The sequence below is a fragment of the Cavia porcellus genome, unplaced genomic scaffold (assembly GCF_034190915.1).
Source record: "Cavia porcellus strain 051 isolate PalLab524CR breed Dunkin Hartley unplaced genomic scaffold, mCavPor4.1 scaffold_5, whole genome shotgun sequence".
Classification (NCBI taxonomy): Eukaryota; Metazoa; Chordata; class Mammalia; order Rodentia; family Caviidae; genus Cavia; species Cavia porcellus.
The window spans coordinates 91,174,614-91,246,702 of record NW_026947488.1 but is presented as its reverse complement, the minus strand read 5'-3'; positions in this window follow the sequence as shown (position 1 = coordinate 91,246,702).

The following is a 72,089-nucleotide window of genomic DNA, read 5'->3' as shown; positions in this document are numbered from 1 at the left end:
CTTCTCTGCCTAACATGGTGGCCTTGTCACATATCAGATGTTTATTTTATTTTTTTTATTTTTTGGTACCAGGCATTGAATTTTTGATCTCGTGCTTGCCAGGCCAGCTCATAAGCAACTAAGCTAATTCTTCAGTGGTATAATTACTTTAATAAATAATTTTCTTATTATTTAAGTAACGAAATGTAGTTCCTGGTCCATATTTGCCATCTTCACATTCTCAGCACTCAGTAGTCACATGGAGCCTTGCATACACAAGGCCCTGGGTTCAATTCTCAAATCTTTTATAATACTTATATGTAACTAATCTTTATTGTAGTAGACAATGCCAGTAGAATGTGTCTATCATAACAGAAAGTCTACCTGTCAGTGGTAATCCAAATAATTCTCCTGGAGTTATTGGAAAGATGCAGGATTATTACTCAATGTTCTGAAACCAGGATCTGCAAAATAATATGTTTCTACAAGGTCATGTTATATATTTTTTTAATAAATCAGATACAGTAAATATTTAAATGTAATTCTTTGAAAACATTAATGTAAGTATTTTATAAACATTAAATAGAATTTTTCAACAATGCTGCTTAGCATCCAGTCAACAGGTGCTGAGGTAAATTTATAGAGGCATGTTTGTCAAATTGCAATATTTCAATTTAATTATTTTGTTCAGTTCCTATAAGTGTACAAGAATAAGGTGGGCATATTGCTATATCTTCCCTGAATCCTGTGACAGTTTTAATTATATTTGCTATACTATATCTTTGCTGCTTTTAAAATTAAATACACAATGTTTTCCATAACAGCAGATGTTTACATTTGTAATTTATATTTTATCAGTTTAATTATCTCTCCTACTATATTTTAAGTTTATGATTTTTAATAAAATGATAAATACAAGAGTTTAGAGCATCTTACATTCATATCCACTTCAGGGAAAGAAGCTGAATGTTTCACCACTAAATAAACTCTTATTTATAAATTTTTCATTGTGGTTAGACTAAGGAAATTTCTTTTAATATGTAGTTGCCTGAATACTTTTATTATGAATAAAGATGTAACTTTTCAAATCCTTGTACAACTCTCAAAATATTTTATTTTTTAATTGTATAATATTTATCAAAGAAGAAATAATGTCCATTATACATCATGTGTTTCTCATACAAGAGAAACTAGATGTTATTTGAGCTCTTATTTCTTATTTTACTTAACATTATATTCTCAAGTTGCATCAATTTACTTATGTGCATTTTTTAAATTTTAGTTTCTGTTTTGGTAGCACTGGTAAAGCTAGAATGCAGTTTACACTGAAATTTTCAAGGGTCAAAACAAATGTCCTAGAACAGTGACAAAAACCTGTGAGAAATGGTTTTGCTTTTTAGAATCTTCTAAATTATTGCAGTCCCATTAGTCAGATTTTCATTCTTTTCATATGATCATTAATTTTATAATATCTGAGAAAGTAAATAAATGTATGTGATGCTATAAAGCTTTATAAAATAAATAAATAAATCTGATGGGGCTGGAGAGAAGGGGAAGAATAAAATTTGAATGTGATATGTACATGAACCCATTGCTTACTGTGAATAATCATCATGTACTGAAAACAATATACTAATGAAAGTAATGAAAATTTACAAAAAAATAAATTTTTAAAGCATACTCTTGTTTAGAGATAATTTGTACTTATTTGTACATTTTTCCAGCTTAGAAAATGTTTGTTTGTTGGGCTTGCCATAATATTTGACAAAAATAAAATGATAAAAAGTATAGAACATATATAGTAAATCATTTTCTTCTTATACTCAAAATAAATGAAAATTTCATGCCTTGAAATACATAAATTTTAAAATAAAGTAAAATAAAAATTACAGTCACTGAAGAAAATAGAATTCCAAGAGTTCATCACCACAAAAGTGAATAACCTAATCAACACAACATATGTGCAAATGAACTGCATATACATTTTTTAAAAATAAGAAGCACAAATGGCCAATGAGTATATGAAACATATGAACTGTATTACAGTATGAGTGTATGAAAATATATTCAACATTTTTAACCAGTATGGTAAATGCAAAACAAACCTCACATAGATTATATCTATCCCTGATCACAATGGACATCCTCATGAATATGAAAAGCTGTCAAGAAATTTGGAGTAGGAACCATTATAAAGTATTGGTGGAAAAGTGAATTTATACAGATATTATGGAAATCAACATGGAGGTTCCTCAAAATTGTAAAAATGGAGCTACTGTTAGAGTTGGTTCTTGGTATATTCCCAGATGACTGACTGCTTAGAGATGAAGCTGCATATTAAAAGAACTGCTTAAACTACAACTTACTATTACAGTTAAAATGTTTTTAAAGAAGAAAACATGATTTTAAAAAGAAAAATTTGAGAAAAAAGATCATAAATATTTTATGCATGAGAAAGAAATATTAATAAAAGTATTCTTCATACTTTTTATTTAAGTGTGAAAATTATAAAGTCTGTTTTATATGGAAGTTGACATAAATCAACTGCAAATCAATAAAATTTATATATTGAATACATGTGATAATTTTTCCATATGAGTTATATTGACTAATATGTCACAAATTAAACACATGCTTTAGAAAATGAAAAGATATTTAATGCAAACATGTTTATTATGTAATTTTTATGTTTGGTTGTATATTTGATAAGTGATAATTATGAATTTTTAGTATTTTCTGTAATATATATTACAAATTGTTTGATTGAAAATTTCACGATTATTTATTATCAATCTCAAGAGGGCAAATTATTTTTGTTACCTCAAAACTATTGCAATTTTTAATTAACTTTGTATTAATCAGTTGAAAATGATACAAAAATTTAAAAAAAATCAGGTAAACAAAAATACATTAAATGAGATATTAATTTAAAGGTATCAATTGATGCAAAATTTTACACAAGATTATATAAAGACAACCCATTATAACAAATAAGTAAATTGTATTTAAATATTGTATAATTCATGAATTACACAATCCAAATATTATATAACACATGCCTGTAATCCCAGTACTTGGGAGGCTGAAAAAGATTGCCATGAGTTCGAAGCTAGCATGGAGTATATAGTGAGATGTTCTAAAAAGAATCAAAATATTATGAATTAATCACTTAAAATTTATTGAGACATAATTATTTTAAATTCATTTGTGAAGAGACATCATCTTTTGCATACATATATAAGAATTCAGAATATGTATCCATCAAAAGCATTTTTTACTTTTTAGATATAACTCTACATACTAAGTTGATTAGCATACATTAAATAAAGCTCTACAATTTATGTTGATTACATGTATTATTAAGTTATATCTCCATCACACAAATGAGATATTTTAAAAATATATCACACACATCCCTATTTGAAGACTGGTTTTGCTATCTCTCTATTCTAATCTATCTTTTGGTACAAATTTTACAACAGGTCCCAGAAACCAGTTTATCAATGGTCTTAATTTCCCTTGTTTTAGTTATAACCAAAAGACTAAGCATTGACCATAGAAGTATAGAGATCTCATAAAAGTCCATTTCATGCATAGTCTAAAAATTGTGCACATCACCTTATTATCCTTTATTACCAGTTCCTACTCTATAAATTTGCATATGAAGTTCAGGAAAATTATTTAAAGCTAAATTTAAAGCAAGCATGATCTTAATTCTGTGAGTCACAGAACATACAAATGCTTATTCTGAAGCAGAATATTAATGCTCTTAGCACCAACAATTGGAATTTAAGGACAAAAAAACCCTGTTACATTGTGTTTTAATTTTGGAATTTTGAAGTAACCTGAAAAGAGTTGAGCTAGCCTGACAAATGAAAATTCTAAATAATTCTTATCTTATTTATAGCTTGTTCCTTTGGTAATTTATAGCTTCAAAGGACTTTAATTCATCAATATCACAAAAGTAGCAATAAATTTTTTGTCAGGACATTATCTTCAGTAGAAATAGTTAAGGAAGAGTTAATTTTGAATGTAATCATTGTGGAAGCAGTAAATGTAGCAATGAGTTTTTTTATTCATACTTTAAATAAATGAGTAATAATAGAACATAAGGACAAAAAGCAACTTTGCTAAACACCTATTATGTGAAGTTACTCTATGCCTTTTATTTTCTTGATATTTTATTTTGATTATTTCATGTACTTTAGAAACCCATTTTGTGTAAATTGAAGCTTATGAACATTAAACAAATTGTAAATTGATGTACTGGAATTGGAATCACATTGAAGACAGTTACACTATCACTGTGTTATATTCCAAAATTTGATGCATTTAAGTAATTATTTAAAGATGCACAACATTTTCTCACTTTTTTGGAATTAAATTGTCCCATTGAGCTGTTACTTTTAAATTTTATCTATATTAACCTTATTTTCCTATTCTAATAATCATAAAAAATGTCTAATATGTTTCTTTTTCTTATAATATTTATAACATGTCTTACCCTTTATATCTTGCTATTTTCTGTATACTTGGCTGATTTTAATTGCTGACTACCATCATTTAGCTGATGAAGTATTTCAAAATACTTTAGTGTGGTAAGTTTTTCTTTTTTCTTTTTGAGATGTATAAAATAGGAATTTGTGAAAATGATTTTGTAGAAGAATTCAATTCATGGGCATTTCAACTTGCAATACTCTAAGTTGCATTTACCACAAGGAACTGATATTATACATTTTGTATATTCTGTAGGTCAATGGATACGTTTTAATGATCATTTTTAAACATTTTTAATAAGCACATAAAAATAATCTATTCTACACAGAGAATAATAAGCACATAAAAATAATCTATTCTACACAGAAAATAATATCATAGGGAAAATAACTAAATATAATCTTAGTACTCAATTTTAAAGTGTAATTCCAGCTTAATGCATAATTTTCAGACACTTATCTACAGATATTGTCTACATACAAGAAAAAGGACACTAATAAATATTTGACAATCATTATGAAATTCGGATAGGAGCCCTGCCTAAGGAGGTTATCCTTATCTCCCTTCTCACCTTCTTTCCATTACCATTTTGAAATATTAGGTCAATCAACAAATAAGTTAAATGCTTGGAGGTTTGGCATCAATCCATACTAATGACTAGAACAGCCATTAGAATTCACTTGAGCTTATGTATTTAGTGTTGACACAACTCTACAAAAGCTTATTTTCCTGGGCACCAAATTTGCAAGTAAGTAATCCTGCATTTTCATCTGTTTCAGGGTCTCTATCATAATTAAAAAAATAAAAAAGGTCAGCAAATTAAGAAACTAATTAAAATGCAAACATAGAAATGATTTTTTTTCCATTCAGTAGAATAACAAAATTTATTAAAAGCATAACTATTTGAATAAGTAAGTGAAAGTTTAAGACAACATTATTTTTCTGAACTGATATAATGACATTAGATTTTAATATTCTTTAAATATTGCAAAGAAAGCTAAGTTCTCCTGAAGCAATTTCTTTTTAAGTTTAAGCATGCCCCAAAAGTTGTTAAACCTGGCATGCTTAAATATTGAGGTGCATGCAATTACAGGTAAAATTCCTGGGAAAATTCAACTTTTCAAAATTAAGCCATGTATAGGATTCAGGCCTGCCCAGGACATGCACAGTGACCTTCTCCCAAACCAGGAAACTCAGGGGTGGTGGACCTAGCCCGAGCCCCTGGAGACTTTAAGATCATCTCTTCAGGAGCTTAAGGACCTGTCCAGAGACCAGGCACACTAGACTAGCCTTGAGAGGTTTTGTGGATGAACCAGTATGCTCAGTGACCTTCTTCCATTCCAGGATTTGAGAGCAGGTGAAGTAAGTTCCAGGGCATTGGTCTTCAACTGGGGAGAGCTTCAACCCATCATCCACAGTGGTTAGGTGCCTGCACCTCACCCTGAAACACTGAAGGTGGCACAGGAGGGCCTGAGGGCCTAACTGGACTAGGCTCAGCAACTTCCAATCAGTCCCATGAGCCTAGGGCATGGGAGATGATATGCAATGCATCCAGGGGAAGCCTTGGAATGACACTTGAAGAATAGAAATAATAGGAAAATCACAAAGTGAAAGACCAAAATGCAATCTCAAACCTCCAGCCCATATCAAGAAACCTTAGGAGCTATATACATAGAGGAAAATATATGTCATACACATGAAATATCTGAAATAATAGCAACTGAAAGAAAGAAGGAACTCCAGGAAGCTTTAAAGGAATTCAAACTAGAAATAATCTCCCAGGTAAAAGGATAAATGATAAAAGTAATGAAAGAGATGCTGAACACATCTAAAAAAGATACAGTTAAAAATTAGAGGAACAAAATAAAAAGACAGAATCCTTGGATGAACAATATAAGAAGAAAAAAGAATGTATGAAGCAGATTCAAAGAGATATACAGGAAATCAAAAATTCCATTGAAAGTTGTAAAAACCACCTCAATGAAAGTGAAGATACAATTTCAGACCTCAAAGACAGGATTGCAGCTAGTGAACAGGAAAGGCAAGATCTTTTAAAAATTACAAGGAATCAGGAAATAACAATTCAACAGCTGCAAAGAAAAACAACATATGATTGACAGGGATAAATGAAAAAGAAGGGGACAACATAAAATATATCAAGAGAATATTTGGAGAAGTAACAGCTGAAAATTTCCCAAATATGAGAACAGAAACTGACATCAGGATCAGTGAAGCATACAGAACACCAAATAGTCATAACCAAAATAAAACTATACTCAGACATATAATAATCACCACCCCAGAAATCCAACATAAGAATAGAATATTAAAAGCTGTCAGAGAGAAAAGACAGGTCAGCTATAAAGGAAAACCTATCAGAATCACAGCAGACTTCTCAGCACAAACAATAAAGTCAGAAAGAGCATAGAGTGAAGTTTTTCAGATCCTAAAGGAAAATGATTTCCAACCTAGACTGCTGTACCCTGAAAACTGTCCTTCAAAATCGATTGAGAAATAAGATACTTCCATAACAATCACAGCTAAAGAACTTCATGATCACCAAGCCAACCCTGCAAAGAATACTGAAAGACAGTTTAGATACACTTAGGAAAATATCACTAAGCAAAGCAGACAATTAAACACAATCGAAAGTTAAAGATTCAACAGCAGAAAGATAACATGTCAATGATAAACTAACATATAACAGTTATGACCATTAATGTAAATGGTCTCAATGCACCAATTAAAAGAAACATATTGGCAGAATGGATCAAGAAACAACATTCAACCATATGCTGTCTACAAGAAAATTATCTAACCCAAAAGGAAACTCACAGATTTAAGGTCAAAGGATGGAAAACGATACTTCATGCAGCAGGAACCTCCCAAAAAGTGGGGTAGCTATTCTGTTTGCAGACAATGTGAAATTCAAGCCAATAATGATCAGAAGAGATAAGGAAGTTCATTACATACTTTTTAGGGGAAAAATTCAAGAGGTAGAGAAAACTATTTTAAATATATATGTACCAAATTCCAGAGCACCCAGTTATATAAAGCAAGTATTAACAGAAATGAAAAACCAAATTAGCAGTAACACAGTTATAACAGGAGACCTTAACACACCTTTGGCACCAAGGGACAGATCAACCAGACAGAAAATCAGCAAAGAAATAACAGAACTGAATCACACATGTGAATAAATGGACTTGATAGATATATACAGAGAGTTCCACCCAACAACATTAGAATACACTTTCTCTCAGCAGTACATGGGACATTCTCTAAAATGGATCATATATTAGCCCACTGAACACATTTAAATAAATGCAAAAGAGTTGAAATTATCCTGTGTATGTTATCAGATCACAGCACCATGAAATTAGAAATCAATGATAAAAGATACAGCAAAAATCCCACAAACACATGCAAACTGAATAACACACTTTTGAGTAATCAGTGGGTCACAGGGAAAATTAAAGAAGAAATTAAGCAATACCTATAAGCAAGTGAAAATACAAATAGAACTTACTGGAATCTGTGGGATGCATGAAAGCTGTCCTCAGAGTGAAATTTATTGCACTGACTTCCCATATCAGGAAAATGTAAAGAGTACAAATAAATAACCTGATGTTACACCTCAAACATCTAGAAAAAGAAGAGCAAGTCAAGTACAAAGCCAAAAGAAGGGAGGAAATTGTAAAAATCACAGCAGAAATTAATGCAATAGAAACTAAGAAAACAATCTAAAGAATCGATGAATCAAAGAGTTGGTTCCTTGAAAGAATAAATAAAATTGATAGGCCCTTAACCAACCTTATTTAAAAAAGGAAGAAAAAGCTCAAATTCATGCAATAAGGAATGAAAAAGATGAAATCACTACAGACTCTATAGAAATACAGATCATCAGCATCTATTTTGAAAACCTCTACTCTCATAGGTTTGATAACACAGAAGCAAAAGATAGATTCCTAGGAACATATGAAAATAAAGCTAGATCAAGAAGATGTCAAACTGCTGAATAACCCAATATCAATTAATGAACTTGATAATGTAATTAATCCTTACCTACAAAGAAGAGCCCAGGCCCAGAGGGATTCACTGCAGAATTTGGCAACAAATACAAAGAAGTCTTACTGCCCACACTCCTCAAACTCTTCAATGAAATTGAAAGGGAAACAATCCTTTCTAAGTCATTCCTGGAATAAATATTACTCTAGTAGCAAAACCTGAGAAAGACCCAACTAAAAAAGAGAACTACAGGCCAATCTCTCTAATGAATACAGATGCAAAAATCCTCAGTAAAATATTGGCAAATAGGACACAGCAAATCATCAAGAATATTATACATCATGACCAAGTGGGATTCATCCCAGACATCTCAGATCACAGCACCATGGGGTTGGTTCAACATATGTAAATCAATAAATGTAATCCACCATATCAATAAAGCCAAAAGTGAGAATCCACGATCATTTCTATAGATGCAGAAAAAGCTTTTGATAAGGCCCAATGCCCATTTGTGATAAGAACCTTACACAAAATTGGAATAGATGGTCTTTATCTCAAAATAGTAAAGGCCATCTACAACAAACTAAAAGCCAGTATCATACTAAATAGCCAAAAATTGAAGGCCTTTACTTTGATATCAAGCACAAGACAAGGATGTCCCTTATCACCACTCCTATTAAATATAGTACTGGAAATACTAGCCAGAGCAATTAGAGAAGTGAGAGAAATAAAAGCTTAAAAATAGGAAGACAAGAAGTTAAATTATTATTTGTGGATGACATGATACTTTATGTAGAAGACTCCCAAATATCCATTGAAAGACTCCTAGATGTAATGAACAAATTTAGCAATGTAGTTGGATACAAAATCAGTACTCAAAAATCAATAGCATTTCTATACAACTAACAACAAGATCACAGAGAGAGAAATAAGAGAAGCCACACCCTTCACACTAGCAATGAAAAAAATAAAAAATTTAGAATTACTCTCATGAAAGATGTAAAAGATCTATACAAGGAAAATTATTATACAGTGGAAAAAAATTGAACAGGATCTCAGAAATTGGAAAGACATCCCTTGATCATGGATAGGAAGAATAAATATTGCCAAAATGGCTGTACTCCCAAAACTGCTATACATATTCAATGCAATCCCAATAAAAATACAAGCAGCATACCTTATGGATCTAGAAAAATCACTCCTCAACTTCATCTGGAAGCAAAAGGGACATACAATAGCAAAGACAGTTCTGTGTAGCAATGGCAAGGCAGGAGGCATCACAATCCCTGACTTGAAGTTATACTACAAAGCAACGGTAGTAATATCAACATGGTATAAACATGGAATCAACATGGAATAAAACAGAACTGAAGATCAATGGAATAGATTATAGGATACAATCACAACTACAAACACACTCAATGACCTTATTTTTGATAAAGGGCCCAAACATGATCACTGGAAGAATGACAGCGTCTTTAATAAATGGTGTTGGAAAATCTAGCTCTCCACATGCTGAAAACTAAAACTAGACTGATGCCTATTACCATACACTAAATTAAAACTTAAATGGATCAAAGATCTGAATATTAAAACAGAAACACTAAATCTATTGGAAGATAAACTGGATAAAACCTTGAAGATATAAGGGTATGTAGATAATTCATGAACAGGAATTAAACTGCTCGGGAAATATTTCCCAGAATCAATAACGGGGATCACCTCTTATTAAAAAGTTTCTGCATGTCAAAAGAAATATCCAGCATAGTGAAAAGAACATCCACAAACTGGGAAAAAATCAGTGAACTAAGACAAAGGACTTCTGTCTAAAACATATAAAGAATTAAAAAAAAATCAGACACCCAAAATTCAAAGATCAAATCCAACAATGGGCATCTGAGATGAATACACACTTCTCAGATGAAGAAATACAAATGACAAATTCATGAAAAAATGTTCATTAACATTACAGCAATGCAAATTAAAAATCACACTGAGATTCCATCTCATTCCTGAGAGAATATCTAGGATGAAGAAACTACCAACAACAAATGTTGGAGAGCCTGAGGGGAAAAAGAGACTCTCTTGCACTGTTTGTGGTAGTGTAGACTGGTGCAACCATTGTGGAGATCAGTCTGGAGATTTTGCAGAAAGCTAGGAATGGATGTCCCATTTGAACCAGCTATTCCACTTCTAGGCATATTCCAAGAAAAACTGAAAATATCATACCACAGTGATATATGTGCCCCCATGTTTATAGCAGCACAATTTGTAATAGCCAGATCTTGGAAACAACCTAAAGGTCCACAACTGAGGAATGGATAAAAAAGTTGTGGTATTTTTATACAGTGGAGTACTACTCAGCTATAAAAGAATGATCACATTGAGTTATTTATAAGTTTATGGTAGCAGCTTGAGACCATATTCATAAACAAAATAAATCAAACTCACATGTATAAATACCAAATAGTTTCCCTAGTTTAAGAAACGGTAAGAATACATAAAAGTGTGTGGTAAACATGATTCCCCATTATATTGCTTGGAAGCCTTATAATGTTTTCATTAGTTGGAATGGTTCTATTCTGGATTGTTTGATTTTATTATCTGTGATGGTACGAACAGTTATTTTGAAGAAAACAAGACATTATAAGAGCCAGGGCTGATATAATATCATCTTATTTTGAAGTCCCATGAAGCTTTTCTTCTTATGTCTCCATCAGTTTATCATGTTGTATCTTATTGGATTTTTATATGTGACAGTAAACAAAAATTTTTATAGACAAGGAGATAATATAGAGACCATTGTTTATTTTCTGTTAGTTGGTTCTAAATACCCTGTAATACTTTCATTCTCTTGAATGGTTTTACACTGTCGTGTTGTATTTGATGGTGTAATATACAAAATTATACTCAAATATTTCAGGGAAAGAGACACTATGGTCGCTACTGTTATGTCGGGTTATCTTGTGGTGAAACACTATGTTGCTTAAATTGTTCTGTTCTGACTTGTGTTATTATGGTGTTATGTCCTCTTTTATCTTAATCTCCTTCTTTATTTTAATTTTTAAGAAAAAATTAAGCCATGTACTATCTACATTAAGTATCTGAGAACTTAATTAGAAATTTTCATTCAATTAAATAATTCAAGAAATACCTAATGAACATTAATTTCACACTGCATCCTTTAAATATAGAGGTACATATCTTTAATTTCATAAATATTTTAAACACACAGTTTTGATTTTTAAATTATCTCACATATATATGCATATATATATGAGAGAGAGAAGAGAGAGAGCAAGAGACAGAGATAATCTTTATGCTCTAGATCTATCATTTACATTTCAAATCATTTTTCCTTTTAATGTCTTATTATAATCATTTTCATTTTATATTTACTAATTTATTTTCAGTGTTACTTGTGGTATGTATTTTACTTTTTTTCTGTTATTTTCTATTGCTAAATTAGTATTTGTTGTCCTGATTTTTAGTCAGTTATCATTTTCTTAAAATTTTATATAGTGATATAATTTCTAAACTAGTCTAGTTTTATTCTCATTTTATTTCATTTTCATTTCTTTGAGATGACATTGTCTTATTAGTTTATTTTATTTCACTTAAAATTTTCATATTATTTGTAGCCCCTATTTTTAAATTTTTATTTTATCTTGGAAATATTATTCATTTCCTAGTCTTTCTGAATAACTTGAAAAAAATCCTTTTGATTCCTGTTGTCTGCCCCGTATTGGTTTCCTAAGAATGGGGTGGAGTTAAATCCAAGTGTTCTCTGGCCCTTCTCTTTCACAATTTCAGTGTTTCCTGGAAACCGGAACATGATCTTCCAATGTAGAATTTGACAGTCTTCTGGTCTTGCTTTCTTTCAGAACATGTCACTGTCATCTGTTGGTATTTTTTGTTAAAATCTTCATTCTTAATGCTGTATACATCTAATATTTGTTCAAAAATGTGCATTCACATTAATAGGTGTTTTAAATTTAACTGACTTTCTAATATTTACTTACTTTCTACTCATTACAACATCTGTCTTAACCTCTCCTTTGTTTTATGCAGATTTATCACCTCACTGAATATGAATGTTGCATACAAATAGATTTATACTCTTTCAAATGTGTTGCTTGGAATGTAGCTCAGTACAAAGGCCCTGGATCTTATTGACATCACAGGAAGAAAAGGAAGGAAAAAGGGTGAGAAAGATATTTGAAAATGAAAGAGAATCATGAGAAGGTGGAGGAGAAAAAGAAAGAGGAGGAAAAGAAAAGGAGGAGGAGAGGAAGATAAAACTTTCAACATTTTTAGCTCCTTATTTTTGGAATAATATCACAAAACCCACCACTAGACATTGACAAATTTTATTTTCTTCATCTATTTTAAAGCAAAAAAAAATTTGAGAACGACAAGAATTTCAAGAAGTTTCAGAAGAGAAGAAAATATTTTACTTGATATTTTTGATGAGTTAGAAAATAATTACTGGAAATAATTCTGCAGTCTCTTAATATTTGGTTTCCATGGATTTGATGTAAAAACCAATTTGGCATGATTTTATCTAATGATGATTAGAAGCCAAAATAGAGAGTATCCAAAACTAGATTCATTTAATGTTGGAATATTTTTCTGGCAAGATTTAATAAATCTTAGGCTGGCGTAGGACTTTAAAAATTAGAAATCTAAGTCCCAGAATGGGGAAACTGAAAATAAAAGGAAATTTAAAATAATATGAATGTAGATAGGAAATGATGGATTGCATATCAGGACAAAGTAAAAACAGAAAACAGAGAAATGATCAAACTTAGAATAACCAAAGAATTGTTCATCATGTGCATTGGTTAATTTTCTCTCTCATTGCTAAGACAACAATGCACAATACCCAAAATTAAAGAATGAAATGTTTCTTTATCTCACAGTCTGTGGAGGTTTCATTGTGTAATTCACTGGCTCCAAGGCAGGAGGGCACATGGTAGAGGGCAACAGTTCACCCAGCAGAAGACAGCAAAAGCAATAAGAGCAAAAGAGGAGCATGCAAAGAAGGGGAGAGGACAACTGAGATAAAAGCCTGAGTAACTGATTGTTCAGTGGTCTTGATGGAGTTTTGGGCTGGTTTCTGACTGATTAAGGAAAGTACGTTGCAATATAAAAGGGGCTGATGTGGAAGAAAATATATTATAAATATCATGACAAGATTGGTGAATTAAGGGATTTACAGTCAATGAGTGACTATTAAAAAGATATAGGAAAAGCTAAGAAACTCTGAATAAAATATAGAGTCAATGGAGAACCTTAAAATAGACAAAAAATTAAAATTATAAAATCTACACTTATTACATGATGAAACAACCACCACTTAGTCAACAGTTTCCTAACATAGAAGTTATGTAAGTTTAGACAAGTTATCCAATAGAGTTTCATTTTTTATCTAAAAATGTGAAAACATCTTGATATAGTAAATCATAGTAAATTTTGATAAACATTAGAAAATTATTATCTAGCATACAAAATATGTCTAGTACATTTTAATGATACCATTTGTATGTTTTATTTACTTTAAATTCTTTAAAACCTATGTCAAGTTATTTAGAAATAGTGTTATTATTTATATGAAAAACTAGGGTGTATTTTATGAAACTGTATTTTCAATGCTGTCTTAAAAAGGCCTGTAAAAGTATTGACATTCTATATCATTATTGTATGATATTGATCAAAGTATATACCCAGAAGCTTCATAATTTAGTTGCTAAAGACAGCCAGCATCTGTATTGTCATATATTTATGAAAGTAACTTTTTAGGGTATGACACAAATGAGCCAAGAAAATTTTACTAACTCATCATAAATATTATACATTGTATCCTTGGGACTGTGTATAAAAGAAATAACAAATTCATATTTTAATTCAAATTTATTAAACCCTTTGGCAGAGTAGTTAGGTATTTTCCAAGCAGAAATGCTAACAGCAAATATATCAGCTTTCATACTGAGAGTCACTCAGGGCCCATTTGCAACACAAACATCAATTTTTAATAAAGTGATGGCAGAATTTTCCACTGTTATGAGGTGGGTAGCTAGTAATCTTCAAATATTTTTCCAGATTGCCATACCTGCAGAGGTTCTGAAACAATAAATTATAAATAATGTTAATATAACAATTACTTCACATTGTTTTCTATAACACCATTCATTCAGTTAAACAAATTGCATGGCTTTCTAAAGAAAGTTCTGTGAGTGGGAAAATGCTGTTGGATAGCTATCTGAAGGAGAAATTAACTTGGGAAAAGAGTTCATTTTTCAAGCTAGAAGTTCAATGTAGAATGCTTACTGAAAAGAAGTCTATATTCCACAGTACAAAATCTTGCTTTACTTTCTAGTTTTTCATTTCTTTCATGTACATTGAAGCATTTCTACAAAAATTTTTTAAAAAGAAGAAGAAAAAGATAATTTGTATGGCCCAATCATATAAGCCTCAATCCTCAGCAAATTTAAAAATACATATTTTTCTATTTGTTTACAGAATACCTTTCACATTTGCACTTATGCCTTAGAAATATACAAAATTTTTAGAAATCTACATTTATATTTATGTAGTTCAGTTAGTAAATATGCTGTTCAGATGAAAATTCTTGGGGAGATTTGTTTCCAAATTTGAGAGACATTAAATTGTCGAAAGTTCATAGTACCGAGTGTGATTAAGACTGTTACCAACAAACCGGTAATAGGAGAGAATACTAGGTAAGGAACCAGGGCACCAAGTTTATCAATTTTATTTTTCTAGTAACTGTGTGACCCTAAACAATTTTTGTTTTGTTTAGTTTATTATTTTATTTTGCTTTGCTAAGAGTTCAGATTTTAAAACAGCAGAATTACAGTAGGCATTAGTAATATCTAAGCTTCACCCAGTCTTTAGAATACATTAATATTGATGAAGAAGTTTATTTCCTATGGTGCATGATCTCATCACTTTTCCTGATAATTTTCTCTCATGAAAAACAAGTATAAAATAAGAGACTTTTGGAAAATGTATAAATTAAAGCACCTTGCATTATATAATTTCCTGGTGCAAAGAATTGGGTGTAAAAAATTAAGGCCCAAATTTCTGAATTTTTCTAATATTACAAAACTTTCTAATTTTCTAATATCTATAAATCATTAAAATTACAGATTTCATTTCAAAATAATCTAGTTTTTACATTTTTTAATACTTGCATCACATGGTGATTATATTCAAGGGTGGGAGTTGATACATGCATACAACAGTTTTTAATTACGTTTACTTCCAACTAACCTTGATTTGCTTCCAGGAATGATAGGAAGAATTGCTTTCCTTTCAATTTCATTGAAGGGTTTGAGGAGTGTTAGCATTAAGTCTTCTGTGAATTTCTTGTAGAATTCACAGTGAATTGGTCTGGGCCTAGGCTCTTCTTTGTAGGTAAATACTTAATTACATTTTCAATTTTGTTAATAGAAATTTGGTTGTTCAGCAGTTTTACATCTTGTTGACCTAGCTTTGGTACTTCATATGTTTCTAGGAATCTGTCCGTTTGAGTCTGTAGTGATTTCACCTTTTTCACTCCTTGTTGTATGAATTTGAGTTTTTTCTTCCTTTTTAAAAATAAGATTGGCTAGGGGCTTATCAATTTTATTTATTCTTTCAAAGAACCAACTCTTTGATTCATTGATTCTTTGGATTGTTTTCTTAGTCTCTATTGTATTAATTTCTGCTCCCATTTTCATAATTCCCTCCTTTCTTTTGGCTTTGGGTTTGACTTGCTCTTCTTTTTCTAGATGTTTGAGGTAAAGCATCGGGCTGTTTATTTGTATTCGTTCTGTTTTCCTGATGTGGGAACTCAGTGCAATAAATTTTCCTCAGACAAATGCTTTCATTGTATCCTACAGATTCTGGTAATTTGTGTTTGTATTTTCCTTTGCTTGTAGGTATTGCTTAATTTCCTCTTTAATTTCCACTGTGACCCACTGATTGCTGAAGAGTGTGTTATTCAATTTCCATATGTTTGTGTGGTTTTTGCAATTTCTTTTACCATTAATTTCAAGATTCATGGCCCTATGATTTGATAACATGCATGAAATAATTTCAACTATTTTGCATTTACTTAAATATGTTTTGTGGGCTAGTATATGGCCTATTTTAGATAATGTTCCATGTACTGCTGAGAAGAATGTATATTTTGGCATTGTTGGATGGAGCACTCTGTATATGTCTATCAAGTCTATTTGTTCACAGTTCTTTTGTATCTTTTCATATTTTGTGTCTGGTGGATCTGCCACTTGGTGTCAATGGTTTGTTAAGGTCTCCTGTTATAATTGTGTTATTGCTAATTTGACTTTTCATTTCTGTTAATATTTGTTTTGTATAACTGTGTGCTTCCAAATTTGGTACATATATATTTAAGATTGTTGTCTCTTCCTCTTGAAGCTTTCCCCTAACTAGTATATAGTGAACTTCTTTATCTCTTTGGATTATTCTTGGTTTGAAGTTCACATTGTGTGCAAACAGAATAACTATCCCCACTTTTTGGGGGGTTCCTGTTACATGAAGTATTATTTTCCACCCTTTGACTTTAAGTCTACATGTTTCCTTTTGGGTTAGATGGTTTTCTTGTAAACAGCACATGGTTAGATGTTGTTTCTTGATCCATTTTGCCAATCTGTTTCTTTGAATTGGTGAATTGAGACCATTAACATTAATGTTTACAATTGTTATATATTCATTTATTGTTAACATGTTATTCTTTCTGATGTTGCATTTTTATCTTTCCATTCTGTTTAATTGTCTGCTTGCTAAGTGGTTTTTTCCTGTGTATATCTAGAATTTCTTTCAGAAATTTTTGCAGGGTTGGTTTTGTTATCCTGAAGTTCTTCAGCTGTTCTTTGTCATAGAAGTATAGTATTTCTCCATCCATTTTGATGGACAGTTTTGCAGAGTATGTCAGTCTGGGTTGGAAATCATTTTCCTTTATGATCTGAAATACTTCACTACATTTTCTTCATGATTTCATTGCTTGTGCTGAGAAGTTTCCTGTAATTCTGATAGGTTTTCCTTTATAGGTGATCAGTCTTTTGTCTGTAATAGCTTTCAATATTCTATTCATATGTTGGATTTCTGGGATGGTGATTATTATATGTCTGAATATAGTTTTATTTTGGTTGTGGATATTCGGAGTTCTATATGCTTCAGTAATCTGAATGTCAGTTTCCATTCTTCAGTTTCAGATATTTTCAGCTATTACTTCTGTAAATAGCCTTTTGATATCATATGTGTTGTCCCCTTCTTTTTCATTTATGCCTATCAATCTTACGTTTTTCTTTGAATCATCTTGCAACTGTTGATTTTTTATTATCCTGATCCTTGCTATTTTTAAAAGATCTTTCCTTCCTGTTCACTAGCTACAATCTTGTCTTTGAGGTCTGAAATTTTATCCTCACTTTCCTTAAGGCAGTTTTCATGATTTTTATGGAATTTTTGATTTCCTGTGTATCTCTTTGAATCTGCTTCATGTATCCTGTTTTTTTCTTATATTGCTCATCCAGGGATTCTATCTTTTTGTTTGTTTTTCTAATTTTTTAACTGTGTTTTCGTTAGATGTATTCAGCATTTCTTTCATTAATTTTATTATTTCTTCTTTTACCTCAGAGATTATTTCTAATTTGAATTCCTTTAAAGCTTCCTGGAGTTACTTCTTCATTTCAGTTGCTATTATTTCAGATATATGGCATATATTTTCTTCTATGAGCATGGCTCCTAGGCTTTCTTGGGATGGGCTGGAGTTTTGAGATTGCACTTTGGTGTTTCTTTTTGGCATTTTCCTATATTTCCATGTTTCAAGTGATGTTCCAATGCTTCTCCTGGGCATGTTGGAAATTATCTCCCATGCCCTCAGCTCCTGGGAGTGAATGGACATTGTTGAGCATGGTCCAGTCAGGCCCATAAGACCTCCTGTGCCACCTCCAGTGTTCCACAATGCTGGGCGGGCTCCTAACCACAGTGAGTGATGGCCCAACACTTCCCCAGGAAAGTACTGATGTGCTGGAAGTCCCTTCATGTGCCTTCAACTCCCCTGATTGTAGAAGTTTGTTGTGCATGGTCTACTCTGGCTGAAAAACCTCCCAAGCCTAGTGCAGTGTGGCTGGAAGCTGGGTGAGTACATAACCACTGGGAGTCATGATTTTAAACTCTCCTAGGCTGGCTCTGTTGTGCTGGAACTCACCTCTGCTATCCCATTTCCCTGGATTGAAAGAAGGTCGCTGGGCATGGCCCAGCCAGGCTGAGAATCCTGCTGACCCCAGTCTAGTGTGGCTGGCAGCTGGGTGGGTCCTTGACCACTGGAAACAATGATCTTAAATTCTGCCGGGCTGAACTGGTGTACTGGAACTCACCATTGGCAGCCCAGTTCCTATCCTATTCATTTTACATATCAGAAAATGCATGTGCAAGAAAGAATATAGCTTGAGAAAGATTATAGAACTCATAAGAAGTGGTATCAAGCTAAGGATACCCATTTCAAAGCTTGTCTGCCTAACTTTTAATACAGTAATAGCCTTTGTGTCTAAATTTATTCTTCTCTAAACTGAAGAACACTTAAATAATAGCCATTACAGAAGAGATGCAAAGAATGATAAGTTTGTTGTTACCTAAATTTACATAAAATTTTTTGCCTTTTATAGTGTTGCTAGGAGTAAATCAGTTAACATAATTAAAACACTTTAAACAAAGGCTGGAAGTGCAGGAACAGATGATAAATGTTTAAAAAATGCTCTAAATTGGATAATGGAAATATCTACATGAAGGAAAACACGCTTCAGTGGAAAATTTTTCCACATTGCTCGAAAAATTATACTGAAGCTGCAATAGGAATCGGTGAGTCCTGGATCAATGGCACACTACTCTTGTAATCTGCAACAGTTCATGCATTTATGTATTGTTTTCTTAGTTAAAACAAGATATAGTATGTACCTTTCCTCATAGGTTGATAATAGAAAATAAAGACAATATAAATATTCAAATACACACGCATGTAGTTAATAAATAGTAAAACATCCTAAATATATAAATGTAGCTGAAATAAGAATTTATAATACACATAATCATGAAACATGTTCAATTATATCTATCATTTATTATTTTATGTATTTTGATAAGGAATATTACATAGATATTCAATATGCAATTATATTTTTAATTATATTGATATGACAAATACTCTTAATGTGCAAACCATTATACAGATAAAAAGACATTATTCATTTTGGTTGGGTAATTGGAGTCATTCATGTTTACTCAGAAAACAATACTGAGATTTCTTTTTAAGAAACGCAAGTTTGGAATTATACATTATAAAAATAAATGAATTGAGGTAATACATTTTTCCAAAATATTAGCCATGAATTCCTTTTTGTGTTTATAATTATCAGTGTAGACAAGTAAATAAAGCATTTTATTTTCACACAAAACTTTCTGTTTAGAACGTGCTATCTAAAAATGAATGTTTTCAGAAGTCTTTGATTTCTAGAATAACCAAAATTATACCATAATTTTAATTGTCTGACACTTTTCATTATTTTCCAATAAAATTTCCACAATTTTGTCATAGTAAATTTTTCCACATAGATTTGAGAAAATTTCCCTCAATATTTTAATATATTTGTAGTTCTAAACAAGACTAGGTATCCATAATGTGTTTCTGCAAAATTTTAACAATTTCTAAATTGTGAAACACAACTTTTGTATATGACTTCAATATGTACATTTTTATAGAAATAAAGGTTACAAGGATTTGCTGCGAGAGGAATGCTCGTCTGTACAGGGACTGAGCAAATAGAAACAATAGAAATAAAATGGTCTAGAACAGTATAGAGAACTTTTTAGAGTTTTCACGAACAGTCCATTGTGACTCCTATGTCATTGGTTTGCCACCACTGGTTTATGAGGTATTTTTGGCAGAAATTTGGATTTTATTCCTATTATATTATTCAAAGATACTACTTTGGTTTCTACTTTTACAAAAAATGATATTTACTTCATTATTTTCCTGAAGAATTTATTGTTTCAATTTTTGTAAGTTTTATAAAACAGGCATGTCCCATGCTTAATATAGATTACAGAATGATACATTGCAGATAAGCACAATGGTGCAAAAGGGTGGTGGAGGCAAAGCCTTCTTCTCCCATGAAAAAGTTCTCCATGGTGGTAACTTTTATCTGTACTGAAGGAGAAGATGTGCTAACATTCCCAGTTTAATGAGCAGTATAAACGGAGGCCCAGTGCTTTCAGAACTCAAGGAGAAGTGGCTTGAGGTAGAAGTGGAGAACATGAATGCTGTGGATATTTAGCTGAATATGGAAATAATGCATACCATACTGGAAGAGTTTACAACTGTGCCAAAATGTCGTACTTGTTAAATCTCTGGTTTTGTTTGGAAAGCTTTTGCCAGGACAGTTAATTGAAGTCACTAAACAGTTCATTAATTCTAACATAGAGTCCTGCATGGAGGCTTCACTCCAAGTTGGAAAGACAAGCAGTTACATTGAATATTTTCTTTTAGAAATTACATCAACTGAGCATGCCAATAGCTATCATAAATAAGCTTTTTTATGATTTTTTAAGAAAACAAGCTTAAGTTGCATTTTTATCTTTAAAAGAAATGCATTCTATTTTTACATTTCAGAGTGGATATGAAAAGAAGCATCTGAAATTTAAAGTTCAAATTCCACAAATCTCAAAATTAAAGTTACATATGCTTTTCTCAGCTGTTCTGTAAGACAAGACCTACAGAAAATAATACTCTTTAATCTACCACAGCAGATTACTTTTCAGAAAAAAATTATAATACTGAATAACACATATGGTAATCCATCATGATTGTGTAGGAATTATGAATAACCAAACCCTGCAGTATTCTTTGAAACTATAATTTTCAAACTAAGTGAATGCATAACATAATTATTATTCAATGTACCATTTAAGACCTATATATGTATGTTTATGACAGAAAACTATCTGCTGTTTTGCATTGCAAGACAGAGGAAAATATTGTATTTTTAAGTGGATCGTTCCATTATGAAAACTGAAATTTGCAAGTTTATAATTTCCTCATGATATCTGGTTATGTTTGGTCTCAGGTCAGAAAAAAAAAATTTAGTAGTAGTGTTTTGTGATTTTAATTTTGTTGTTTTGTTTTGTCTTATTTTTTCATTTGTCTTGAACAGGAAGACTAAGAATGCCAATAATATCACTCGAGTCATACCTTTTCATAACTATAAAATATGGTTCATTACAAGTAGGTTATTATGGCAACTGAATACAAGCACCTTCCAAGAAGTTAAGTAAAGTTAATTACATTTTAAAACTGCTTATAGAATGTCACTGCAACCAAATTGCAAAAGCCAAATGGTGGTTAGAAAAGGTTGCTTGGGCCCCATACACCAAAACATTTTAAAACATCTATAAGAGAAATTTTCACAACCAAATATTGTAATGTGCATCTTTTCTCACTTGTAACTTCTACACTTAGTGTGAAACTGATCAAAAGAATGTTCTTCAGGCTGAAAAGCAAAAGGTAAAGGAATGAGAATAAATTGTTGACATCAACAATCCCTGACAAAGACAGATGGTAGAAAATTGTTGAATCTGTGTTCATCACCTACTGGTAGAATCTGTTTTAAACTTCTGTCACATTGGCAGGTGTGCAAACCATGATTTCTGGCATGGAAGTTATCCAGGAGAAGTTTATAGTTCAAATCTATCATCAGCTATTGTAAATTGGAGGCTTATTTCTAAACAAGTTGATATTATATACTCATCATTTACCATTAGCTCTTGTAAAGCCTACCCATATAATTTACTTAATATTTAACAATTAATAAGAAGATAATAGTAAAATTAATTGGAACAACTGTAGCATAGATATATTGAGTTCACAATGTATATTTAGCATGCGTGAAGCCCTGAATTAAATTCCCAGCACCCCCCACACAAAAAAGTTAACAGTTCAATTAACAGTTTAATTCAAATTAACAATTTGATTTTTAATTTGAATTAAAAGATGGGGATTTTCAGAATAAACTACAAAAGAGACAACTATATGCTCTCAATGGAAAATTATTTTAATAACAACTCCAATTACTAGATTTACAAAGAAAATGGAGAAACACTTATTTACAAAGAAAATGGAGAAACACTCCCTGGTAACACAGAGTGAAAAACCTCCATTTAAAAGTCTATGTATTGCATAATTCTCTTCACATTACTTTCTAGACTATCAAAAACAGTAGAAATGAGACACATCAGTATTTGTCAGGGACTGCACAAAGGTATAGATTAGAAAACCCAGAACACATTTAGAAAATGCCAAAATTTCATAGAATACTGATGCTGAATAGTTATGAAAATAGATGAAGGATGATTTGAGACAGGGGGTAGGTAAGAATACTCCATGTGGTAAGGATTCTATTCAGCAATACTGGTGAATATTCATGATACTTTGATTTATATTTGGATACACATACAAATATAGCCACATTATATGTGTTGGCTATGAAGGTATTGAAGAAATGGCAATCCAGGGAAAAATTTATTCAGCCTCCTCATCTAGATTATAATACCATTCTCAAATTAGAATCAAGGACAATAAATCCTTCTTGCAGAAACATTCCAATTTATGAAGATACTTTCTGTGCAAGAAGGTTTACATCTTGATGACCCACAGCTGTAATCCCAGCACTCTGGAGCCTAAAGAAGAATTGCTCGTTGGAGAACAGCCTTGGCTACAAAGTATGTTCAAGACCAGCCTGAGCTGAATAGTGAAACTCTACTTCAAAAGAAAAAAAACAAGAAAATTCGCATCTGTAATGAGGGCTTGTGATTTAAAAAATGGACAAAATAATAACTGTACAATAGGGAAAACTGATAAACAGGTGATCAGAATTATCAATAGTGATTAATCATGTTAATAGTAGGTACACTCTGTATGAAAGAGAGGTTAACTCTGTTTGCCTTTGCAAAACCCCATAATCCACATCTGAGCATGAGAAAAAAATATCAGACAAATTCTAATTAAAGGACACTCTACAACAAGGCTTCAGCAGAATTCCTAAAAGCCTCAACTTCACGGAATCAGGACTATCTGGAAAACTGACAAAGCAATAGGAACCTAAAAAACATGTTAAATGTAGTATGATATATTACAGATCTTAGACCAGAAAAAAATTGTAACTTGAAAATCTAAAAGAATCCATAAAGTAAGGAATTTAACATTACTAACAAAATAGTTATATCAGTAATAACTCATTAGTTGTAAGAAATGCATCATACAAAAGATCATTACACTAGAATTTAACTAAATTCTCTGTAATTTCAGCATACTCAGAAAATATAAAACTACTGTTTTAAATATATGTATGCATACATATTTAATATGTGTCATTATATTATTTAAACATTCCAGAAATTTCACATCTTTTTCAGAATCAAAGTCAATCTTAGCACTACTCTTTACAAGTAAGTTCTCACAGGGTTAAATCCTATAGTATCTGTAAAATCTGCCTAATAACATCCACATAGTTTTCTCTTTTTATGCATGTGTATCATATTGCTATTTAAAATTTTTCTACTTATTTTAACTAGGAAATTATACAAGAAAAGAAAGATAATTTTTTTACAGTATTAGAGGGAGATTCTTGGATCACATAGTATAAGATACAACTCACTGTAAGTGCCATTCATTTACTTACTCCTTCTAACAGTTCCCATTTCCACTTATGAGGTGTGTGGAAATGTGTGTGTGTGTGTGTGTGTGTGTGTGTGTGTGTGTGTGTGTGTGTGGTTATCTTTGTATCTCTCTACAATTTGTATAATTCCTGAAAGAATGTTTCTGAATGCTAGTTTGTGCCTTTTACTCTAAGATCTGAAGCAGTGATGACATGTAATAAAACTTAGAAACTTGCTTAAATAATGAGAGAATAAATAAATTGCAAAATTGTACTAACATCTTTTCCCTTGGAAAATGTGGCATGTTTAGCTTGACCAACATGGTGCTTAACAGTAACAATAAAATTCCAAGCTAAATATGAGTACTGTACAATAACAATTTTAAGTGTGTATGTAAATAAATATATAAAATGAAGTACAGAGTACATATATTAACTTACTTTGGGGGTATATCAACTTATAAAATATGTACAATCCAATTCAAAGATATAAAAATTGAAAATAATTAAAATATATTATTTTTATTTTTCATTTCCTTTTTGTGTATTAGTAAGGTTTTATCAACTTTGTCATGACAAATAGGTTAGTAATACATAAAACACTCAGCATTTAGTTAAAATGTGATTATATATTTCTTCTGAAACATTCGTCATCATCAGAGCGGATTTTTTTCTGGTATTTAAAGAGAATTCTGAAAGAATCTTCAGCTTTGACATAGTATATTATCATTTCAGATTCTGCTGGAATTTACATTAATTTAAAATCAAGGTTATTTTAAGCTACATTTCAGATGTTAGAGGTGAAATTCAATGTTTTATTTGATATACGATTTCTTAACCACCTTCAAACACAGGACAAGTTATTTGTTTTAAATAGTTCTAGCTGAAATCTTTTTGAATTGTTATAATATATGACTATAAACAGTTTGTACAATACTACACTAAGAAAAATAGAAGCTTTTAAAGTACAAGAAAGCAATGTTATATATTTGCATTTCATATTGAATAAGGTACTGTGATATTCTAGCTAAAGATTCAGTGTCAATAGTTACACATGTAGTTTATTTTATCATGCAATTCAAACTTAATTTGTAATAGAATTTTGCTAAAATTAAAGCCTTATGTAGGAGTTCATTTGAATTACCATTTTTAAATTCTTAAATGTTCTTTATATTATGGAGTTTGACTATTTATTTACATAATGGAAACTGAACCCAGGTCCTTCCCACTTATCTAAACTGCCTTTTTTTTTTTTTTTTTTCCTTTTTGGAAGGTTGGGGGCACAGTTTTGCTAAATGGCTAAATTGTTTAGAGTGATTTACATTTTTTACATCATTTTAACTGTGCCTCCCACATATCTGAGACTACAGGGATGAGTCACCATATCCAACAGCTTTTGACCTCTTAAATGCCTTCTGCCAGGAAGAGACTGCTCCTCTTAGGTAGCTAGTTCTTAAAGGCAGGGAAATGCATTGCTCATACATAACTTTGACACACAGCCTAACCAGTGCAGGCCTATTTTCTGTCTGTGGCCCATGTCTGTCTTCCCTCATCATCCCACACCCAAATATTGCATTCAAACTGGAATTATTTGAACTAGTAAATTCCAAATCAGTTTTGCTGCCCTGCCTTGCTGCTCCACAGAAACACCAATAAAGGCACTTTTTCCTCTTGTCTTACCCAACGCCTTGATCAACCACCCTTTTGGGTTTCTCTTGCGATTCTGTGAGATATGCTGCACTCTTTTTTATCCATGAATAGCAAACTGCATTCCTCTGTCATCCTAACCTGAGTCTGCAATGAGCTGCACCTGACTGCTACAAACCTGACTTATATGGGGGGAAGAGGTGACACCATGAGCTCTTTTCTATTTATTTATTTATTTGTTTAGATACCTGGAATTGAACTCATGACCTCGTACTTGTCAAGCAGGTGCTTGTACCACTGAGCTACATTCCCAGTCCTACACATAATATATTAAAATTTTCTCCAATTATAGCAATTAGGATTCATATTACTAGAATTAAAATATTTTAGCAGATTTATCCTATCCTATTTAAAATAGGTAAAAATATTTTACCTATTTATCCTATTAAGTTGACTAACAAAGCCACAAATTCCCACTAAATATAAATTAGTCTCTTTCCAGACACAGCTTGTAATAATAAAGTATAGAGACAATTCTTTGGTGCTATTTGAAGGAACACATAATGTCATTCAAAGTGACTCAATGTCCCTTCCAAAGGGACTGGGAGGGGGCGATAAAAAGTGGTGGTGTAAAGACCAGTAGCGGAATATAGGCTAAGACCTGGAGTCAAGATACATGGAAAACAACTTGGTGAAATGAAAAACAAATTAGATATTCTAAGAATCATGAGAAACCTAATAGAAATACTTGAAACTACAGAGAAGCTGGAGAAAAGACCATAGCACAGAGGAAAAAGCAAAGCAGTCTGCAGAACTAACCTGGCTCTCTGGGTTGCAGCCATGTGTCCGCTGACACGAGGGGTGTGGCTCAATTCAGGACAGGTGTGTGGACAGAAAAGTCTGGAGCAGGATGGGGACTTCACAAACACGTAAATCTGGGCAGGGAAAGTCATCCCTTCTGTCACAGAGAGGAACACAGAAACGGGCTGTAGGAGTGACTGGTCGTGGAACCGAAAGCCCTTACCTGCCATACCCAGTGGGAATGACATGGTGAGATCCAGCATTTATATACAAAAATCTTTTTGGAAATCAAGTAGATTGTAGAAATGACTCCTTATCCCTTCTCTCTATCTGGTGCACTTCCAATATTGCAGACCTTGAAAACAGAAACCAGTCATTCAAAAGCATGAAGTGTCTGTGGCTTTTTTTTTTTTTTTTTTTTTTTTTTTAGACAAGGTCTCACTCTGTATTGAACTCACTATGTAGCCTAGTTCTTGCCTGGCCTCCAGACTCAGCCTCCTGAGAGCTGGAATTATAAGCATGCATCACGGTCCCTACCTCAATTTGGCTCTTTTCTTTTTCTCTCTTTCTCTTTTCCTTTTCCTTTTTCTTTTTCTTTTCCTTTCCCTTTCTCTGTTTCTTTTTTGAACCTTTGGGATTTTTTTTACCCTTTTACTTATTTTTCTTTCTTTACTTCTTTTTGCACTTTCCTTTGCTCTCTGCTTTTTTTCTTGCTTATCCATTTATTTTACTTTATCTTATTCTACTAATATTTTTTTGTCCTGAATAGACTTTATGTCATGTTTTTCTCAGTAGTTATTTCTCAAATTTTGTTTTTCCATTGTCTAGTTCCTCATCCACTCTATCTTTACTAGCATTACCCTTAAGCTTCATTAATCTTTAAATATTTAGTTAATTGCATGCTATTATTGTTGAATACTTTCCTATTTTTAATTGTGGTATAGTTGGTGCATTTAGTAAATATCTACTGTCAACATTTGGTTTATCTTTGTTTCTGAATTAGAGATTTCTATAGTTAAGAATGAAACAGTAGTAGCTTCTGTGGGATTTATGATGTGTCAACACACAGTTCATATTTGATCATATTACTTCTGCTGGTTTTGTTGCAATTGTGAAGGTGCTGTAAAAGTTGATACTAATTGGTGTTTGTTGCAAGCCAATATCTGTTGGTTATTTTCAGATAATTGAGTGTTGGGCCCATTTCACTGTATCTTTACTTATCAAATTTACAAATTAATGATTGGATTTAAGATAAAGGCAAATGCATATATTTAGTCATTCCTATAATCCACTACTGAAAAGCAGACAATAACTAAAGAGAACTACATAATAGCAGCAGTCTTTGCATAATAATTGACTTGCAACCATCAACACACACATAGACACATGAACACACTTGCACATATCCAAATACACACAAAACAATAAAAATATGAGAAAACAAAGTTATAAAATGCCTACAGAAATCTCCAACTACCACAAAGATAATCTATGAAATACTAATTGGGGAGGAAATCAAGAGTGAATTATTTGGAATAATAAAAGAGACAGGAGTTCAGGAATATAGCTTAGAAGCATAAGTGTCTGCCTGGCAAGTGCAAGGTTCTTAGTTCAATTCTCAGTATCCCTCAAACACCCTAAAAAAAGAAGAGACAGAAAAAAAAATACAGATCAATAAAGTTCTCAGTGAACTCAGAGATGACAATACTTACTGGAAAATAGCCATAAAAGCATAATTTTCAGTGAGTTTACATAAAACACTAATAAAAAGCTAGCTGAGCTAAGCAGAATGATACCAAACATGAATGAACAGTTTAGTAAATATTTAAAGTTCTTGAAAAAATATCAAACAGAAATAAAGGTGATAAAAATTGATATTGAAAGTATGGGCCACAAAAGTGATCATTGTGAAGACAGAGTATCAGAAGTAAAAGTAAAAGCTATTGAAGTTGACCATTAGAATTACAAATGTTACAAATTGGGAGATCGTGAAATGAAGTGTTTCATCTCTTGAAAGAAAGCAACTTCCAACCCTAATAGATATATCCTGCAAAACTCTCTCTCATACCTGATGTGGAAATGAGGTATTTACATAACAAAGGCTACCTCTAAAAATTTATGACCTGCAAGCTAGCATGCCGAAAACTCAGACATATCCTCAAAAGAAACAATAAAGCAAACAATGAGAAAATGTCTAATAGAATAAATATAAAAAGCAAGTTGAGTAGTTATGCAGAAAGGGAAATAAAGGAACCAGCAGTAGAAAAATAATGCATTGGCAGGAATAACTCAAAATATTTCAGTAAGAATTCTCAGTACGAATGGTCTCAAATGCCAAGTCAAAAGACATAGATTGGCAAATTGGATCAACAAACAAATCCCAATGCTACACAGTATAGAATAAACATTTAATCAAAATATTGTAGACTGAAAACAAAGAATAACAACCAATATTCCATTGGTTATTCCATGCAACAGGAACATGAAAACAAGCAGTATTTTCAGAGCAAGTGAAATTTAACTAAAACTGATCAGAAGGGGTGAAAAAGATATTGTATATTGGTTAGGGGAAAAATTTAATCAAGAGCAGATAATAATTGTGTGTGTGGATATATATATATATATATATATATATATATATAGCATTAGTGTACCCAGCTATATAAAATTAACATTACCAGATAGAAAAGATCAGATAAACATCAACACAAATATTGTGGGGGATTTCAATTTTTCATTAGCACAAATAAATCTATACATAGAAATTAACAAAGAAAGATTTGAATCACACCTTTGACTTAATAGATATTGATGGAGTATTCTACCACAAATCAAAAAACCCATTCTTCTCAGCAGCTCATGGAACATTCTCCAAAATGTAAAAATACTTGCTCATAAAGCAGGCTTAAAAATACAAAAAAAAAATTGATTATAAGCCTGGGATATTATCCACATTATCACATCCTATTGCAATGAAAATAGAAATCAACAGCAAAAAATGAAGAGAATTTATGCAAACACATGGAGATTATACAATATACTCTTTAATAATCAATGGTTCATAGATACATTTAAATTACCAAAACTAAACCAAGAAAAGGTGAAAATCCAAAAAAAAAAAAAAAAATCAGAAATAGGCAATGAATTTGACACAGTAATAAAGAACCTGTCAACTAAGAAAAGCCCAGAAACTAATGGATTTATCTGTAAATTCTACAAGAACTTCAGGGAAGATCTAATGTCAATAGTCCTCAAGCACTATAAGAAATGTTAAGGAGAAGAAGAAATTCAATATTCTTATATGGAAACTAATATTTCCCTATTTCAAAAACCAGACAAAGACCTAATTAAGACCAAAGCAAAACAAACAAAACTAAACTAAACTAAAGACTAATCTTTCTAATGAATATAAATGCAAAAGTTCTCAAAAAGATACTGGCAAAAAGTGTAATTAGCTATCAAAAGTTTCTGAAACATGTTTAACTAAGGTTCAACCAAAGGATATAATTATGATTCAACATATACAGACCAATAAATGTAATATAACTACATGATAAAAAGAATAAAAATATAATCTGATCAACTAAATAGAGCCACAAAAGCCTTTGACAAAATCCAACATAAATTCATGAAAAAGCTTGGAAAAACAGTTATAAAACAACTTTATGTCAATCTGATAAAAGCCGTTTGCCCCCCTCGCCCCCCCCCCAAAAAAAAACAGATTTCACTATCACCACTCCTCTTCAATATAGTACTCAAAACACCAGTCAGAACAATCAGGTAAGACAAAGAAATAAATGGAAAATGTATAAAAAAGGGAGAAAATGAACTGTTATTTGTAGATAAGATGATCTTTTATACAGAAGACCCAAAGAGAGCCACCAAAGGAATCCTAGAAATAATAACCAATTTCAGCAATATTGCAGGATACAAAATCACCACAAAACAAATAGTATGCCTTCACACCAATAATGAACTAATCAAGAAAAACATTAGTAGATTAATGTCATTCTTGATAGCATCTAAAATGATTAAATATTTTTAAATAACCTAACCAAAAAAGAAAATGATCTATACAATAAAAGGAAAGTAATCTGAAAAAAAAAATAAAGGGGATACCAGAAAGTGGAAAGAAGTTGCCTGTTCCTGGATAAAGAGAATCAATATTGTCAAAATATCCATACTTTCAAAATTTATGTATAAATACAATGCAATTCTAATCTACATACCAAAAATATTTCTTCCAGAAATAGAGAAAATTATGAATTTCTTATGGTACCAATAAAGACAAAAAAAATTCCTGGGGGAAAACCAGAATGTATCATAATTCCAGAATTCAAGTTATATTATAGAGTGACACTGATAAAACAACATAATATTGATCCAATAAGTAGGCATGTAGACCAACATAAGAGGAGAGAGGATGCAGAAACAACACCAGTCACATTCAACAATCTAGACTTTGACAAATGGGATAGACATACCCTGGAAGAAAGACAATCTCTTCAGCAAATACTTTTGGAAAACTGGATATTCACATGCAGAAGATTAAAGGTAGACAATATACTCAACATATACTTAACTAAAATAAGAATGGATCAGACACCTAAATACTGAAACAGAAGTGGGTATTTTCTTGTAAGATTAAATAGGTAACTGAAAGATACAGGCATAGAAAAGAACTTTCCAGAAAGAATCCTAACATAAAGAATCATCAAATGGGATTATATCAAATTTTAAAAATTCTGCACAGTAAAGAAAACAACCAACAGAGTGAACAGATAACTTACAAACTGGAAAAAATATTTTCCAACAACACCTCAGACAGAGGAATAATATCTTGAACTCAAAAATTTAGACTTACAAAATTAAAAGCCTAATCCAGAAATGGGCATCTGTAATGAGTAGAGGCTTTTCAGAAGTACAGATTATCAAAAAATGCATTAAAAATTTTAACAATACTGGCCATTAGAGAAATGTAAATTAATATAGCACTGAGGTTCCATTTTACTCCAGAAATGGTTATCATGCAGAAATAAAGCTGATGCAAACTCTGACAAAACTGTGGGGATAAGGCAGAAACACTGTGTACATTTTTGGGGGAATATAAACTACCACTGCAAAAATCAATATGGAACATCCATAAAAAGTAAAACTAGAAATTCCATTCAACTGTTTTCCTTCTATATATCTTCCCAAATTGAAGATATCATGTTACAATGATACGTGCATATCCACATCTATTCCAGCACAACTAATAACAACTAAATTCTAGAAGCATTCTGAAGTTCCACCAACAGACTAATGTATTAAAAAATGATATTTATACTCAATGGGGTCCTATTTTGCCATAAAAATGATACATATGAATCATTTTTAGGAAGATGGATGCATCTTAAAAGTGTAATATTAAGTGAGATAAGTTAGACACACAAGCTAAAATGTCATATGATTTCTCTTATTTGAGAAGATTCTAGTATAAAACAAAATTAAACAAAGTAAAATATGGATGATAGCAAATAGAGACTGATCTTTTGCAAAAACTAAAGGAATGAAGAGATATAGGGAGGGAAAAAGAGGGATAGAAGCAGAGGAGAAGTGGATAAAAAGAATTAAAAAGCATTATATACATGAATTCAGTCCCTACAATGAATATGATAATTGTATAATAAAAGAATGTAGCTGCAACAATCTCCATCCAATGTGCAGCCTTGGCACATTGTTTGGAGCCTGGGAGGGCCCCACTCAGCATCCCCTTCACTGGAAGACTCATGAGAAGGGCCACTCCAGGCCTACTTGGGCCCTATCCAGTAACCTCAGAGAGCCACCTGCATTCTGTCTCATGAGCCAAAATCACAAGCAGTGATCTCCTTCTAGCCTTGAAACCATGACACATTGCTCAGAAACTGGTAGGGCTCTAACCAATATCCCCCATCAGTGGAGGACCCTCAAGAAAGTCCCTCTGGGCGTACTTAGGTCCCACCATGTGAACTTGAGTGCTGGGAGCAACTTAGTGAGGCCTGACTAACAATATTCTCAATTCAAGAAGCAACTGAGACCTTGCTATCAGCTTCCCTAAGGAAATATAGGAAAATGACACAATGAAAGTAAAATGCAATCTCAAAACTCCAGTCTATTGCAAGCAAACCTAAGAGACATGGACACAGAAAAAAAATGTAAGTCATACACCTGAAACTCCTGAAATGATAGCAACTTGAAGTAGAGAAACAACTGGAAAGCTGCAAAAGAACTCAGATAAGGTACAATCTCCAAGGTAAAAGAAGAAATGAAAAATGTACTGTAAAAATTGCTGAACATATCTAAAGAAGACATAGGTAAAAAATTAGAGGAACATGGCAAAAAGATTGGGACTTTGAATGAACTATAGAAGAAATGAAAAGAATGCATGAAACAGATCCAAATACATATGCAGGAAATCAAAAATTCCATTGAAAGTTGGCAAAATTGCCTGAATGAAAGGGAATATAGACTTTCAGAACTTAAAGACATGATTGCTGCTGGTGAACAGGAAAGATCTTTTAAAAATAATAAGAATCAGGAAATAACAATTCAACAGCTGCAAGATGACTCAAAGAAAACAACATAAGATTGATAGGCATAAATGAAAAAGAAAGTGACAACACAAATGATATCATGAGGCTTTTTACAGAAGTAATAGCTAAAAATTTTGCAAATATAAGAATGGAAACTGACATACAGAGATGTGAACCATGTGGAACTCCAAATAGCCATAATCAAAATAAAACTATACCCAGACATATAATAATAGTTCAGAAATTCAACATGAAAACAGAATATTAAAAGCTGTTAGAGAGAAGAGACAGATCATATATGTAGGGAAGGCTATCAAAATTAAAACAGATTTCTTAATACAAACAATGAAGTCAAGAAGAGCATGGAGCAAGGTATTTCAAATCCTAAAGGAAAATGATTTCCAACCCAGACTGATATACTCTGCAAAATTGTCCATCAAAATGGATGGAGAAATAAGATAATTCCATGACAAAGAACAGCTAAAGAGCTTCATGAGCACCAAACTGATCCTGCAAAAATACTGAAAGACATTCTTGATTGACATGGAAAAAAACCACCAAGCAATGCGAACAATTAAACAGAAGGGAAAAGTGAAGAACTAACAGCAGAACTATAACATGACAATATATATATATATATATATCAGTTACAATCATTAATGTAAATGGCCTCAATTCACCAATTAAAAGTAACAGACTTACAGAATGGATCATGAAACAACATCCAACCTTATGCTGTATACAAGAAACTGTATAACTCAAAATGAAACTCATCGACTGAAAGTCAAAATATGGGAAACAATACTTCATGCAACAAGAACCAAAAATAAATAAATAAAAAATAAAATACAGAGATAGTATGTTTGCAGACAATGTGAACTTCAAACTAAGAATGACTGAAAGGGGTAAAGAAGGTCACTACCTACTAGTTAGGGAAAACTTCAAGTGGAAGAGATAACAATCTTAAATATATATGCACCAAATTTGGAAGCATCCAGTTATACAAATCAAATACTAACAGAACTGAAAACTCAACTAAACAATAACACAATTATAACATGAAAACTTAATACCCCATTGACAAAAAGAGACACATCAAGTAGATCAAACATCAGCAAAGAAAAAAACTGAATCACATCTGAGAACAAATCAATTTCTAGATGGGTACAGAATATTTCATCCAACATCAGAATATATGTTCTTTTAAGCAGTACATGGGACATTCTCTAAAACATACCATATACTAGCCCACAGAACATAATTAAGTACAAAAGAATTGAAATTATCCCACACATGATATCAGATCATACTGCAATGAAACCAGAAATTAATAACAAAATAAACTGCAAAAACTCCACAAACACATAGAAACTATATACTACACTCGAGCAATTAGTGGGTTAAAGAGGAAATTAAATAAGAGATTAAACAATCTCCACAAGCAAATGAAAATGCAAATAAAAATGTCTGGAACCTGTGGGATTCAATGAAAGCAGTCCTCAGAAGAAAATTTATTGTGGTGTATTCTCATATCAGGAAAACAGAATCAACACAAACAAACAACCTGATGCTATACCACAAACATCTAGAAAATGAAGAGAAAGCCAAGCTCAAAGTCAAAAAAGGGAGGAAATTATAAAGATCAGAGTGAAAATCAACAAAATACAGACTAATTAAACAATACAAAGCATCAATGAAGCAAAGAGTTCATTCTTACTATTTCTAACATGACAATATGTAATCTACTAACTAGCAATTTCTTACTGTTTATTGTTTTGAAATTTTGTATTATTTCTACCCTTTTTCTGTTTTTTCTCTTTAAATAAAATTAAAAAAACAAAAACCTTAAAAAAAGAGTTCGTTCTTTTAAGAATACATAAAATTGATAATCTCCTAACCAACTTTACAAAAAAAAAAAAGGAATGAAAAATTTAAATTCATGCAATAAGGAATGAAAAGGGTGAAAACAGGCACTTGGAAATACAGATGATCATCAATATCTACTTCAAAAACCTCTAATCTCATAGTTTTGATAACACATGAAATGGACAGATTTATAGAAACATATGAACTACCAAATCTGGATCAAGAAGATGTAAAATTCATGAATAACCCAATTTCAGTTAATGAAATTGACAATGTAACTAAAACCTTACCAACAAAGAAAAACCCTGTTCACATGATTTCAGTGTGGAATTCTACAAAAGATTCATGGAAGACTTAAATATTCAATGAAATAGAAAGAGAAGCAAGTCTTCTTAACTCAACCATGGAAGCAAATTTTACTCTAATACCAAATCCAGAGAAAGATATAAACGAAAAAGAGAACTACAGGCCATTCTCCCTAATAAACATAGATGCAAAAATTATCATTAAAATAATGGCAAATAGAATGCAGCAAGTCATCAAGGAGATTATATACCACTATCAATTGGGATTTATCCCAGGAATGGCAGGCATGGTTCAACATACACAACTCAATAGAGTAGTCCACAATATAAACAAAGCCAAAAATAAGAATCACATGATCATTTCAATAGATGCAGAAAAAGCTTTTGATAAGGTGCAACACTCATTCATTATAAGAACACTACAGAAAATGAGAATAGATGGTCTTTACCTTAATATGATAAAATCCTTCTATGACAAACCAACAGCCACCAATTTATTAAATGACCAAAAACTGAAAGCTTTTTCTCTCAAACCAGGAACAAGACAAGAAGTCCATTATCACCCCTTCTATTCAAGATAGTGCTAAAAATACTAGGCAGAGCAGTTAGACAAGACAGAGAAATAAAATGAGTAAGGACAGGAAAAGAAGAAGTTAAATTATCATTATTTGTGGACAACTTGATGCTCTTCATAGAAGACCTGTAAAACTCCATTGAAAGACTCATAGGGATAATAACTAAATTTAGCAATGTAGCTACATACAAAATCAGTACTCAAAGTCAATAGCATTCCTATACACAAAAAATAACTCACTGAGAGAGAAATAAGTAAAACCACATCCTTCACAATATCATGCAACAAAATGAAAAACTTAGGAGTCAATGTAACAAAAGGAGTAAAAGATCTATTCAGGGAAAATTATAATACCCTGAAAAAAATTGAAGATGTCAGAAAATGGAAAAACATTCTTTCTTCATGGATAGGAAGGACAAATATTATGAATATGGCCATTCTCCCATAATTGTTATACAGATTTAATGCAATTCCAATCAACATAACACTAGCATACCTCTCAAACTTAGAGAAATCAGTTCTAAAATTGATCTGGAACCAGAAAAGACTAGAATAGCAAAGACAATTCTGAGCAACAAAGACAATGGTGGAGGCATCACAATCCCTGACTTGAGGTTTTACTACAAAGCTACTGTAGTATAATCAGCATGGTACTGAAATAAAAACATACCTGAAGATCAATGGAATAGATTAGAAGATACAACTACAGCTACAACCACATTCAGCCACCTTATCTTTGATAAATGGTGTTGGTAAAACTGGCTCTCCGTATGCCAAAAACTAAAACTAGACTCATGTCTATCACTATGTACTAAACTGAAGTTTAAATGGATCGAAGATCTGAATATTAAGACAGAAACACTAAATCTCTTGGAAGACAAAATAGTTAGAAATCTTGAAGACATAGGGGTAGGTAGAGAATTCATGAAGAAGAATTAAACTGCATGGGAAATACTTCTCAGAATCAATCTGGGATCACATCTTATTAAAGTTTCTGCATGTCAAAAGAAGTCTCCAGCATAGTGAAAAGAGAACCCAAAAATTATGAAAAATCTTAGTGAACTGTCCCTTAGACAAAGGACTTTTGGCTAAAAATATAAAGAATTTTAATAATGAGATCCCCAAAATTCAAAGACCCTTTCCAAAAATGGGCATCTGAAATGATACACAGTTCTCTGATGAAGAAATATAAATGGCAAATAAATATATAAATACATGAAAAAATGTTCAGCATAATTGGTCATTAGAGAAATGCAATTTAAAACCACACTGAAATTCCATCATAATCCAGAAAAAATGGCCAGGATCAAGAAATTTACCAAGAACAATTTCAGGGATGTGGAGGAAAAGAAATGCTTTGCATTGTTGGTGGCAACTGGTGCAATCACTGTGAATGTTGTTCTGGAGGTTTCTTTAAAATTAGGATTGCAAGTCCTACTTGACCAGCTATTTCACTTCTGAACATATTCCCAGAAGAACTGAAAATATCATACCACAGTGATACATGTGCGCCCATGTTTACAGCCAGATCTTGAAAACAACCTAAATTCCTATCAACTGAGGAATGGCTAAAATACGTGGTATATTTGTTCAGTGGAGTGCTACTCAGCTATAAAAAATGATCACATTGAGATATTTATAAATAAATGAATACAACTTGAGATCATACTTGAAGTGAAATAAAACTCACATATAAATACCATATTGTCTCCCTATTGTAAGAAATGGTAAGAGTGCATAAGATTTATGATCTTCAATGAGTACTGTCAAAGGGTAAAAATCTGCTCACAGGGGGAAAATAATGTCTCAGGAAAAAGGAATAGCAAAGAAAAAAATCTAAATTTGCATAAACCCACTCAAGATAGCTAAGATTATTGTGCTACAAATTATGTTAGTTCTTGGAACAAAACTGTTATCATTTATAGGACTGGATCAGTTTTGCATGTTTGTTTTGGTGATCTGAGGAACTCTTTTGATGATCACTTTGTAAAATAACTACCTTAGTTGTGTTCCATTACCTTGGTTTGGAGGCCTAAATTGTCATTGTTTTGGGATTTTTACTCTTGTTATTTATTTGTCTTTTTTGTTTCTTGTTTTTTTTAAGTTTGTTTTGTTTTTCCTTCTAATGTAGAAAGAACAGATGTACAGGTTGAGGCTTATACATGCCTAGACCTTCTCCTAAACAGGCTACAAGAATCAATTTTATTTTGTATGATGATATGTACAGCTACTTTGTAGAAAAAGAGACATTATGATATCCATTGCTGATTTCCTATCATCATGCAGTGAAATTCAGTAATTCGTTTATTCTTTATTTAGAGTGGTTTTAATCTGTTTTGTATTATTTAATTTCAACATACCTGAATGTATGGACAGCTATTTTGAAGAGAGCAACAGACATTACAGTAGCCACTGTTTATTTTCCTATTTTCTGCTTTTGAAGGCCTGTAACGCTTTCACTATTCTGTTTTTATCAGTTTTATGCTAATTTGTTTTGAATGAATTCATTTTGTGTAAATATATAGACAACTATTTAGAAGAAAGTAAGAGACATTATTGTAGCCACTGGAGATCTGCTGTCTTGATGTGAAATCCTGTGCCACTCACACTGTTTTCTTTTGATTTGCTTTGTTCTGTTTTGTTTTACATAAAAAAAAATTATGTACTTGTAAAATAAGAGGATGAATCTGAGCTTGGTGATGAACTCTTGCAGTGCCTGAGGCTGAAGTAGAAAGATTTCCATGACTTTGGGGCCAGTTTGGCCAAGTTAGTGAGTCAAGGCCAGGCTGGGCTACATTGTGAGATCCTTTCTGAGAAAAAAGAAGACCAAGGTAAAAGAAAATAAAAACAACTCCCTACATCCAAAAAGAAGTGACAAAAATAATGGGACAAGTAAGTTGGTTTGAAGCAATGGGGACTATTTTAAGAAGAATTATGCCAATTTGTCTTACTGAAATATATTTTTAATTTAGACATTATACACATTCTTCAACCACTTTACAGTACTATACTATAACATTTTGAGATATATCCCCTTACAATATTATAGAATTTAATTAATACATTTCACTATAACACCTGCATTGAAAAGAGATTAAATAAATGGTCATAATTTTACACTTAAATTACTTACAAAATGTTCTTTAATTACAGACTAAGGGTCAAAAGTTGCTGTAAGAGGATATTCATGATTTGTCTTCAAACGTTTATTATGATATAATTATGATATAATGCTTTAGTGTGAGTTATGCTAAATTACCGATTTCTTCAATTTTCCATTAGTGATTACATGTTTCTTCAGTGTTTCCTTAAAGGAACAATGAAAATTCCCTAATGTGACATCTGGATTTCCAAGAGTTTGTAGGACCACTTTTCTTGTGTATTTTTGGAGATCTCTAAGAAGTATATAATCTACTACACTATCTTGATTTCTTTTTCATAACGTACATCATCATCTAACCTTACTAGGTTTTACTGTAGATCAATTTTTCAATTCCTGTCTTTCTAAATTGATGTAAGATTTATTTAAAAAGTTCCATTATCTCACGGAAAAAACTAGGCACAGTCTAAGCATTCTCAGAGCTCACATTTTTTATTTTAATGGAGTTCATATTATCAATTATTTGTTTCATACAGTACTTTTGGAGTGGTAACAAACATAAAAAACAAACAAATAAACCCAAAAGAAAACAATGACAAACCAAATCCATCTAGATTTGTTCCTATGTCATCATTTACGAATTGAATAGTTTTATGGTTTACATGTAGATCTGCTAACCGTTTGGGATAAATATTCACATAAGACATAGTCTTTATGTAGATTCTATATTTAGTTTTATAGTCTGTTTGTTGAAAAGTTTGTTTCTTCACTGAATTGTGTTTTGTTTCTTTGTCAAAAATCAGTGGAATATATCTGTGTGTGTGTGTGTGTGTGTGTGTGTGTGTGTGCATGTGTGTGCAAGTGTAATTTTGGGCTTTCATTTCTGTTTCATCCATTTGCCTTTTTAGTTGATTGCTATAAGTTTGTGATAAATCTTTTATCACAAAAAGACAAAACAGAAAAAAGGCTAGAAATGATGCAGATTTAAAAAAAAAATAACATTAAGAAATCATCACTATTTGATATATTACATATTGTTATGAAGATTTCTCAAAAAACTAGGATTGGAAGGTTCATTCAATCCAGCTATTCCCCTCTGGGTATTTTCGCAGAAAAATTGAAAAGGTCATGTCACAGTGATATACGTGCACCCATGTTTATAACAGCACAATTTATAATAGTTAAGTCTTGGAAACAACCAAAATGCCCATCAACTGAAGATTGAATGAAAAAGATATGATATTTTTATACAATGGAATATTACTCAGCTGTAAAAAGGATTGATCTTTTATAGTTTGTGATAGGATGATCTTGATCTTTTATAGTTTGTGATAAATCTTGAAGCTATACACAACTTCTTTTTTTCTTTCTAAATTAAATATCATGTAATTTATTATGTTCAGTTTACTATCTTCCTGTGAACTTATTTTGTCATTAACCACAAAGTAACTTGCTAGGACTGCCCATGGAATTGCATTAATTTTATAGATTTTGTTGAAAGAAGCCGATATCAAAAGAATATTGGGCTTATGTGTCTATCAACATGAGATCTTGTCAATTTATTTTGTTCTATGATGTCTTCAGTCTTTTTTGTCATTTTTCACATACAGAATTTTATGAGCTTTTTAGATAATTATCTATTTATGTATCTCATGTTAAAATGCAAATATAAACCACAATGTACTTTCAGTTCAAATTTCAATTTCTCATTTGTGTTTCAACAGATAAGAAACTGAATTTGTATATTAAACTTCTATCCTGCCACCTCACTATAATTACTAATTTTAGAAATTTTTTGTAATATATTCAGATTTTCCTATAATCTGGGAATAGTTTTACATGGTATTATTGAAGATACAGTGTGTGAATAAAGTTTTAAATGTCACAGTAAAATACACATTAATCAGTTATAAAACACTCCCTCACTAATTACACATTTATCTCATTGCTCTTGCCACTGTCTGAAACCATTCTGGAAGTCCCTTTGCATGTGTGTCTTTAGCTGCATTGTTGGCTGTTTGAAATAATCAATTCAAAACTTTAACCTTTCATGGTCATTTTGATTTGGGAAAAACTGGAAATTGAACACTATCAGATGCAGTGAACAAAGTGGATGAGGACACATTCTAATATTTTTGTGAGCCTGTGTGTCCCTTGAATGGTTTAGACAACATCATTCACCATATTTATTTACTGCATCTTACAAAGTTACCTAAGAGGACTTCTGGAAAATATTAAAAATGATGAAGTAAATGTATTTCAAGCAAGAGCAAATATTTTGAAAGCAATTAATGACTGCGTGCTCACATCACATTTTTAAAATGTAAATACTCATAGTGCTTTTTGATCATCCCTGTATTTGTTTTGTGCCTGTGTGGATACCTTCTATTTCCTTGTATTAAGACTTTCAGTATAATGCTATATAGTGGTGTTAGATGTTCTTTCTTCATTTCTTACTTTATTAGGAAAATTTCTAGTTTCTCATAATTAAGTGTGATTAACCATACTCTTTCACAGATGTTCTTTATACATTTGACAAATTAAAAATTATTGATTTTAATCATGCATGGGTGTTGAATTTTTGTCAGTTATTTTCCTGCATCTACTGATGTAATAATGTTAATTTTCTTTTTAAATATGCTTGATATGATGGATTATACTACTTTATTTTTAAATACTGGAAAAGTTTTGCATATCTGGAATAATCTTCACTTGGCCATAATGTTTTTGGTTTTTTTATATTGTTGAATTTAATTTGGTAATAATATGTTGGAGATGTTCTTCATCTATATTCATGCAATATTTTTCTCTAGAGATTTCTTTCTTTGATCTGACAGTCATGTAAGTTCTAGACAATTGTCCAAATTAACTAACATTAACAATCATATACATTAATTTATCATCATTCTTTGCAAATGGATCTGATCAAGTGATTATGTGATTATGTGGTCAAGTGATAGGATTTCTTCAGAGAATTTTATTTTTTGATAAAGAGGATATATATGACTCTCTCAAGCTCTGTGTCCTTCTTAGTTTTATATTCTTCTTAAATGACTGCAGACATGGTGCTTAAAGTGAATTAAACAATTTGATATCATTGCATGTATGCTTGCAGAATGGAAGGTATCAGTTTCTTCATATTTATTAAATTTGTATTAACCAATGATGTATCACCACCAGATTTTTCATGATGCCAGAAAAATACAGTTTTTTCTTTTTCTGGTGCTAAGAGCTTAACTAGGAACAGTCTACCACAAAACTGTGCCCTCAACCAATTTTAATTTTTTTTCCTTTGAGGCAGAATCATGCTAAGTTGTCTAGACTGTCCTCAGACAGTCTAGACAAACTTGAGATTTGTTCCCGCAGGGTGGCAAGTAGGTGTAATGACAGGTAATTGCTATTATATTCCATTTAGAGTTTTATTCTTGTACTATTGTTTCTTAATGTATGTGTTTATTTTCAGTCAAAATCCTACTTTATAATAATAAAATTTAGTAAAATAATCAATCCCCCAAATTTGAAGGTATTAATCATTTTATGTCTGAGAATGTGTTTTTGAGTATTTTATAATAAATCAGGATATACTAAATTTAGCCTATAATACTTTATTGTGCATCAGAATATACAGAATATTGATGCTAATATTAAACACAAATATAAACATCAATCCATAGAATTTGCACAATATTTGAGCTGGAGGAAAGAATTATGCAGTTTGAAGATTCACATTGTTTTACTATTAATATTAGCATTCATACATTTCAAGTGATATTATAAAATTTACATTTTCACTTATTTAACTTTATCATCAGCTTCCTGTCAGGATTTAGAATCAAGTTTCCCCTATTTCAGTAATTCTATCAGAATGATATAATTCTGGAAGAAGATCTATTAAACTAATGAAACTACCTCTTAGAAAAATATATTAACTTCCAATCATAATTCTAGTAGTATTTATAATAGTACTGACTGTTACAAATTCTGGGGCAACAAGTAGAACTGACAATGTACTTAACTGGAAGAAGAAAGAAGGGGATGATCAGTTGGAAATTCTGGAGAATTGAATAATAATAAAATAATTAACATGAAGTAACATTTCAGATATTGTAAATTGTTATTTAGCTAAGTAGTAGTGTTTCAAATTTCATTATGAGAATTTTTCAGAATTGCCTTCAATGTCACACGACAGGTGTCTGGTATTGAAAAGATGAAGTATTTCATGGTTTGTTTCAGCTTGCTGTGGGTTTTCAACATATTTCTCAAAAATAAAATGTCTTGGAATTTAGGTTATATCTATTCTAAAGTAAAAATTTAGATTTTTAAAAAGAATTTGCCTAAAGTGTATCATTTAGATTATGGGACTAGGGAGTCAGGAGGTTACCAGTCCTGTAATAAAAAGATTCCTATCTTTAAAAATCGTATTGCTCATTTTTCACAGGATTAAGATCCAAAGGTTCGGGACAAATGCATTTTAATGTCTTTTAACTTCTAAATTTTAAAACTTTTAAAGCTAAAGAGACATGGAAAGAAATTTTCTAGTGAGAAGTTTATCAGAGGAATATCCTTGATATGTGCTCCATAAATTTTCAGACATTGAGAACTAAATAATTTATCATCTGTAACCTTAAAGAGATAAGTTATATCTAATATATATTAGGAAAACTATGTTACATTTCATTTATTTTTCACTAGAATTTTTCTACATTTAATGGCTTTTTCTGGGTTCTTTTTTATTTAAAACATTTTTGATAGAAAGTTTTACTTATATATCACCTGGAAATGAATTGAGAATTTTATGAATGCTACTGAGTAATCAATCTTCCATGAAAAATGAAAGAATTTTTTGTATTTTGGTAAATTATTTCTGCTAGTCAGCACTCATATATGCATCTGGCCATTTGTACCAGGAAAATCTGGATTCTTGCAGAAGTAATTAAATTGGCTTTCTTCCTTGCAATTATAAAAATGCAGGTGTCATTTTAAATTTGGACTAAGTACGAAAGAGTTGTCATTGTTTTTCAAAAACCATGCACCAGGGATTTCTTAGTGATTACATAAAGTTAACTTTAAATGGTAATCTGAAAGTTTTTAGATTGCACACATAAAAGTGCTCCAAAATAAATCCTCAATAACTCCAAATTACCTCAAATGAGTCGTTTTCATGGCCAAATGATAAAAAGAAATTCTTGTTAGTTATGTCCTGGAAGAGTATTGCAAATACAGCTTGTCCTCTACATGCCAATTGTCCTTGATTTGGTTCAGGTTTTCAGTTTCTGGAACAGTAATGATGGCAGTAGTCCCTGGTCTGCTGCCTTTTCCAAGTCTTATTGTTGTTGTTCCTCCATGTTCCTCAATGGATTTTTTTCTACTTCAATAAATTATGTAAAAACAGAGTTAATCCATTTATGCCTCAGCACTTATATATGAATCATAGTATGTACTTGTAGTAAAGAAAATGTACTCAAACAACCAAAAAGCATTTGCTGTATAAATAGAAAATGAATGAACAATTTCAGAATTTGAATCTAGTATTTCGAATTTCTTATGACTTTTTGCATTAATTTCAGCATAACACTTCCTTAGCATAACACACTTTAACCATCAATGTCTGCTGATGTATATCTTCATTTTTGTCAACCTTGATACCAAATCACGATATTGTTCAGTTTTTGTCACAACGATAAGGCTTTTGGTCATTAAGTGTTTTTGCATAGACTTTCGTGCCTTCTGCTTAGAATGTCCCTTTCTCCATCAGAAACACTTTTGACTACATTTACTTACCCACCTCAGTGCTACCTGATCTCTTAAGGCTTTCCAGTGTGCACAAGGCCAAATTAATCTTGCTTCTTTTTTCCCACCTCATAGTTTCACCACACAGGTAACATTTACTACAATAGATTTTAAAAATTTGTCCGTGTGCACGCTTTTCTCATTGCAATTTAACATTCTTAAGTGAGAATATCTGTTTAATGTTAAGTACTCCTAGTCTATTAAACAATTATTAACTGTGAAAGGACTGAAATTTCTAGAAACTGCTTATTGACTACATGACTTTCTTAATAAATGATAAAGCACTGATAATCCCAAGTAATTAATCTTAAAATTAGTGTTTTTTTGTTTTTTTGTTTTTTTTTGTCCAGGGATCAAACTCATGACCTTGCTCTTATCAGGCAAGCTTAAACCACTGAGCTAAATTCCTAGCACTAGTGATTTTTATTAGCTTTTAAATTATACATCAGAAAAATCATCATAAAAATCAACAAAGAATAAAAATACGATGTACTGAACATTTTGATATGCGATTAAGTTTTGTTTTTTGAGATGAGAGTCCCAGGGCTATCTGCTAATTTATAGGCACCTGAGAAAGTATTTCCCAGAGTTCCTGTAATTAAGCACTTAGTGGTGTTGGCAGCTATTTTCTAACGTGGCAGTCCCTGATGCCACACATGCCTAGTGCTAATCATTCAGGAAAGCCAGAGGCAAGAGTTAAGGGATCATGGAGGACTTCAAAGAAAGGCTTAGGAAGTCAAGTAAAGCATGCCTGAGAGGACGATGCATAAAGCCCGGAGAGTGATGGGAAAGATTGAGTGGAGACCAGAGGAAGTTAGAGACACCAGGAGTGTTATTTGTCTTCTGATAAACTGGCAGGCAGAGAGTAGAGCCATATGGAGAGGTCATGAAGGCTACAAAAATAAAACATAGAGTAATATTTGGCTACAGCTGTTGATGTTCCTGGTAGAATAATGGTGATAGGATAGAAAAATAAAAGAGACAATAATTGAGGTCAGCTGAAGGAGGAAAGGCACTTCTCACCCACCACCACAGTAGGGGCATTTAGTTATACATTTGACAGATTGGTGTCATGTGACACCACTTTGGACTAGCAACAAACTACTTGGATTTTCTGGGGACAGGGTGTTCTCTGGACTAATGCACCTTTCTCCTGACACTCTTTGTCCTCAGACCTACCTTGCCTAGCCCCACAATCATGACCAATTTCCAGCATCTGCCACTTTCTATATCTCCCTTCTTCTGTTTTGTAGTTTCAAGCAATGGGCCAGTTGAAGTTGGAGGAGCCATGTTTTTGAGAACTTTTTTTAGACAATTTTCTTTCTTATGGTTATACTTTTCTGTCAGATGCCCAAGACGAAGTTAAAGTCAGATGTATATTAAGTATAATTAACCTCTTGCTATGTACCTTGAAACCATGCACAGCACCTCATAATACTTCTGTCAGTGTCAGCTATCCGGATGAGTCATGGCCATTGACTGATCAAGTTGCTTTCCATAAAAGTTTGGAAGATTTTTCTCTCCTGGCAACTCTCCTTAGGCATACTATCCACTATAGGTCACTTTCTTCTGTGATCTCAGTCTTCTTGGTTAGAAGACTGGGGATGCACTGAGTGTAGAAATATCACAGTTGAGGTTCTCTTATATTCTGGGTCCTTATTGACCTCAAAGATCTGGGGCCAAAATGTTGACTATCTTCTTAGCCCATCTATATTTCTAGATTTTTAATCTCCAATTCTCCAGTTATTGATTATATGGATAAAAATATTGATAATATTACAGTGTAACAGAAATGGGAAACAATGTTACTTTGTTATCTAAACATTGAGCACCTTAGAATATAAAATTGAACTGTGATTTCTTATTAACCATGGATGACTTAATATTTGAACTCCTACAGAATGTCAACAGTTACATATTTTACACAAAAAATTGGAAATAAAACTATACATAATATTGTAGCATGACAATAATAATGGTGTTTTGTAATACACTTGAATTTGAATTCTGACATAAAATACCCCTTTAGTCAGTTATCGCTCTAATACATAAGAAGATTTTACCTAACTTGTTGACCTTCAGTGAGAGTTACATCTCATAAATTTTTGTTAAAGGCAGAGATCTTAGTCTAAAAGAAAAATCTATCACTGTAAATAATTCCTGCATTACATTTTGGAAGACGTGTGCATCTAGAGGAATAAAATACATTTGATACACTCTGAAGTTAGTAACAATCATTACAGACATATGAAAATCTTTGTACCATAGCATCTTTAAATTAAAAACTTTATAGTTTGAAAAGCAATCCTTTTGATGATGACCAATGTAAATATATCACAATAACATATTTTCAATGACAAGTGTCCAATTATCTCCCATAAGCTATTCAGGTCACTGGAGCCTCCCATTAATGAGCAAGAGTTGATTAGATTTACTCCACAAAACTGTTTTCTTATTCATTAATTAGAGCCCCATCTAATAATCATCCTTTATCCTAAGGGATTTTTGTTAACATTTTAATATTTTTTATGATCTATGCAAAACCAGTCATATTTAATACATTATTATTATTCTTTTTTAGTACCAGGGATCGAACTCATGACTGCGAGCTTGCAAGGCAGATGCTTATGCTGTTGAGCTAAATCCATGGCCTAATACATTATTTTTGAACACTGAGTGAGTCTGAAATTATAATACACAACAATATACAGTACACTTAAAGAATTAATTTTAGCATCATTTTGACCAGCTGGAAATCCAGGTAGAAAAATGCTTTTCAAATCTATAAATGAAATTAAATTTTAAACAAATGGCTCAAAAAAGTAAAAGAAAAAAGAGAAAAATTGTTGAACTCAAATAAAAAAAATAAAACAGCTCTTCATGGATACGACAGACAAAAAAATAGTCACAAGCTTAACAGAATAGACAAACATCTTACAAAATCAAAGTACACACAAATATATTTTTGATCAAATTGAATTATTATAAGATTTTATAATTTTAGAAGCTATAACTACACATAGAGTAGTCAGAGTTGATTATAAGTTGATTAGCAGACACTTGTAGAAAGAATTTGGAAGGGATAAAATTTTTATTTATAATCAATACGTAGTTTTACATTTTATATTTTCTTAAGAATATTAATATCTTTTCATGTTGCTTTCAACTCAGTTATTTCTATACATCTACTCAGAATTTTGATTCTTATTTTTGGTTACTGTGCCTTGAGCATTGTAGTTTAATTTCTTTAATTGGCCCCAAGTCAGGTCTAGGCTTAACCTTGTCTATTGGTTAAGATGTGGTTTTTAAGGTACTGTCACAGAACTGGGCATCAGCTTCTTCGTATTTTTTTTTTAAAGTTGGTACCAAATATTGAATTTGGGCATCAGTTTCTTGAAAGTAGAATCAACTTCTCTGAGACTGGGTCCGTGATACAGCCAAACAGATTGGCCATCTAGCATTCTACGGAAAAACACAAATGTAGACTTGACACTAAAAATAGCACTGAGTTGCTTTCCTTCTGTGGTCTAGTATGAGGCTCTTTGCAAAGGACCTTTTCCTTCCTAGATTTATTTCTTTTAGCTGATTGAATTGTCTTCCTACAGCCAATTTTCATCCTTGGTAGGATTTAGAAAGTTAATAGCATATACTGCCAAGTGAAGTCTATTATGAGGTGTAAATTTTGTAGAGATTTCCCCCTTTGGATTTTATAATTGAATTTAGAGCACAAAATGAGCATGTTTAGCAATTTTAGACTGTTGAATGGCATCTGGGGGAGTAACAGTGACAGTAGCTAGCAACATGTCTGCTGTAGGATTTCCCTCAGTGAGGAGCCCTGGCAATTAGCAATGAGAACATAAATGATAATTGAAACAGGAGACATGACATAACCAAATCACAAATTGGAGAGTGTAACATATATGAAAAAGGTCTTCCTGATGAGTATGAATGGTGACAGTTTTAATGTGGTGTATCACACCAGAAACACAAACACTGTCTGAAAAAATAGATTGATTGGAGTGGACAAATGATGTTGCAAGGCCTGTACAAGCACTTGTAGTTTTGTCTTTTGTCCATAAGAAGAACCCGTGTCCTGTGTTTGGGTTTCCAGAGCTCCTATTCATCATTTTTGCCTCTGACTAAGGCTTCAGCCTCATCTCTAATGATGTGGGCAAGCTCCCCACTGGCCTTTGCTCTCAGCCTGAGGAGAGAATTGATTCTCCCCAGTTTCCTCTTCCTGCACCAGAACTTTGGTAGTGGTGGCCAGATGGTGTCCACCTTGCAGCTGGAGATGTGCTCCAATCACTGGTGCTCCCCACCCCAGGGATGCAGCAGTAACTGTCTCTGCAGCCAGGGCCTTTTTATTTTAAACCAAAAGCTCTTTTGCCTGTGGCCCTGAGATGAGTGCAGAGAGAGGGCTGTGGTGCACATGCAGGTGGGTGGGCAGTTTAGAAGCTCAACTTGGCCCAGTGAAATTTGTGTCACCGCATGGGGAAGCAGGCCTGATGTCTGTGCTTTCGTCCCTCTGCCCACTGATTGCTGACTGCAGCAACATGAAAATTCCAACTTCAAAGTGACAGAGTCCTGCGATGCATGCTCCACACCAAGCTCAATCTGGGACAGGCTGACCCAGGGATGCTCCCCATGCCATACCTGAAACAAGTAACCTTGTTCCTTCCCTTTTCTATAGGCTTTGGATCATAGCTATTGAATGACAGCTGTTTTCAGGGTAGCATCCTATACATATTAGGGACCAATATAGCATTCATTTTTCATTCTTAATGGCCAGATTATGAATAATTAACTTAAGGGTTGACTCTATTTTATGAAGGATGGAAATAGCCTATTATCAAACAAAATTTCCTGTAATGAGAAGACAGAAATTGTGGTTTATTTAGAGTTATCAGAGTGGCTGTTATTCTGCCATCTTTTTCTCACTTATACTTGATGTTAAAACAGTGCTTCAAGCCCAATCCTTTGAGGCTGTAAGACTCCCTCTGATCAAAATCCACAAAAGGAAATACAGGAATCAGCATACAACAAATTGGCTCATGTGCATTTGTGATTCTTGAGACTCTGAGCCGTGCCTTACAACTAGTAAAATCAACACCTCTTTCTTTTTAGTCTCTTGCATTTGTTTATTTTTTCTGGCCCTAGAGAACTTATTCTTTTACCAAAATTTAACACCTGATAATGTCAATAGCAATACACTCCCTTGGTGAATATTGAGTCTATCATTCCTCTTCTCCCTACTTTGGCATGCATGGTGAAAATGGTCCCTTCACCCACTATATCTTCTTGCTCTGGTTCATAATCAGGCACCATATGTAACATCCTATTATAGCTCTGGATGTTCCTGGGGGGAAGAATGGCAAGAGGATGGAAAAATAAAGAAAAGAGGCAAAACCTGAAGTTAGATTAAGCCCTCTCTCCAGAGGAGAGGAAAGGAACTGCTCCAGAACCATCATAGGACTGTTTATACATTTTACAGATTTATGTCATATGACACTATTTTTGCCTGGAAATCAATTGCTTGGTTGTCTGGAGGCTGAGTGTTTTCTGGCCTGAAACAGCTGACCTCTGGGGCTCTTTGTTCTCAGACCTCCCTTGCTTTGCCAGACAGGTAACCAGTTTTGACCTTCGGCTGCTTCCTACAACACAGGCCAAGGTGTGGGCTGCTCAAAGACATCTTGTTCACATCTGCTCCCACCCTACCTCAGGTGCTGGGTAGAATGCTACATTCTAATATTTGCCTTGCAAGTTTTCAGTCTTGCTTTAGTCTCATTGTTTCATTTACTGTTGTTCTTCACTTTTGAGATTAAAATGTTTGCTCCATGCCTTTTTATATTGGATGTATTTAAATTTCTTTTTTGATTTTTACATTGACACATGGCTAAAAGTTTGCCTAGAATTTCAGTGGAGGCTTTGAACTTGACTTAAAGATTCAGCACTGCTGAAACCATTAAGCCTTTAGTGACACCTAGAGATGAATTAAATAGATTTTAATTAATGAGCTGGGTATAAACCTTTTGCAAGCTAGGTATAAGTTGTTATGTCTAAGTTTTAGACAGTTTCCCCAAAGTCACATGTGTTAGAAAGCGGGCTTTTTGAAAGCAACTGGGTCATGTGACTGCTGTATTCCTCACTTGATCAGTTGCTGAGTATAGAGTTAAATGTGCTCTTGGGGGATGGGGTCTGGCTGAAAAGGTATGACTCCAGAAGATGTGACTCAGGATGGCATATCTTCTGCCCTTGCTGCTCCTCCCCTCCACCTTCTGACCTTTATGGAATGATGAGTTTGCCCTGTCTCGATTTCTACCATGATGTTCTTCAAAGGATTCAGTGGACTCATCTTCTGAAAATTGTTTTTCTAACTAAATATTTCTTCCTTTACATTGTGGGTGATGGGTGTTTTGTTACAACTGTGGAAAATGGCCAATGCATAAATTCTTATATAAAATTTTAAAATATGTGAATATCTAAATTGTATCATCAGAAAAGGACAAAGATCTGAAAGCATTTATTTAAAGGTTTCCATGAAATAACTAGAAAAACAATAGCTAAATGGACCAATGCTAAGTAGTAAAAAGGACATTAATAGAATAGATTAAATAGCAAAGGAATAAAAAGGGATGAGTAATCTATTGATAGAATACATTAAACATTAATGAGATTAAAAAGAGGATCGTAATAAATTAAAATAAATGTTTGGTGTTTGGAAAAAAGTAGTAGAAATGAAAGCGAATTTAGTATTAAAATGTTATATATATGATAAATTATATGAAAAACTTTAATAAATCTGAAATCTTAAATAAATGGAAAGATTTCATTAAAAATACTATATACATATGTATATATGTAATAAAATAACAAAATTACAGACCAAAATTCTTCATAAGTATAATAACAAAATATTATTCTATCAGTTCTATTAATTCATATAAATAATGCACTTAAAATGGGGTTCATCTAAAGAATTATAGGTTGATGTTGATTTTGAAGATACAGCAAAATGTTGTATCTAAACATTGTATTGTAAGTATACATATACATAGATGCATATATTTATAGATAGATAGATAGATAGATAGATAGATAGATAAATAGTATTCAGTTAGATAATGGTCCAGCCTTTATTTCTCAGATCATTCTACAGATATCCTCAAGCTCACACATCACCTGGTGCCCACACATTCCATACCATCCACAATCCTCAGGAAAAGTAGGAAAAGTAAATGGCCTCATAAAAGCACACCGTACAAAACTTATTTTAGAACTACATCAACCTTGGCTTCATCTGCCCCTAGGTTAGCCCAGCTCAGGGCACTTCCCTAGACTCCTACATTTTTAAGCCCTTTTGAACTTATGTACAGCAGGCCATTCTTATTGCACAACCTTCCTACTCCCCAAAGTCTCCCTCCTCTTGCTGAGTACATTCCAATCCTCTCCTTCCTCCAACACTTGTTATGACAACATACTGATCTCTGACTTCCCCAACTTTCTGAAGGGACCAAACCAGATCCTCCCATATCCCTTGGAGATCTAATTTATCTCAAATGTTCTAAATCCACAGGACTACAACCAAGGTAAAACAGCCCTACCTGGTCTTCTTGGCAAGCCTAATAGCAGTCAAAGTTGCTGGATTGCCATCCGGGTTCCACATCATTCAAGCTAAACAGTGCCTTTCCAACCCTGAATCTAACCATCCTGAGTGGTCATCTCATTTTCTATCAGCCACCCATCTCCACCTCACCAAGGCCTCACAGCCACAACTCTCAGGCTAAATCATGTTTCGTTAGACAATTTGGTTCCTAATTTCTTACATTCTATTAATTACCTTTCTTTTACAGAAGCACTCTTGACAGTCTTTCTTAAAGACTCCCACATCATGCATAAGATTGTCTGCATGTTTTTCTACATGACAACTGTCTCAGTTCTCTCTACTCTCAACTGTGTAGTCAAATGTGAGATCCCTGAGGGTCTACACCTTTATCTCCCTTATAGTGACACAGCCACGGCCCCCCACCCCTCTTATTCTTTTCAGCTCAACTCTTGGACCAGAGACAAGTCCTACATACCTACACTTTTAACTTTTACACTTTAAGATAAAAAAAAAACAATTTTCTCTCATAATTTCATTTCTCCTAATCCCACACTTATTTTTCAGAATTCTACCTCATCATGGTAATAATTCTACCTCACCATGGTCCTGATGGAACAGCATATTTAAATCAAAGGCACCTTTCCTTCTACCTCACCTGGGTCCTTAAATATGATAGTGGCCTGCCTCCTCATAGCACCTTGTCTCTTTGTTTTTCCAGTCTAAAATGAGGGCATTCACCAATGATGAACTTGTCCTGGTTGAAACATCTGGAACCAGCTTCTACATGGGCATCAACCATCATCCTGTCAACCTTCTTAAACCCCAATAAAGAGTCCTTGTTATGGATTGAGAACTGGTGGTCAACTCAATGCCAGCTGGATTCCATCAGCATGCATTGAGTGAAGATGCTCCACCTAAGGAAAGTTGCCAGGATAAATATGTGGAGAAGAAGGGAGGTATTGAGGTTTGAGGTGTTAAGGAGGCATTGTAGGTTCTCCTACAAGTTGCTGTCTGAGCTGTTGGTTCTCCTGAAGAAGATTTGGTCTCACATCAAGCATTGGTTCATGGCTCCCGCAGGGAAGACATGTGCTCCTTGGTCTCCAGGATGAACTCCTCATGCTTCTTCTTGGCACATACCTGACTGTGTTTGTCATCGGAGGAGTTCGGGGCCTCCGTGTTGCTGAGGACAGCTGTGGTGCCTTTCAGGATAGCCCTGGTCTTTGTTGTGAGTGTGACTTCCCAGCTCCAGCATAAAACCCTCATCCCACTAACATAGCTCCTTCATTCTGCTGACAGACTTTCTGGCTTCCACCACTGACCCTTGGGTCTTCCCTGCATGGATCCATAAAAGAGACTGGCATGAGTCCTTCCTGTGGTCTCTGGAACTCCAGTTGGACTCGTGGGAGGCATTGTCCTGAGCTCTGGATTTTTTTTTTTTTTCCTTTTTATCGGTACCAGGGATCGAACTCACGACTGCCTGCTTGCGTGAGGCAGGCGCTTATGCCGCTGAGCTAAATCCCCAGCCCGAGCTCTGGATTTTTATCTGGACTCATGTGGGACATTGGTTTGGGGTTTAGGCTCTTGACTAAATAATCTATGTCTTTGATGTTGTGGATAGATTTCCTACATTTTCCTTTGTTAACTCCCGGTGACCATTATAAAAATATTATAAACTCCATGTCCTAATCCTAGCTGTTCTCTGTGTACAACCTTTAACTACAACAGCCCCCTTTCAGTAGTAAGTAGAAAGAGAGAGAATTTGCCCTTTTCCTAACAGTAAAAACACAGGAATGAAAGAGTTTTGCCCTAAAATAAGTTACAGCCACCAGAGAATGGTGCCATGAAAAGGGTCCCAATCAGCTGTTTGTGCATTACCAATGCCTGCCCTATCACAGCCCATGATCAGAGGTTATAGGTATATCCCATATCCCACGTCCCAATCAGGAGAGGCATGGACCATCTTTGGTTGTTGGGGACTCTTCTCCATATCCTTGGAATAAAGGCTACTGTTACTTCTTTCCTCTCACTGAAAACCCCATCATCATCTTTTGCCAAGGCTTCATAACCTCCTTGGTGAAAAGGACATTAATTCAGCTCACCCATATTACTTAGAGGGGGCTTTCTTTAACAGACCAGAGATGACTGCAGGGTGACATCCTACTGGTAAACACCACAGGACATTATGGGCATTCAAATGAGTAAAGATACTGTTGCTCAATCACCTCCATCCAAAGAGTTACACACTGCCATTAATTTCAGTCAAATCATAGAATCAGTAAGAGTTTTTATATTGTTAGGAAACTGATGAATTGAAAAAAAGAAGTTGATGAATTAATAAATAGAACATGGCATCCTAAGGGCAACCAAGACAGGCAGGCAGTTATGATCCTGTTCAATATCTTAATCATAAGAAAGCATGAATAAAGTGGCAGGAATCTTGTTTCCAAGAAAATACATGAAACCTTTCTCACTTAAAAGCAAGGCTAATTTGCAGATCCATAATCTACTAATAAGTGTTTAACCACTATAATAATTAATCTTGATCCTCAGGGTGACTATGTAAAAGGGTACCTAGAAGACAGCTTAATGGAATGCAATCTTGACAAATGTGTGTGGTTCCTCTTCCACTTTTTTCTGATTCTTGGTCTGGTTCTGGTTGCTGGCTGCTATGAGATACAGCTAACAATGTTACACATTGATAATTTTGCCACAGCCTGGATGTCGCTGTTTTTCATTCTGTCATAATCAAGTAGAAAGTGTTCTAGATTGTCTTGAAAACTCACAGAAAATCACATGAATCCATTTCATCAGTGCCATCAAACAGATTAGGCAAGTTGAACAGGAGGTGACCTGCACTCTGGAAGCTGTAGGAAGAACTTAGGAACACTATAGATAATACATGTAAGATAAAAGAATCTAAAATTTCTGAAAAATGCTTAAGAAAACATTAGTAAGAATATGACAAGGTTTTCATCCAAAATAGAAGATACAGCTCCTCACCTTTCACCACCTACTCCAAAGGAATCGCACTTGAATGGTAAACTTCTCTTCTGTCTACTTCCTGGCTTATGTGGGATGAACAGCTATCCTCTGCTCAGACCCTTCACTCTACAATTTCTGATTTAGAGTCATCTGAACACGCACTAAAAAATTGAGGCAAAAGGAAACTTTCTGTCTTAAAATGGTGGGTGTTAATATTATGCCCAATGACAGAAAAATGACTAAGGCTGAGTTCTGTACAAGAGAAGTGGAATCATGTGGCTGACCTGGCACTGTGTTTTAGAAGTCTTGCGATTAGTTCCCAGGAAGAGTTTAAAAATGCATGGAGATACTGTCTAGAGAAGGCCCCTAACACTGTTAGCAGAGCTTCATGTGTGATACTATCAAAGCTCAAGAGATCAGAATACTGATAGAAATGTTCACAGTAAAGACCAGGTTCAACATAATTGAGTTTGCACTATTGGCCACATATGTTATATGCTAGTGGAAATTTCCCCTTCATTTTGTACACTTCCTGTAACTTAGTCCATGTCCTAAAACTGTGGACTTCCTAATCTGGCAGAGGTAATTCCAAAATAACTCAATATTCAGGCTGTTGAATAGATAGTGGTGGCTGCCTTTCACTTTCCATAGAAAGAAAGCACCTGTAAAGAGCATTGGAGAAAAACTTTCTGATAAGATTAACATTAAACCTAAGTTCTTTGCATCAGAACATGATGAACTGAATGTTTTTTTTTTTTTTTTTTCAGAAATCAGCAAATCACATTTTTCATAGGCTAACGTTTGCAAAACTAAGGTTTTTATTTGAGCAGAGAACCGCTGGGTTCCAAATAGTGCCACTTGGGGAACTAGTTTCCTAGGATTTCATTCATAGTGTTCAGCCACATAACATTCAGAGTACTCTGAATACATGATGCAAAGGGTCCTGGCTATAAAACAATATCTTGTTTTTTAGGAATTTATACTTTTTCAAATATATTAATAACAATTAAAATAAGTATAAAAATAAAAAATACATTTAAAATAAATGTAAAACAATTATAAAAGAATGTATTTTTAAGAAGAAATTTTAGCACCGTGGTATCATCCCTGATCATGCCATCACATATAATAAAATCAAACAAAACAGAATAAAACTGTTATGGTTCAATAACTAGTGGTCAACTTCACGCCAGTTGTATTACATCAGCATGCATTGAGAGAAGATGCTCCACCTGAGGAGGGTTGCCAGGATAAATAGGTGGAGAAGAAGAGAGGTGTGGAGAGGGACTGAGGCGTTATGGAGGCATTGTTGGTTCTCCTACGAGTTGCTGTCTGAGCTGTTGGTTCTCCTGGAGAAGCTTTGGTCTTCACACCGAGCATTGCCTCCTGGCTCCGGAGAGGAAGACATGTGCTGCCTGGTCTCCAGGATGAACTCGTCACACTGCTTCCTGGCACGTACCCGACTGTGCTTGTCCTCGGAGGAGCTTGGGGCCTCCGTGGTGCTGAGGACAGCTGTGGTTCCTTTCAGGACAACCTCACTCTTTGTTGTGAGTGTGACTTCTCAGCTCCAGTGCAGAACCCTCATCCCACTAGCACAACTCCTTCATCCTGCGGGCATAGACTTTCTGGCTTCCACCACTGAACCTTGGGTCTTCCTGGCACGCATCCATAAAAGAGACTGGTGTGAGTCCTTGTGGGCTCTGGACTTCCAGTTGGACTGTGGAGGCGTTGTCCTGAGCTTTGGGTTTTTATCTGGACTCATGTGGGTCATTGGTTTGGGGTTTAGACTCTTGACTAATTAATCTATGTCGTTGGTGTTGTGGATAGATTTCCTGCATTCTTCTGTGTTAACTTCTGGTGACCATTATAAAAATATTATAAACTCCATGTCCTGACCTGAATTGTTCTCTGTGTACAACCCCTGACTACAACAAAAACCATTCCAACTAATGAATGAAAACATTATAATGCTTCAAAGCAATGTAATGGGAAATCATGACAACCATAAAATCTTATGTACTCTCACCATTTTTTACACTATGGAGACTATATGGTATTTATGCATGTGAGTTTGATTTATTTTGCTTATGAGTATATTCTCAAGTTGTTCCATTTGTTTATAAATATGTCAGTGTGATCATTCATTATAGCTGAATAGTACTCCATTGTATAAAATGCCACAATTTATTTTATCCATTCCTCAACTGATGGACACTTAGATTGTTTCCAAGATCTGGCTATTACAAATTGTGCTGCTATAAACGTGAATGCACATATGTCACCGTAGTAGCATATTTTCAGTTTTTCTGGGACTTCTGAACTAGAAGTACAATAGCGGGATCAAATAAGACTTCCAATCCCAGCCTTTTGAGGAATCTCCAGATTGATCTCCACAATGGTTGCACTAGTCTACATTCCCACCAACAGTTCAAGTGAGTTCCATTTCTCCCACAGCCTCTCCAGCATTTGCTGGTGGTAGTTTTCTTGATCCTGGCCATTCTTTCAGAAGTGAGAGGGAATTTCAGTGTGGTTTACATTTGCATTTCTCTAATGACTAATGATGATGAACATTTTTTCATGTATTTATTTGTACTTAGTATTTCTTTATCGGAGAACTTTGTATTCATCTCAGATGCTCATTTTTGGATTGGGTCTTTGAATTTCGGGTGTCTGGTTTTTAAAAAATTCTTTGTATGTTTTAAACATAAGTCCATTGTCTGAAGGACAGTTCGCTAAGATTTTTCCCCACTTTGTGGGTTTTCTTTTCACTATGCTATAGATTTCTTTTGAAGTGCAGAAACTTTTTAATACCAGATTCTAGTTATTGATTCTGGGAAGTATTTCCCATGTGGTATGATTCCTGTTCATGCATTCTCTACCTACCCCCATGTCTCCAATATTTTTACCTAACTTATCTTCCAACAGATTTACTGTTTCTGTTTTAATATTCAGATCATTGATCCATTTAGATTTTAATTTAGTATTTGGTGATAGGCATTGGTCTGATTTTAGTTTTTGGCCTATGGAGATCCAGTTTTTCCAGCACCATTTATTAATGCGATTATCTGCTTGCAAGTGAATGTATTTGGCCCCTTTATCAAATATAAGGTGGTTGAGTGTGTTTGTAGTAGTGGTTGTATCTTTTAGTCTATTCTATTGATCTTCAGATATGTTTTTATTCCAGTACAATGTTGATTTTATTACAGTAGCTTTGTAGTATAACTTCAAGTCAGGGATTGTGATGCCTCCTGCCTTGCCTTTGCTAGTTAGAATTGCTTTTGCTATTCTAGGTCCTTCTGGTTCCAGATGAATTTTAGGAGTGATTTCTCTAGATCTGAGATATGCTGGTGGTATTTTCATTAGGATTGCATTGAATCTGTATAACAGTTTTGGCATAATGGCCATTTTCACAATATTTACTCTTCCTATTCATGAACAAGGGATGTCTTTCCATTTTCTGAGATCCTCTTCAATTTCTTTTTCACGATATTATAATTTTCCCTGTATAGATCTTTTACTTCTTTTGTGAGATTAATTTCTAAGTATTTCATTTTTTTGGATGCTTGTGTGAAGGGTATGGCCTCTCTTATTTCTTTCTCAGTGATTCTGCTGTTAGTGTATAGGAATTCTATGGACTTTTGAGTATTGACTATGTATCCAGCTACATTGCTGAATTTATTTATTATATCTAGGAGTCTTTCAAAGGAGTTTTGGGGTCTTCTATGTAGAGTATCATGTTATCTGCAAATAATAATTGAAAATAGTATTATAATATATATTATTATATTAAAATATAATATATTATGGGAATAATTATATATAATAATTATAATTATAATTATATATAATAATGATTTAACTTCCTATTTTCCTATCTTTACCCCTTTTATTGCTCTCTGTTGTCTAATTTCTCTAGTTAGTATTTCCAGTACTATGTTTAATAGGAGCAGTGATAAGGGACATATTTGTCTTCTGCCTGATTTTAAGGTAAAGGCATTCAGTTTGGGCCTTTTAATATGATGCTAGCTGTTGCATAGATGGCCTTTATAATATTGAGGTAAAGACCATCTATTCCAAATTTCTGTAAGGTTCTTATCATGAATGAATTTTGTACCCTATCAAAAACTTTTTCTGCATCTAAAGAAATGATCATGTGAATCTTACTTTTGGCTGTATTGATATGGTGGATAATATTTATTGAAGTATGTGTGTTGAACCATCTCTGCATGCCTGGGATGAATCCTACTTGATCATGGTGTATAATCTTCTTGATGATTAGCTGCATCCTGTATGCCAAATTTTGTTGATAATTTTCATTAGGGAGATTTGCCTGTAGTTCTGTTTTCTAGTTGGGTCTCTGTCAAGTTTTTGTACTAGAGTAATATTTGCTTCCAGGTAGGAAAAATTGCTTCCATTCGGTTTCACTGAACAGTTTGAGGAGTGTCAGCATTAAGTCTTTGTATATTTTGTAGAATTCTGCAATGAATCTGTATGGGCCTGGACTCTTCTTTGTAGTTGAGGACTTAATTACATTTTCAATTTCATTAATAGAAATTTAGCTATCATCAGTTTTACATCTTCTTGACCCAGTTTTGATACTTCATATAATTCTAAGAATCTTTCCATTTATTCTGTTTTATCAAACCTATGAGAGCAGAGGTTTTGAAATAGGTGTTGATGATCTTCTGTATTTGCACAGGGTCTGTAGTGATTTCATCTTTTTTATTCCTTATTTCATGAATTTGAACTTTTTCTTTCCTTTTTTACATAAGATTGGCTAGAGGCTTATCAATTTTATTTATTCTTTCAAATACCAACTTTTTGAATCATTGAGTCTTTGGATTATTTTTTTCATCTCTGTTGCATTAATTTCTGCTCTGATTTGCATAATTTCCTTCCTTGTTTTGGCTTTGGGCTTGTCTTATTCTTCTTTCTCTAGATGTTTGAGGAGTAGCATCATATTGTTCATTTGTTTTTGCTCTGTTTTCCTTTTGTGGAAACTCAGTGCAATAAATTTTCATCTGAGAAACACTTTCATTACATCCCACAGATTCCATTAAGTTGTGTTAATATTTTCATTTTCTTTTATGTATTTTTTAATTTCTTCTTTAATTTCATCTGTGACCCTGTGATTTCTCAAGAGTGTATTATTTAATTTGCATGTGTTTGTGGGGTTTTTGCAGTTTCTGTTATCATTAATTTCTAGTTTCATGGCGTTATGATCTGATGAAATGCTGGGATAATTTCAACTTTTTGCATTTACTCAAATATGTTGTGTGGGCTAGTATATGGTCTATTTTAGATAATGTTCCATGTGATGCTGAGAAGAATGTATATTTTGATTTTGTTGGATGGAACACTCTGCATATATCTATCACATCTACTTGTTCACAGGTGTGATTCAGTTCTTTTATTTCTTTACTGATTTTTGTCTGCTTCATCTGTTCCTTGGTGTCAATGGTGTGTTAAGATCTGTTAAAATTTCGTTATTGCTTATTTGACTTTTCATTCTGTTAATACTTGCTTTGTATAGCTAGATGCTCTGGAATTTGGTGCATATATATTTAAGATCATTATCTCTTCCTCTTGAACTTCACCCCTAACTAGTATGTAGTGACTTCTATCTTTTTGGATCATTCTTGGTTTGAAGTTCACATTGTCTGCAAACGGAACAGCTACCTATGTTTTTTTGGGGTTTCTGTTGCATGAAGTATTGCTTTCCATCCTATGACTTTCAATATATGAGTTTCCGTTTCAGTTAGATGGGTTTCTTGTAGACAGCATATGACTGGATGTTGTTTCTTGATCTATTCTGCCAGTCTGTTTCCTTTAATTGATGAACTGAAACCATTTACATTAATGGTTATAACTGTTATATATTGGTTTATTGTTGACATGTTATCTTTCTGCTGTTGCGTCTGACCTTTTCATCCTGTTTAATTGTCTGCCTTGCTTAGTAGTTTTCTCCCATGTGTATCTAGAATTTCTGTCAGAATTCTCTGTAGGGTTTGTTTGGTGACATGAAGGTCTTCAGCTGTTCTTTGTCATGAAAGTATCTTATTTCTCCATCCATTTTGAAGGACAGTTTTTCAGGGTACATCAGTCTAAGTTGGAAATCACTTTCCTTTAGGATCTGAAATACTGTGCTTCAGGCTCTTCTTGACTTCATTGTTGGGCTGAGAAGTCTGGTGTGATTCTGATAGGTTTTCCTGTACAGGTGATCTGTCTTTTGTCTCTAACAGCTTTTAATATTTTATTCTTATATTGGATTTCTGGGATGGTGATTATTATATGTTTGTGTGTAGTTTTATTTTGGTTATGGCTATTTGGAGTTCTATGTGCATCACTAATCCTAATGTCAGTTTCTGTTTTCATGTTTGGGAAATTTTCAGGTATTACTTCTGTAAATAGCCTCTCTATATCATTTGTTTTGTCACCTTCTTTTTGATTTATGCCTATCAATCTTATGTCGTTTTTCTTTGAGTCATCTTGCAGCTGTTGAGTTGTTATTTATTTATTAAATATTTATTTAATAAATATTTATTTATTTTTAAAATATCTTTCTTTTCCTGTTCAGTAGCTGCAATCTTGTCTTCGAGTTTGGAAATTCTATGTTCACTGTCTTTTAGGTGATTTTGACAACTTTCAATGGAAAAGTTGTTTGATTTTCTGTATATCTCTTTGAGTCTGCTTCATGTCTTCTTTTTGTTTCTTTCATTGTTCATCCAGGGATTCTACCTTTATACTTTGTTCCTCTATTTTTTTTAACTGTGTCTTCTTTAGATGTTTTCACCATTTCTTTCATTACTTTTATCATTTCTTCTTTTACCTGGGAGATTATTTCTTGTTTGAATTCCTTTAAAGCTTCCGGAGTTGCTTCATTATTTCAATTGCTATTATTTCAGATATTTCAGATGTATGGCATACATTTTCTTCTATGTAAATGGCTCCTAGGCTTTCTTGGGGTGGACTGGATGTTTGAGATTGTATTTTGGCCTTTCATCTTGTCATTTTCCTATGTTTCCTTTTTCAAGTGATGTTCCAAATCTTTCCTTGGGTGTGTTGGAAATTGCATCCTATCCCCTTAGCTCCTGGGACTGAATAGATGTTGCCGAGTGTGGTCCAGTCCATCCCACAGGACCTCCCTTGCCACCTCCAGTGTTCCAGGAAGCTGGGTGGGCTCCTAACCACTGTGGGTGATGATACAAAGCTTTGCAGTGCTAGCACTGATGCACTGGAACTCACCTCTGGTGCCCTCACCACCACTGATTGAAGAAGGTTGCTGAGCATCCTGTAACCCAGCCTGGAAAACCTTTCAAGCCTAGTCTCATGTGGCTGGAAGCTTAGCAGGCACTTAACCACTGATAGTGATGATTTTAAACTCTCCCTAGACCCACGGTGGCTTGCTGGAACTTACCTCGCACAGCCCCAGTTTTCTGGACTGAAAGCTGGATAAATCTTTTTATCATAAATCCACTGTATACACTTGATACTTCAGGACTATCATAATTACATCTTTTCAAATTCTCTTATTAAATAACTGAAAAAACATATTTTCTTCACTTATTCTTTCAATCACTGAAGATTCATTTACAAATAAATTTCTACAATTTTTCCTTGTTTGATTATTGTTTGCATGTTGTATGGTTTTCATCATTAGTTTACCAAAGAAATGTATTCACTCATACATTTGTATGCGCTGTCTCCTTTTACAAACATAACATTTATATTATTAGGGTATTCATTTTCAGCTAAAAATACTTCCTCAAATTGAAGATGAAACAGAATTTACAAGTTTATAACATAGGAATGATGAGAGATTTAACAATTCAAGAAACAATTAAAGAGGCTGGGGATTTAGCTCAGTGGCATAAGCAGCTGCCTTGTAGGCATGGAGTCGTGACTTCGATCCCTGGTACCGATAAAAGACGAAAAAAAACAAAAAATAAAAATAAAAAAAGAAACAATTAAAGTGTTCTAAGAATAATCTTCATTCCAGTTTTCAACTTAATCTTCATTATTTTATTCCAATTTTCATTTAGATATTTTTTGTTACTAAACATTTCTTTAGATTTTGGGGTTCATACATTTAGTTATTCTAGTAAATTTATACCTTTGAAAAATCAATTAAAACAATCTTCTTTACAGTGATTCTTTGGTTTGACTAAAGAAATTCTTTGTGTATGGATTGATTAACCTGTGAGGTATGTTGCTGTGATTTTTAGATTAAATTATTAAGTAAATGTCATGCAAGATGTTATGAAAATATGTGGTGAATGTTTAAAAATTATATTATAGTAAAGAGCACATTATCATTAAATTTAAAATTTTTTGTACTTTCTAAAGCATTTTTGAATGGCTTCTTGTGTGCATGTCTTAACCAGGTTTAACTGAAAAAATATCGTGAATGCTCTTTTCAGAATGCTACCCAATAGATAGGCAGGCACACACACACACACACACACACACACACACACACACACACACACAACACTTGTGTGTTCCCACCTTTCTCATTCAGTAGATGTAAAACTGTGTAGCTCTCAGAGCTTCTTAAATGTCAAAAGGAGAATGAAGGTAATAAGGTAATTGAATAATTCTGGACATCAGCTCAGCCACAACAGCACAACTGAAGACACCCAGAGCTCTTTCAGAAAAATGCAAGGAAATGGGGCAAGTGTGTTTGAAGTAAAGGGGACTATTTTTCATTTTTTTTGTCTTTTTTTTTTTTTTTGAGACAAGGTCTTATCATGTAGTTTAAACTGGCCTTCACCTCACCCAACCTGGCCTAAGGGTAGGATTGTTCTTTTAGCTTTCCCCAAACTAAACATGATTATTCTTACTTGAGAGAAGTGCAGGCTGTGTAAAAGTGATTTCCCTAATTTGGCTTTTGCTCTGAAGAGCAAATCTGGCTGAGGCTGTATATGTTTCTCATGGAAGCAAGCAGGTGGTGTGTAGGGCTATTATTGCTCCTCACCAGTGGCCATGGCTGAGCTCTGAGAAGCACATTGTGAGATGTGGAGGAAAGATATGAGGCCTCTGTGACTCCAGGGAATATTCCTTTCCAGAATTGATTAAAATCAGGTTACTGTTAATCATAACATGAATCTGGCTGTTCTTTCCCTTTCACAAGAATGTTTTGCTCTCTCTTTTACAAGCCTTGCCTGTCTAGTCACTTATCTAACACATTCAGCTGCATTCCCTTCACCATTTTCCTCAAACTAAATGTGATCAGTAAATACAGAGGTTCTGGTTTTCTCCTGGACTTTTGCTCACCATGAATGACTAACCATCCCAGATCTCCATTACACTGCTGTTTGTCTCCTTGCTCTTTCTTTTTGCCATACACCTTAATGCCTTGCAGAAAACTGGAGACTCAATGCAAGGGTCCATAATGTTCAGCCAACTCATTCATCTCAGAACAGTTCTGCTGCCTCAGCCAATCAAGTGCTTAGATCAAAAGCCTGCACCACCATGCTCTGACAAGATGAACTATTTTGATATAGATTAATGACAATGTAATTGTTACTGTAATAATTTTTAAATTTAAGCAATTCATCAGAGTTTATTACAACTCATATTTTAAATCATGCCAATGGTGAAGAGGCATATAAAAATACTACACATCACTATCATTAAAGCATATGCTTGGATTTGTATATACAAATCCAAACCACAAGAAGATATCTTTACGTATCAGGATGGCTACCATCAAAAAAATAAAAAAATAAATAAATGAAACTCTCAGTGGTAATGTAATTAATGCTGCCATTATAGAAAACAATATGAAACTTTGTACAACAACTAGAAAGAAAACTACCAAATGATCCAACAACTCACTGCTGTATACATATCTAAAGGAAAAAAGTCAGTGTGTCAAGAAAGCAACAACACTATCGTGTTTAGAAAGAACTCGACGTAACACCCATAATCAAGGTATGGGATATACCTAGGTGTCCATCGACTGATGAATGGAGGAAGAAAATTTGCTATACAAACATAATTAAATATAATTTGCTCATAAAAAAGATAACATGCAGTCTTTGCCTCAATTTAGAACGCAGTGAACACCATTAAGTTAAAGGGAATAAACTAGACATTGAAAGACAAATAGCATATGAACTTACTTGTGTATAGAATATAAAGAAGTTGGTCTCACAGAATCTGAAAGTAGAATAGTAGTTAAACAGGTTGTGTAAAGTAGTGGCGTGGAGGCATGAAGAAAAAATTTGACAGTGGGGACTAATTTACAGTATGTAAGGGAAATACATTATAGTATTATATTGCACAGCAAGTAAGGACAGTGAGCAATAATACACTGTATAGTTCAAAAATACTAGAATAAAGTATTTTGAATGTTTGCAACACATAAAAATTGATGTGTTTAAGGAGCTAGATATGCATTTCCTGATTTGACCATAATATGGTATATGCATGCATTGAAGCATCACATGGCACTCATAAATATGGGTTGTGATAAAAAGGTGTGTATTTAAATTTTAAAATTACAGTAAAAAACATGTAACATTAATTTGTCTCAAATATTCCCCTTGCTTTGAACACAGCCTTCCTATTATTTTTGTGACTTTCTGAAAGAATTCTGGAAGTCCTTTACTTGTATTGCCCTGGCTGCTTCTATGTCCTGAATTGATTAAAAACATTTAACTTTTATGATTATTTTCACATAGGAGAAGTGTCAGAAGTCATACAGTGTGAGATCTACTGAATAAGTTGGATGACAACATCTTATAATATTTCTGTGATGTTGAGTTTGCATTGAATAGCATTTGGCAACAGAATTAACTGAAATTTTTCTTTTTATTGCATCTCAAAAACAGAATGCCAGAAAAGAACTTCCAAAAGTGCTTTCAAAAGTAACTAGAATAGTGCAACAAGTGTGTTTGAAGTGTGGGGAATATATATATATATATATATATATATATATATATAATATGCTAGAAAAGAATATGTACTATCCACCTCTCACACTTTCTGAGTCTACAGGTAGCATGTTACTATAACTACATATATATGTATATATTTTATAATATCCTCTATATATTATGTTACACCCTCATCTAAGATTTTTGATATGTTTTATATATACATGCACTGCAAATTCCATATGAATAAAAAGGTAAATGGGTATTTATCTAATAATTTATTAAAATTAGTTTTCCTATGTAATTGTTGGCATTTGAATTTTAGAGCTTCATTTTTATGTGTTTAAGTAGTTAAAGTTTTTCCATTTTAATGTTTCTGTTTATATTTCTGATCTTTCATGAACAGCTTGTTCTAGTCTCATGTACCTTTTAATATTTATTTTAATTATACATTTTTAATTTGATATTGGGTGATTCAAGTACCTAAGATGACTGATTTTTTCCAAATTATGACTTTTTATTTGAACATGATTTTTGAACATTTCTTTTGTTTTTGATTAATTTGGAATTTCTTTTTCATATATGAATTTTTCTTTGATTAATCCATATTATATTAGCTCATGTACTATTACCATAATAAATTTTAGAACACTTTTATCAGTGCAAAAGCAAAATCTGCAATTCTGAGCTGCCAGTATTCAGTTTATAAATCCCTAGAAATTACAGATTGTATCTTACTTTCTGACGAGGAATTTTCTTTCATCCACATTTTCATATAATCATGCCACATGTTTTTACTCCATTAATGGCTTTGTTCTGTGAAATAATCTTTTCAAGGAGTATCCATCATGGAATATTCATTAGTGGTTTACTAACTCTTATTGCTAGATGATCATCCAGACTGTGAACAATTGTCTTTCTAATTACATTAAGACACTCTTAATAAAGGCCAAATCTTTTCTGATAAATAACACCAAAATTTAGCCACATGTTGATACCTAAGACATGATCAATTCACCTTAGTAGTCCAGAAGGACTGTTAAGTTTTATTGACTTACTTTCTATTCCTGTTCATATAGCTAGATTTAGACTACTAATAAATAAAATGCAGATCATATTTAGGGGAAAAATGAGCCAGTTAAAAGCCAGTTTTTATCAGTCTGAGACTTTGATAAGATCATTTTTACTTGAATTTTTATGTAAAATTTTAAAGTTTATTCTCAGACTATGTTTGCTCTTGTGCACATTTTGTCTTTCATTGTCCTTTTCCTAAGTGTACTTTGAAAAATATAAAATGCAAAATAGGCTCCCACCTAGTAACCCAGATCATAGCCTACATATACTTCAAATTACCACAGGATTATGTCAGGGCAACGAGTTTCCATCTTTCTCTGCTTTCCCTTGCAGTCTTAAGCAACATTAGTAATGGGACACTGAAAAAATCACGTGCTATACAAAAGCAACAAATTATGTTTATTGGAAATACAGAAATTAGTATTTTAAATGTTGAATTTTCAATTTTTAATTTTGTTTTACCATCAATCATATGTAATTTATTTAAGTTTTTGTTTTACCTTTTGGATTTAATGTTTTCAAATGGGATAATTTTAACTGTATTTCTTTCCTTTCATAACACTTTTTCATTGACTTAAATATTGCCCAAGAAGTACTGTTCTTTGGTTTACTCTACAAAGTAGAGTAAATCACATTTGTATGGCGGGTATTATCTATTGACTGTTAGGAATTCAAAGAGAAAAAAGTCTCCATGTAAAAGCTATGACTCTTGAATGGGAGAAAATTATGAGCAGGAATACCAAGACTTGACACATAGAAAGTGTTATGAATCTGAAAACAAATACAAAACAAACAAAAAGGCAAAACAACAACAGTAAACCTAAGGATTCAGAACAAAGGGATTTCATTTAGCTCGTTTGAAGGAAGGGACTGTGAGGAAATCTTCAGTCACTTAAATTATGCAAATTCTTTGTTTTTCAAATTAATATAATTACAATCAGATGCAGATGTTAATTCAAGCTCTACTCTAAATTGTTTCATTACAAGATTAAACAAGTGTATTGTCATGATATTTAATAAAAGTGAAGTCTAATAAAACTGTGACATATTCAACAAGTTCATAGTAGTTTCCACTGTACGTAGCACGGTATTTTGTGTTCGGCAGCATCCCCCAAATCTTCATGTTAGTTTGACAAATCATGTTATTGAGCTCATGCTGAAGTATGTGAACTGTGCTGGGTGTACTGACGGCTTAATTTGTGAATACCAGACAGGATTTTGTTATTTATAACTGGCATAATGGTTCACATTTATGTTGAACAGTTATACATGATTGTATGAGTATACTCAAAAAGGCAATCCGTTTTAACTTTCATTTATATATCAGTTATTTATAGAAAAACCCTATTAAACCCTTGAGACACAGGCAATAATCAATATACATTTGTGCTGGCGAATTTATTGAGTTATTGTGATAGGTTCACATTGATACCTCAAATATTGCCTTAACAAATATTTATGAACCATGATGAGTTTCATTAATTAAATACACAGCTGTGCTATACATAACTCTAGAGTAAAGAAAAGGAAAAAAGTGACATTTTAAATTTTACTTTTAGATTTATTTGCTTTACACTTTCTTTGACAAACATTTGAAAGTATTCTGTTCTTTCTGAAACTATCAACTTGGAACTAAAGACAATAGGTACTCTACATGATTTAAAACAACTGGATAGTTTTGTTTTAGTGTTACTGTCCACTGTGAGGCTGTGGCAATGTATAGGTATTTTAGAATTTTTTATCAGTCTGAGACTTTAGGCTGCAAGGAAATAAAATAAGTGTTCATAAGGGTATTTTTTTTATGACAATCTCTAATTGTTTCAGTCAATTACTATGCTATGACTTTGGATATAATTTATATTTTACAAGATAAGACTCACAATAATAAATATTTACCTATAGTGATAATAAATTGACATGTGTAACATCAAATTTCTAAGGACGTGAAGACCTCATAGACCAAGATCTATGAACTAGAGACAATTATTTCAGTATAACATTGGCTTCTGGAAAAGGTGTGAGTGTGCAAGAATTTATGTGTGTCTGTGTGTGTGTGTGTGTGTGTGTGTGTGTGTGTGTGTGTGATTTTGAATGTGTACATAGAAATGCCTTTTATTTTCAAGGACAGAATATACATAATATACATACACATCTATATTTTTATGTATGCAATAGATATACATATATATATATATATCTAAATGAAGATTTTGAGAACACAAATGTCATAATTGTGTTGTAAGATTAAAAATACTCTATGCAAAGTTGCAAAAGTTTGGGACCAATAACTCAAAATTTTAATACTATTCTTTATCATGGATATGGATGTTATTACATGATATTCAATATACCTCAAATTTAGATAGAGCCAAGCAGTCAAATATGTTAATTATAATAATGGAGAATAGTAATCACTTAATTAAAACATCAACTTAGATTTCATTTGAACTTTACACAGGAGAATGGATTATAAAATACGTTTTATTGAGTCTTATAGACTTCTCTGAATACAGACACAAGATTTGAAATATATATATTCATAGTGGAGGGTGATTTCTGTTGCAAATGGCAGGAATACATTTTGGGCATCCTAATGTGCCTGTGCTGCTGGGCTTTTCTCTGTTCAGTATGTCTAAACAATACAATCAGCTAGTAAGCTCTGCCTTGGCAGCTAAGCATGGCATTCAGGTCATTATGGCAGTAGGGATGCTCCACTGGGAAAATGATGTATAAATAACTGATAACATGAGCAGAGTCTGATTAATTCTTACTGGCCAGTAACTATTTTTAGAGTCTACTTGTACTTGAAAGGATTTCTGCTTCTGAAAAATTGAATTTAAAAATATGAACCCTAACTCTATTCTGATAGTACAAAGAAGAGTTGTTTAAAAATTACTATTTTAGCAATGAATCATGAAAATTTAAGCAACTAAAATTTTTTTCATAATACAAATATACTCTACATTTCAATTGCTATAACTGTGGGGAAATTTTATAATATTCCGCTAAAATGTAACAATACAATACAAAAGTTGACAATACAAAAGTTAATTTACACTGGTATTATGCAGTTTCTTAGTGATATATTGGTTTATTTTATGCTAGCAAAAAGACTCACTATATAGGAGTATAGTTAATTTTAAAAAATTATTTTGCCCATGGGAAGAGACAATAAGAAGCAATTACATGTCAGTTAGATTGTAAAAAGTATTTAAAATAAAAATCAATTTAAACCAGACTTCAATGGTAAACATAATTTTTTTAAAAAGCATGGTTTAGGAGAGAAAGGGATTTATATTAAAATTTTGGCTCACTTAGTTGATAGTTTTTTAATACAGAACATGCTCTCACTTTTGAATAGCGGTGTATTCATATTTTCAATTTAGTGATATTGTATAACATTCACAGCTGTTGAGACTTTAAAAAATAAAAAATAAATAAAACTAGAATTCTAAACATAGAAAAGCATCTCTTCAATAACAGATACTTACAAATTGATATTCAAAATAGGAGAAAAAATGAGTCCATAATATCAGTCATTAATCATGAGTAGAATAAAGCACTCATGAATCTATTGTACTAGATTAAGGAAATGACTGATTTTTGTAAGACTTGCACATGGCATTTGAAGGTTGTATATTTATAAACAACTTATTTGAGAAACATAAAATATAGATAATTAGCAAAACAAAATATAGATAATAGGAAACAAGGAGACAGATCTTTTGCAAAGGGAAAGGAAATCAAGAGATCAAGAAAGATTGCAGGAATAAAGGGGAAATGGTTACAGAAAGGCAGTAAAGTGTTAGTACACAAACCAGCTCCCCAGGATGAATATAATCATTATGTATACAAACATATGCTAATTAAAGTGAAATTTTAAAAACTAAGTTAACCTGCTCAAAGGCCTTATAATATTCATCAGATGTGAGACTTATGATGCACTATAGAAGAATAAGAGCCAGAAGTAACATCATATCATGCATTTGTTTATCCAAGTAATGATGAAAATGTAAGATTAAAATTTATGTCATAGACAGTATGAAAGTGTATGCTCTTAATGACAAAATAGTCCTGTTTCTTTTAAATGACAGATCCAAAAGACACAATTATTTCCAAAAAATATCAAGCCTGCTTTGAAGCAACTATATTATTTTCACCAAAACTTATTTCAAAATGATGCTTTAATTTTGATTATCTTTGTGCATATAAATATGAACTGCTCATTTGTGCAAGTGTCTAGGAAAAAATTTAGAGCATTTGTTCTAGTAAAGTTATGGGCTGCAAAGATAGAGCAGAGGAGATTTTTATTTCTGAAAATGAACAGGTGAATAAAATGATTTCCTGAAGGCATCTGTAGAAGTAACAGGAGTCTACCCTTTACTGCCTTACAATTACAAATGTGAAAGAGTTTTCTTTGAGAAGAGACCCCCAGAGCACCATATTCCAGAAGGATGGCATCCTAGAAAATGTGTTTCTTAGAATTGGATCAGAGTGATCAGTGACTCCTACATCTGAGAAAGAGAGGTAAGCCTGGCTACTGTGCCAGTGGGTGGCAGACTTGACATCATTCACATGATACTTTCTTTAGGTGCATGCCAGATGGAAGAGTTGTGGGGTCAGAAGAAGGCCTGGGAGGCCAGAGAGCGTGCCTCTGAGAAGGCAGTGTGTGAAGCTGTGTTTGTGAAGCCGGAG